At 38.2% G+C, this 72,089-nt stretch overlaps 1 protein-coding gene across 1 annotated transcript; it reads right to left on the bottom strand.

The window, feature by feature from the left end:
- Positions 1 to 58,030: 58,030 nt before the first annotated feature.
- LOC137075234 (uncharacterized) lies at positions 58,031 to 63,030 on the bottom strand. Its single transcript, XM_067443571.1, has 2 exons — positions 61,575 to 63,030; positions 58,031 to 58,264 (listed from the first exon to the last, which is right to left on the bottom strand). Exons 1-2 carry the CDS (start codon positions 62,694 to 62,696, stop codon positions 58,262 to 58,264), a joined length of 1,125 nt encoding a protein of 374 aa, XP_067299672.1. The 5' UTR covers positions 62,697 to 63,030; the 3' UTR covers positions 58,031 to 58,261.
- Positions 63,031 to 72,089: the final 9,059 nt, after the last annotated feature.

The raw sequence follows: 72,089 nt of genomic DNA, 5'->3' as shown, positions 1-72,089 counted from the left end.
CAGGCTCGCAACTGGAGGAATACAAATGCCTACAAATCAAATGCTTTGGTAAAGTCACACAAATTAAACATTGAAGTCCATGTTGCACAAAAATAAACACTGAAATGTATAATTACTATGTTATTGTTGTTGTTGTTGTTTTCACAGTGGGCCATAATATAGCATATCTTTGTCAGTGCATTGTGTGGTGTTAGGAATTGTTTTTCTGCGCGTTTTCGCACTAACTCAAAACGTGTGTACACCACCTCCTGAGAAGGCGTAGGATTTGAGGATTTGAGATATCAAAGTCACTGTGGCTTTGGGTGTACGCAAGGTGTACGCACTTTTAATAAATGTGGGCCATTGTCTTTAAGTTCCCTGAAAACATATTGTGGCAAGCAGCGAGGTGAGGGACCGTGAGAGGGGGCCGGTGGCGAGTGATAATGAGCCCTGCTGCGCAACACACCGGTCTCGTCTCACTACGGCGGAGTTACGGGAGTATAAAAGGAGGAGCAAAGACATTTGAAGACAAGAGAGGACCAGGCCTGGACTTTATGTTGAGTTTGTTTATGGTTTGTTATGTGTGTGCGGGCAGTCGTCCGTGAGGGGCTGCCCGCGCTACTATCGTTTTGTTTATTTATTTCACGAGTTCACACTTACAAATAATTCAGATAGAATAAATGGTATGCGTATTTGGCGTGCTGTCCGAGGAGAGGGCTCCGAGCTCGGTATTTGGCCCGAACCCAGAGTACTCCCCCGTATTTCTGGTTAGGAAAGTTAACCAGGTGCGTGTGAGGTAGAAGGGGTGGTGGAGGGATGCTGCAAACTTTGTCAAGGAACGTTGGTGAGTTGACTGGGTATTTATGTGATCCTCCACTTGAGCTGATTGGTAGACATGTTGATTACTGATTGTTGACAGCTGGTTGGAATGACATCATGATTAGGTAGATCATTTGAACGTGCTTCTCCCGAACTTAGTTTTTTAAGAAACATCATTTAATAAAATGTCAATGTCAATGTCAATGTCAATGTCAGCTTTATTTATATAGCACCATTCAAACAACACACGTTGACCAATGTGCTTTACAACATCTATATATAAAAAAAATAAAAACAATATTAGTAATGACAATACACATATTAATAATCATAATAAAAATATTCTCTATCTATGTATTAATATCCATTTCAACACTAGGGATACGCCATGGAAAACAAGTGTGTCTTAAGTTGTATTTTAAAAACGTGTATGGAATCAGCATCCTTGACATTTATTGGTAAGCTATTCCAAAGTCTAGGTGCTACTGCCGCAAATGCACGATCCCCTTTCCGGCTTAATTTAGTCCTTGGAATTTTAAGCAAATTTTGAGTTGTTGATCTCAAAGTTCTTCCTGATTGAGGTTTAATTAACAGGTCTGATAAATAAGACGGTGCAAGGCCATGCAGGGATTTGTATACAAGTAGAAGTAATTTAAAATCAATTCTGTATTGTACTGGGAGCCAATGTAAAGAGACTAGCGACGGAGTGATATGTTCATGTTTTTTAATATTCATTAATAATCGCGCAGCAGAATTTTGGACCTTCTGCAGCCGTGCAATAGAGGCTTGACTAATTCCTTTATATAAAGAGTTACAGTAGTCCAATCTTGAAGATATAAGAGCATGGATTGCAATTTTGAGACTCTTAAATGTCAGGCAAGATTTCATCTTTGCCAAATTTCTCAAATGAAAAAAGCTAGACTTTACAACATAATTTATCTGTTTGTTTAGATTCATGGAGCTATCAATAAAAACGCCCAAGTTTTTCACACTTTCTTTAACGTTCATTGACAGCGAGCCAAAATTCAATTCTACTGCACCCTTAGATCCTCTGGGACCGAACACTACAACCTCTGTCTTGCTTTCATTCAGATATAAAAAATTAGAGGCCAGTCATGCTTTAATATCAGAAAGACAAGACATAAAGGATTGTAGGCTGTTTCTTTTAGTTAATGGTAGGTATATTTGTAGATCATCTGCATAGCAGTGAAATGCTATATTGTGTTTTCTAAAAATATCCCCCAATGGGAGCATGTAAAGGGAAAAAAGCGTGGGAGCCAGGATGGAGCCTTGAGGCACACCACATATAAGCGATGTCGCTCGCGATGTATATGCTCCATATTGTACTGCCATGCTTCTGTCAGTCAGATATGATTTGAACCAATTTAGGGCTTTGCCCTGCAACCCTACATACTCTTCTAGCCGTGAAAGCAGCACCATATGATCTATTGTATCAAATGCTGCAGTTAGGTCTAATAAAACTAACACTGCAGAATCACAGCATCCACAGTCAGCAGTAAAAATAATAAAATAATATTATTATTATTATTTTATTTTAAATAATAAAAATCGTTGAATGTTCGCCGGTTTCCGCCTCCTTCCTTCCACAATGAACCCCGTTACACATATTTTCACAGAGAGCTTGAGGACATGAAGGAATCAGAGACCAGGGAATCAAGAGTATAAGAACAATAGTGAAGAGGGCTCATGTATGCAAGCGTTACATTTACAGTGTCGCTCTGCCTGAAGGCACAGGCCTCCCTGCTGCCCAGCACAGCTTGTAGATCAATTAAACAGTTCTCTGCTCCCATTCATCACCACAATAGAGTGACAGAACCAAGCTCTTCTATGGGCCTCTCTCTTTCTCTCTGCAGGATTCTCAGGGCAGGGAGAGGCATAGTTCTGCAAACACTGTTTAATCCTGCTTACACATCTGCATGATGCCAGGCCCCATGCTAAATTCACCACAGGGCAAAACATTTGCATCAAATCACACACACACACACACACATGCGCCCATGCAACCGTTTAGGACTGTAACAAGTACTGGTGTCATATTTGCTTTTAATTACTATATTCAACAATATTTTTTTTTAATCATCTTGGCTGAAATATTCCAAACATATGTGATAGCGAGCCCGATCTCACGAAAATGAGTATACTGTAAATAGTACGAGTGTGCAATCGCGTGGAATGTATACGCCCAAATGAGTTTTGCCGTGCATATGGTACGCGGTTTTTCGCGTGCATATGATACGCACTTTATGGTGTCTTATACGTACGAACCCCCCACCCCACCAACCCTAATCCTACCCAAGAGGGTGTCATATGCAAGCCATAAAGTGCGTATCACATGCACGCGAAAAACTGTGTAGCATATCCACGGCAAAACTCATTTTGGCATATCCACTCCATGAGATTTCACACTCGTACTATTGATACGCATCCATGAGATCGTGTTGGGATAGCTGAATGTGTTAGACCAGTGCTTCCCAAATCGTTCATACTATGTACTCCCACAGCCCTATAATTAAGGCACAAGTGTCACTTCAGCAACAACAAATTTTAAATAACTTTTACTAACTAATTAATTACTAACTAACACATTTTTTTACAAGATAACATGTTGTGACATGTAGCCATGTTGTTGTTTCTTGTGCTGTTCTGTTGACATGTTCAGGCGCCTGATCTTAATTCATCCCCATGGTTCTAACACCCGTTCTGTTTCAGTTAAAAATCCCATTTATTTAAGCCCTTAAATTTCTTTGAGCTTTGGAAATATTAGAGGTCATCATACTAAAATAATATCTTGTAAGTTTCAGAACTGAAAACTTCCTCAAAAACAACTCATTGTGTAATGTGTCAATTTATAGGTGAAAGAGCACCTCTGCAGAAGATGATCAACGCCTATTTCATCATCGCAAATCTGGCCCTGTCCACTGATGTGTTAGTGAGATGATGAAGAGAGAAGTGTGATACAGGATCACTGGACTAAAAATAGCATTACCTTATTTATTTATTTATTTTATTTGGTTAATAATTGTATTCGGTACACTTCACAGTATATTCTTTGCTCAACCAGACGCAATTTCAGCACAGACTTTCGCGATCTGGAATATGATTCATGTAAAATCTGTTATTTGAAAATAATCTGTTAAAATTATAAGAAAGTGATAAAAGAGGGCTACCTTTACAGTCGTTGGTGCTGTCAATCAAGTTTTAGAGTTTATCAGTGACCAAAACTCGCCAAAACTCCTGTAATAATAAAAAATCGAATAAAAACGAATTGCTTATTTACATTGTATTTGCACTGTTATGATGAAAGCATTAGTGTGCAGAAATCGAGTTGCAATGACAAGATCACGGCATCCATGCGCTCAATATGTCTGTGATTGGGTACATGCTCATCACTGCAATCTTTCATGCCACATTCTAAATGCAATGCTAATTAACACTTTTCATGATTAGTTAAAGGAACTGTAAGAAATGTCTCGTTTGAAAGTTTGTCTCGACAAAGTTTGTGTAACAAGATCTAAAAGCTGCTGAATTTGCTGTCATGGTAGGCAAAATTTATTTTTAATAGAAGCTTCTGACATGGTAGCCAGGGGACTAAAGTTTTCACGTATGAAATAGACTAACATACACTAAATGGCTCCGCGGACGGCGTCATCTTTGATTTAGCACAATTCTATTCGCTGCCTCGCTGCCAAAGTTTGACTAAACTCCCCTCCACAATCATTCCCTTTAAATAGGCTCCTAAGCTTTTCCTGTCTAATGGTTTGCCAGCTGATGTACCTTTGAATAATATCATTAAAAAGCTAACAACCATTAGTGTTCGTAATGACATTTTCTATGACAATTTTAATCCTGGCATAAAAAAACAAAAACAAACAAACAAAACATATTAAAAAAAAAATTCAACTAGCCTAACTGAACACTGGGTGTATATTAAAACTTCGGAATTATATTCGTATAGACTGACATATATAGAAGCTTTTTACACAGTGGTGGCCACTAGTGGAATGAACTGTTAATAGGGATAAGGTATAGCTAAGAGTGGTCCAGACCAACCTTACGAAAGTATGAATTAAAGAAGGTATTCTTAACTAAACAAATATTAACGTTAAGGGATACCTTAAGGTATAACTTAAGAATGACGTAGTGTTAAGAAGGTTTTGGGAAATGCAGCCCAGGACTCTTTCTAGAGCTGGCCAACTGGCCAAACTGAGAAATTGGGGGAGACGGCCCTTAGTCAGAGAGGTGATCAAGAACCCAATGGTCACTCTGAAAAACCTCCATCTTTTCTCTGCGGAGAGAGGAGAAACTTCCACAAGAATAACCATCTCTGCAGCACTCAACCAATCAGGCCTGTATGGAAGAGTGGCCAGATGGCACATGACAGCACACCTTGAGTTTGCCACAAAGCACATGAAGGACTTTCAGACCATGAGAAACTAATTTATCTGGTCTGATGAAACAAAGATTAAACTCTTTGGCCTGAATGGCAACCGTCATGTGTGGAGGAAACCAGGCACCGCTCATCACTTGGCCAGTACCATCGCTACAGTGAAGCATGGTGGTGGCAGTATCATGCTGTGGGGATGTTTTTCAGTGGCATGGAAGTAGGAAACTAGTCAGGATCGAGGGAAATATGAATGCAGCAATATAAAGACACATCATTGATGAAAACCTGCTCCAAAGCACTGGGGACCTCAGACTGGGGCAAAGGTTCATCGTCCAGCAAGACAATGACCCTAAGCACACAGCCAAGTTAACAAAGGAGTGGCAACCGAACATGAATGTGAATGTCCTTGAGTGGCCCAGCAACAGCCCAGACTTGAACCTGACTGAACATCTCTGAAGAGATCTGAAAATGGCTGTGCACCGACGGTCCACATCCAACCTGATGGAGCTTGAGAGGTCCTGCAAAGAAGAATTGGATAAACTACCGAAAATTAGGTGTGCCGAGCTTGTAGCATCCGACAAGACTGGTGCTTGCAATTGGTGCCAAATGTATTTCAACAAGTATCAAGCAAAGGCTATCAATACTTATGTTCATGTCATTTTTGCAACCCAGGCTCATTGGAAATACGTTACTCTGCCTACATTTTTGCAACACCCTAATTATGTACCTGCAGGTACGTTTACCTGCACTTTTGGGGTAAAATGTCCACCGGAGGCGCTAAGTGGTAATATTTTTTTCTCCATTCCAGATGCACAACATGACACCATGACTGATCTCACAGAATGAATATTTATAGCATAATTTTATATTTTGGAGTAACTAACTCCACTCCTACCCTAAACCTACCAGCTCTCACCAATATAAAACACATAACAGGTAAACAGTAACAGGCAAATAAATGTACAGTCACATGTATTTATTGCAAAAACTGACCAAAAAACTGTATAAAAGTATTAACTCATGTTGCATTCCAAGTCTTCTGAAGTTATACGATATCTTCATGTGAAGAACAGAGTTGAGCTTAATGTTTTGGTCATTGAAATGATGATCGCGCTCCTTTGCGAACAGAACACACACGCACTCGTTCATTCATATTTTTGATTCAAATGATATACAAGTTGAATGAAGCGATCGGTCACGAGACACACGAGAGCCAATGGCATTTTACAATCGAAGCTGACGTAATGACGCAATTGGTCACGAGACACACGACAGACAATGCTGTCAAAGCTGACTTGACGTTTCTTCCGGCAGCAATATTTGAAATGTATTATTAAACTTTGGTGGATGGACTCGACGTTACTGATCGCTTTTGGGGATTTTCTTCACACAAATCAATCGTTTGGCCTCAGAACACTTGGAATATTTGTACTTTCTGAATAAATTATGTATGCAGTCGTATCTGCCTGTTATATCCTGTTTTTTATAATAATAAATAGGTAGGTTTAGGGAAGGGTTTGAGTTACATGTTTAAAATGTGTCTGAATATGTGTGTGTCCACAAGGTAAATGGATTTATAAACATACTAAATTATGTTTTTTTTTTGAAAATGTAAAAATTGGGTAGGTTTAGGGGTAGGGGCAGTGTAGGGGGATAGAATGAAACGGCGTTGATAAACACGCTAAAAAGCGATTATGCATCTTGATAGCACGCCAAAATGGCATACGAATTGCCGTGTCATATATACACCATTTCATGAGATCAGTCTGGGAATGGAGAAAAAATATTACCACTTAGCATCTCCGGTGGACGCTTCACCCAAAAAGTGCAGGTAAACATACCTGTAGGTACATAATTAGGGTGTTGCAAAATTGTAGGCAGTGTAACGTATTTCCAATGAGCCTGGGTTGCATTTTTTATGCAAAGATTTACAACCAACTTTTACATTGTCATTACGGGGTATTGTTTGTAGAATTGAAGAAAAAAATAATGATTTGATTGCATTTTGGAATAAGGCTTTCACATAACAAAATGTGGAAAAAGTGAAGTTCTTTCCCGACTTTCCTGTGAATACTTTCCGGATGCTCTTGTATACTCAATGTTTCTCAATGTTAATTGGTCTCTTATTATTTTCCAGAGCTTTATATATTAAGACTTCAGATGCAAAAGCCTCCAAGTCCGCCTAATGTTTTTCTTTAAAATTAGCAATTTTATCAGGCTCCTATGTATAGGTTTCTACCTAGTTCTTTCTGCTGGATCTTCTGAATGGGCAGAGGCTGGGATTTAGCAGGATTGAAGTGAAAGTATTTGATGAGCATGTACTAGCAAGCACTCACTCAGTATCGTTTTCTCATTTTTGACCGAGATGGCTTTTAGAGGCTTTTGCATTGGAAGTCTCCACATATTATATATAGTGGTTATAAGTGGTCTCTTAATTTATATATATATATATATATATATATATATATATATATATATATATATATATATATATATATATATATATAGAGAGAGAGAGAGAGAGAGAGAGAGAGAGAGAGAGAGAGAGAGAGAGAGGAATATAAATATAATATGTTCAAAACATTAAGTCATATTGACATAATTATGTTTAGCTAAATCAAAACGTACCCCATATGCCCCAAGGATACACATACCACTGGTTGGAAACAACCATATTAGACTAATGTTTACTGATTACATTCACATGAAGATGCTTCATTCTAACTTGAGTGATTCACACAGTTTGAGGCGTTTAGATTAAACTAAGTCAGAAAGCCTGTTTTACAAGTCTGTGAATAGATTTAGGTGTTCAGAAACAGCTGACCTGACAGGAAAAGATGAAATATTGCGCTCTCAGCTTTGTTTGAGCCAGATACTACTGGGAAGAGAGATCTCCATCCAACTTGCTTCCAATTACATCCTCATGCTTGTGGCAGGGAAAGAGCGAAAGCTCTTAAGCAAACAATGTGGTAAAAAAAGGAAGATAAGACCAATTTTTACTTGATATACCAGATATGTTTGAAATGGACAAAAGGTAAGGAGCAAAAGGCATGTGCTTGACATGCCGGGCAAATGTCACTGTGTTTTTAACCCGGAGTGGAAAGAGAGAGAGAGACCGTGGCCACAGATGGTATCCAGCGGCCTGCAAAATGTCAATGGGTTTTAACCTCATTTGACAAAAGCAGAGCATATCCTCCCAGAGTATGATCCTTCAGCAAATGTCAGGGAGGCATTTCAGCATCTCTCACTGTCCCTAGAGACACAGCATACAATACACAGCAACAGCACGGGCACGAGCAGCGACCTGCGCCAACCACTGTAAACAGATTTAGTTGTGTAGTCATAGCCATCGAATTTAAAGGGTAAAGCCTGTAAAAGGCGTAAAGTCAGAGATGGGGGCATTTTTGCGTTTTCTTATTGCATGTGGCATAAATGAGTGTTTGATGGACTGTGATAATGGGGTCTATAAATAACGGCTCCCATCTGTTCATCTATCAGCCTGCCTCATGGCAACACATATTAGACAGCCCTTTGCTCCAAGAAAAATGTTGTGCTCCTTAACTTGAGGAATAAATTATATATTAATATTTCCTTCAGTTTACGAATGTCAGGGGTTCACACCATCCTTGTCGGATTGCTAAAACACCCTAGAAGAAGCAGAAAGATGGGAGGCAATTGGTCAAAGGATGTCATGACCTGTGGTAATGAATCAGCATGTCAGACATATCAGACTACCTCTCGCTATCAGCAGATGTTAAATGCCTCAGCTGAAAATGTCTTTCTCCTTGTGTAAGGACATCAGTCTGTCTGAGACCGCTGCAGTGAGGTTCTCATATACTTTTAGCGTCTTCTGAAAAAGAAAAAAAAATGAGCTGAGGATCTTTTACATTCTCTGTCTAGTCCTTTGTTGGTTATGTTGAAGCCTTGTTGTTTGGGGTGTAATGGGTGAATCTAGGAGGGTATCAGTTAACACACACACACACACACACACAGGGCCAGGGATGTTGCGGCCACTGCTGAGATGGCATTGTATTTCAGAGAATGCTGTAAACAGCACTTTTCAGAACAGCCCAGAACAGCACTCATAAGGGCAACACTGACCTCAGACAATGGCAAAGACAGAAGGAAAAATGACTTGACTTAAATTTTTATATCATATGTTTATGCATTTGGCATACACTTTTATCCAAAATGACGTACATTGCATTGAAGATTTACATTTTATCAGTTCATGAATTCCCTGGGAATCAAACCAGGACTTTGTTGCTAGCAGCATGTTTACTTAAACTTTATAGGGAGGAATACTCAGGAAATATGCACAGAAAGAGTAACCTCAAAAAATATGTGTAGCTCAAACTGTCTTGCAGGGTGCCTAGCAATGCCAAGGTCATGGGCCCAACTGATGCATATCCTTGTGCATACTTTGAATGAAATGTCAGATGCTTTGCATAAAAGTGTCAGCAAAATGCATACATGTAAATATAATGTAGCTAATAGTCTTATTGTCCATATCTATCTAATCTCTGTTAGGCTTTGGTGACATTTGCTGGAGAAAAAAGTAAAAGTGCACAATCCAAATGAGAGAAAATATATAGCTTGTTCAGTTCAGTTACCTTACATTTATCAACAGTAAAATATATGGCATGCACCAGTCTCATTATTTCATTGTTTAAATCTGTCATTTCTGTGTAACTACACTGAACAAAGAATCACATACATAGACTCACCAAATGCAACAGCAAAATATGGCTATGGTTAAAAAAATAAAAATAAAAATAATAATAATAATCATTAAAAAAATATATTTAAAAGAGCTGAAAGGTAAAGAGAGATTAAAGAAAATGTAAATGTGACCTGAATGAGTAAAGTGGAAGAGCGATGATTCATGGTTGCACCAGCTCATGCAAAAAAGCCTCAGTCATTAAGATCTGTAAATGCTTTTGAGCTAAATGTCCCCAAACAGGTCACAAAATTCAGAAAACCTGCAGGAAATAGAGAGAAAGAAAAAAAGAAAAACCTGTGACTAGTTTTTCTAAATAGTGAGCATTAAGCGGCAGCAAACAGAACTGGAAAAATAATGAATAACAGGTTTTCTGCAGGTCTTCAAACTTTCTGTGTATTTATATTATATTATATTATATTATATTATATTATATTATATTATATTATATTATATTATATTATATTATATTATATTATATTATATTATATTATATTATATTATATACAGTTTAAGTAAAAAAAAATTATAAATTTATAATGTTACAAAAGATTTATATTCCAAATATTGTTCCTTTGAAATGTTTATTCATCAAAGAAACTTTAACAGTTTCTACAAAAATAGCACACTAAAATTAAAATGGCACCCCAAACCCTTGTATTCTTCCCACGAGTCTGCACTTTCATGACATAACGCCACTTTGACTGTCGGGAAGTAGTCTGTTGCGGAGCTTGCACCAGTGCAGGCTCAGCAAAAGGGCACAATTGAGGACGCATATCAACCAAAAATATAAAGCGTGCCTTTTGGGACAGGGATGACAATGACACAGCTGTTCCACGATTGGCCAGATTCACCGCATGACAGCGTTCATGTGTGTATCTTGTTTCATGACAAGGCATTTTATGCTATGAAACTTGCAGGTTGTTTTAATTGTTCAAATACCTAGGCAAATTTGACTTCTCATGCCATTAATGTCCATCCTTTGCTCTTCAGTGCATAGTGCTAAAACGCTTGGTCTGGAATATAAAAAAGTGAGAAAGAAAATATGGGCAAATCCCAGCAAGTGAACAAAATCACTTGCATACTCACATACTTATAGCTACTTCCATAGGAGAAAGCATGAGCAAAGGTGTAGTCCAGAACTGCAGTGGACCCAAGAACAAACAAAAGCTCAAAATAGTTAATCAGGAAACACTTCTGAGACCATATTTACTGTGTGCAGAACTCTAAGCTACTTAGGGCTTTTGTTTGCACAGAGAAAAACATGAAAGGAGATAATGGAAATACCTCAAAGGCATGAAAGGGGCATGGCCATTGTCTTTGATTTGGGTATTAGGGATGAAAAATTAATTGTTACACTTCACCAGAGCAATATAACTGAACTCTCAAAGATAAAAGCTGAAGGTCTGTGAGGTTATTAATGTAAATAATAACCTAAGTTCTGTGACCCTGATAGAAACAGCCAGAAAGTGCAATGATATGCTCTTTCTGGTACAGAACAAGTACAGTTTGGGAAACATAGCTGCATTGTAATTGTACATCTTCAAACTCGGGAACTTGTTAAAAACACAATAAACAAATGTAAAAATACGCATTTCATCAAGGACAACTTTGTCACAAATGTATTATTCATCATTCACCGAGAAAGAGAGGGGGAGAAATGCTTAAAAATGTTAATAAAGAACATAGCAGCATAATGTCAAGCACAAAAATAATCTGCATATCGTTTGAAAAGTCATACACAATGTTGTTTTGAACAGTAATGAGAGCCAACTCTCAATCTGCTTTCAGGCTGATGAACCAGTCATTAAAAATGTCAATTAAATCTGTGATATTATTTGGAATAGGCTTGCCCTAAAGTGTCAGTCAGTTTGGCACACACTGTTTCTTTTCTCATTTTTAGAGTAAAATACAAGATACAAAATACAAAGAAAGTACTATTGATAAATGACAACAACAAAATAACACAGCAAGTGAACAATTGCATTTATTTATTTTTTCTCAGAGAGAACATGAATTGCAATTGAATCAAAATTATTTTTCAAATGAATTGAGCTGTTTGTATGTAATCCAGTTAATGAAATTGTGTTGTGTATCCGTCTAAAACTTCCATCTCATGAAACCGTGCAGAGGTTTATTTAGGAGATGACCCCGTAACCACGCGGGACTGATGAAAACATTTATTGCTTTCTGAATCTGAGCTCTGCCTCACAAGTCTCACAAAGCTTATCATATAGTACACAAATCCACAAGAGAGATAATTAAAATATCTTCAGAAGGAGGCGGCAGCCCTCACCTGACCCTGTCAAGAGCTGCATATCAATGCTTTTGACGTCTCCTCTCCCCCGTGCACAGCTGCCGTTCAACTTGGGGGATCTGCACAGTAGTAATGAGGTGGTCTGCAACAAAAAAAAAGAAGAAAAAAAAGATCTTAAGATTTGTTTACTTGCATTTAAGGCAGACAGGTTAAGAGTCAACAGCGTGATTCATGCTTGCAACAAACGTACTTTTAAAAATTCATAAAGATAAATGATATTACATGCTGTGAAAACATCAAGTGCCAAGGCTTCATCATGTCCTGGACCCTTAGAAATTAAGTGGTACTAATATTCAAGATGCATGGTTGACCATAAATCAGAACCGTAAGGTTTTTGCTCCAAACACACGATCGGCTACCGCTGATCTCTGCTCTAGATTTGCACACAAACTGCACTGACCATAATGTCCTTTGTGTGGAAAATTACTCTCTTAGATATTTACAGATATTACAGAGCAAATAAACAACAAGAAAAAGGTATCAGCCCATTTACTTGTAAAAATTCTAGATCTAACAAGCTGTAGATAAAATAACAATAATGAAAATTACCGTTATTTTCCAGTCTGTATCCGTTCTGTCCGATTTTGTGCTGCAAAACACCTATGACAGCTGCTATCTTGTCCATGTGTATATAAAGTGATCAAAGACAATAATTTTGGGTGACGTTTAATGTAAACACAGATATCAAATGCCAGTCATGCCTAAATTAAATGTTAACAGGTGTGCCAAAAAAATGGATATGGTCAAAAGATCAGATCTGGGCATTAAGACTTGCAGTGTAAATGCAGCCTAAGTGTTTTATATTATTAAATAAAATAAATACATGGAGGGTTTTTTTTTCTTTCTTTTTTTTTCTTTTTTTTTGTGATATATGTAGTCTACTAGCCTGACAAGCCCACATCAAGATGTTTGGTCTGGAAACTCACCATTGACAGCTCAATCCGAGGGGCGGGATAAACGGTTGTCTTTCAAACTCCCTCTGCACGCGATATGATGGCGCTACAACCAACCAGAGTAACGAAGGTGACATAGAACTTGTTGATAGATTAAACATTCACCGTATCCGGTCGGCAAAACTTCGAACACATCTTCCCTTTTTAAGAATGACTTCAGTGCGGTTCTTTGTTCTTTTCTCAGAGAAAAACTTAACTCCAAGTCTTCCCGCCGTTATCCAGTTTCTGCGTTTACTAGAAGCATGCAAACGCAACTCGGCCGTCGTCATTATGGCCCCGCCCACCGACTCTATACACGATGTGATTGGCCCGGCAAGATTTAGGGGATTACAGCTCAGAAGGGTATTGAGAGTTGGTAGACGACACTCGCGGGCAGATTAGATTTGCTGCCGCTAGGGTGCGTCTAGATTTCTAGGCTAGTAGTCTACAGTAAATTAAAAGAATATTCTTTATTCTAATTCTTTAAACTAATAGTGACTTAACATTGATTACTATATATATATATATATATATATATATATATATATATATATATATATATATATATATATATATATATATATATATATAATTTTATTTCCTCTTTTCTTAAAAAAGCAACAAACAAACAAAAGAAGCAGAAACTTGGTTTACAGTTAAATTCTTACAATGGAAGTGAATGAAGACAATTCATAAACATTCAAATACTCAATACAGCCACAATATGTAAATATTAATACAATTTTAGAATGAAATAAATCACTTGATAACCTTTTCTGTGTGAAACTATACATATACTTTACAACTTCATTGCCAAGACAGCTCAAAAAAATACATGTTTTAACAGCCAAAATCAATATTATTGCTGCCTTTCATACAAATATAAATTTAGAATGTATGCTTTTGATTCCTTCTGAAAATTGACCTCATTTACTTTCATTGTAACCTTCCATTGCAGCAATGATTTATTTTTTATTTTTTTCTAGTAATCAACATAAATGCAGTCGATTGAGCTTAAGTTGTATTGTACCCGGAATATTCCTTTAAGGCACCAAACCTAGACAGAAAGATCCAAAGAACACAAATAGAAACATTTACAGGGGATTGCTCGATTCTGAAGGCACTCAGCTTCCCATCAAGAAAATGTGTTTTTCTAACGTGACAAAATGGCCCAATGAAGAATCCATAATTGTAGCCTGCTGCCATAATAATGTCCTATAAGCAGTTTCAGGTATAGCTTGCAAGCTGTGGCGAGAAAGTCACTAAGCAAAAGCCTTCGAGCCCTGCTTGATTAGGCATCGTTCCACTCCGTAATGCCTTTTAATGGAGTTTTTACATGCCTGTTCTGCATGCATATCAGAAGCGGCTATAAGACGGGAGTTATTTTAATGGCTCATCAGACCCTCTCTGAGCCCCACTTGACCCTGAGGAGCTACTGTGTATTAAAAGTAATTTGGTTTAATGATGCAAGAGGAGTTGTCTTATTGGATTCCTTTCATCTGTCAAACCTGTGGTTTTGATGATATTGCATCTCTTTTACCACTGTATGGCTCTCGAACTTCAAAAGCCTTTCAAAGTCACCTGGCGTTAGGGAGTGCTTTTGTGATGAACAGATACTCACTAGTGTTACTGACAAAAATGTAATAATCTTCAAGGGCATGGCATAATTTCAATTAAAAACTAAAAAAAGAGAAACACAAGAATGGAGTGCTGTGAATGAAATAGACATTACCCATCATTAAAGGAGATCATCAGTATGATAACTGATATAAATCAGCAGGTTTTGCCTTTGGTAATTAAGACTTGCAGCAGGTATAAAAGAACATCTAATTCATTCATTTGAGCATCTGGAAGCAGTGCCAGTGGTGTACCACCTAATCTCAAGGGCCCCCTGTGAACCAGGGTTAGGCAAAATTAAGAATGGAAGAATTAGCTGCCTTTCAATTAATGAGTGTGAATTTGAATTATAATTGCTGTATCTCACAGGAAACTAAATTGGAATCTCTATATCTATAAATCCATTCATCCTTCAATCCATCCATCCATCTGCCAATATACTGAATCCAACCACCAATCCCCATATTTATCCATATATATATATATATATATATATATATATATATATATATATATATATATATATATATATATATATATATATATATATATATATATATATGTATGTATGTATGTATGTATGTATGTATGTATGTATGTATGTATGTATGTATGTATGTATGTATATATATATATATATATATATATATATATATATATATATATATATATATATATATATATATATATATATATATATATATATATATATATATATATATATATATATATGTATATATATATATATATATATATATATATATATATATATATGTATATATATATATATATATATATATATATATATTATGGGGGGCCAAACAGGAAATAATTGAATGTAAATCTGAATATATAGTTATAACTCTGAATATATAAATGTAAATCTGAATATATAGTTATAACTCTGAATATATAAATGTAAATCTGAATATATAGTTATAACTCTGAATATATAAATGTAAATCTGAATATATAGTTATAACTCTGAATATATAAATGTAATTCCCGAATATATAGTTATAACTATGAATATATAGTTATAACTCTGAATATATAGTTATAACTCTGAATATATAGTTATAACTCTGAATATATAAATGTAAACCCTGAATATATAGTTATAACTCTGAATATATAAATGTAAACCCTGAAAATATAGTTATAACTCTGAATATATAAATGTAAATTCTGAATATATAGTTATAACTCTGAATATATAAATGTAAACCCTGAATATATAGTTATAACTCTGAATATATAGTTATAACTCTGAATATATAGTTATAACTCTGAATATATAGTTATAACTCTGAATATATAGTTATAACTCTGAATATATAAATGTAAACCCTGAATATATAGTTATAACTCTGAATATATAGTTATAACTCTGAATATATAAATGTAAACCCTGAATATATAGTTATAACTCTGAATATATAGTTATAACTCTGAATATATAAATGTAAATTCTGAATATATAGTTATAACTCTGAATATATAAATGTAAACCCTGAATATATAGTTATAACTCTGAATATATAAATGTAAATCCTGAATATATAGTTATAACTATGAATATATAGTTATAACTCTGAATATATAAATGTAAATCTGAATATATAGTTATAACTCTGAATATATAAATGTAAATCCTGAAAATATAGTTATAACTCTGAATATATAGTTATAACTCTGAATATATAAATGTAAATTCTGAATATATAGTTATAACTCTGAATATATAAATGTAAACCTTGAATATATAGTTATAACTCTGAATATATAAATGTAAACCCTGAATATATAGTTATAACTCTGAATATATAGTTATAACTCTGAATATATAGTTATAACTCTGAATATATAGTTATAACTCTGAATATATAGTTATAACTCTGAATATATAAATGTAAACCTTGAATATATAGTTATAACTCTGAATATATAGTTATAACTCTGAATATATAGTTATAACTCTGAATATATAGTTATAACTCTGAATATATAGTTATAACTCTGAATATATAGTTATAACTCTGAATATATAAATGTAAATTCTGAATATATAGTTATAACTCTGAATATATAAATGTAAACCCTGAATATATAGTTATAACTCTGAATATATAAATGTAAACCCTGAATATATAGTTATAACTCTGAATATATAGTTATAACTCTGAATATATAGTTATAACTCTGAATATATAGTTATAACTCTGAATATATAGTTATAACTCTGAATATATAGTTATAACTCTGAATATATAGTTATAACTCTGAATATATAAATGTAAATTCTGAATATATAGTTATAACTCTGAATATATAAATGTAAACCTTGAATATATAGTTATAACTCTGAATATATAAATGTAAACCTTGAATATATAGTTATAACTCTGAATATATAGTTATAACTCTGAATATATAGTTATAACTCTGAATATATAAATGTAAACCCTGAATATATAGTTATAACTCTGAATATATAAATGTAAACCCTGAATATATAGTTATAACTCTGAATATATAGTTATAACTCTGAATATATAAATGTAAACCCTGAATATATAGTTATAACTCTGAATCAGAGCATGTGAGCTTCGCGCGCTCCACTCAATCGCAACATACTGTGCTACATAACCTTTGTCGATGCTGTTTCTGGCATTGTTTAAGGCATGGGGGGGGGGTGTAAAAAGTAGACCATTTGTAGTTGTTTTACACTTATCTGTATATGGCCAATTGCTTCCGCTATCAATTAAGGGGAAAAAATCCATCAGTTCGTTGCACGGGGTTAGAGAAAACGCAGCTTATTTAGTTTCATGTATGTTAAAATATTATAAATATTTAAATGTAAATATATGTTTAAATATTATAAATATTTAAACATAAGTATGAATGCGGGGCTGCATTTCCCGAAACATTTACGCTATAGGTCGTTCTTAAGTTATACCTCAAGGCTCAAGTTGTATAATGTTGATTTTCTCTATGTTCTTAAATATTCCTTCTGTAAGTCATTCTTTCGTAAGGTTGGTCTGGAGCACTCTTAGCTAAGCCTATAGCTTATCACCGCTGACAGTTCATTCAGATAGTGACCACCAGTTTCATTGCATCTCAGTCTATACGAATATAATTCGGATAATTTAAGCGTTTTGATACAATTAGTCATTACACTGATATGGTTGATAATAGCTTTAATTGTGTTATCCAAGGGTAGTCTACATCAGCTTGCAAACCATTATGGAGTCTATACAGCGAAGAGTTGTGCCAAATAAAAGACTGCGCTGTCCCCAGAGCCATTTCTATGTGCATTATTTCATCCGTGAAAACTTTAGTCTCCTGGCTGCCATGTCAGAAGCTGCAATTCAAAATAAATTTTGTCTGCCACGGCAGCAAATTCAGCAGCTTTTAGATCTTGTTTGTCTGACTTTGTCAAGACAAACCAGCCCCGATATTCAGCTGTTGCCGCTCTTCTCTTTCTTTCTTCTTTGCTCCGCTGTAGGCTAGTTGCTATTAATAAAATGGTTTGCGTGTTGCGCTTTTATTGAGTAGGTCATCCAATCGTAGAAATGATTGATTTACACCAATAATATGATTCTACGCTTAATTAAGACTATGGCAAAATATATTATGATAATATTCATGCATGATACGTTTGGGCATGAGAGGTTGAATCGTTGCAGGTTCGCACGATCATCTAGTTTGTAATATTGATTTTATGTATAAGATCCTATGAGTCCTAATTAATTTAAACTATTTCTGAAGTGCTTCTATTAGCCTACAAAGAACACCGCGTTCTCACGTTAAACCAGCCCCTTCTTAGAGTGAATAGGCAAATCGATTTTTGATTCAATGATCAGCTCAGCACCACCGCCACGGACAGCACCTGATAACGTCACACTTATCTTAATAATATATAAGGTATAAGCAACTTCCTAAGCTATAGCTCGGGGAACATGCCTAGAAATGGGATTCTTTAGAGTCTTCGTAGCACGCTAAGAGACATGTCACTTCACTCCCTGCTCCGCATGCGCTCCACTCCGCTGACATGCTCTGCTCTGAATATATAAATGCAATTCCCGAATATATAAATGTAATTCTGAATATATAAATGTAATTCCCGAATATATAAATGCAATTCTGAATATATAAATGCAATTCCCGAATATATAAATGTAATTCCCGAATATATAAATGCAATTCTGAATATATAAATGCAATTCCCGAATATATAAATGCAATTCCCGAATATATAAATGTAATTCCCGAATATATAAATGCAATTCTGAATATATAAATGCAATTCCCGAATATATAAATTTAATTCCCGAATATACAAATGCAATTCTGAATATATAAATGCAATTCCCGAATATATAAATGTAATTTCCGAATATATAAATGCAATTCCCGAATATATAAATGTAATTCCCGAATATATAAATGCAATTCTGAATATATAAATGCAATTCCCGAATATATAAATGTAATTTCCGAATATATAAATGCAATTCCCGAATATATAAATGTAATTCCCGAATATATAAATGCAATTCTGAATATATAAATGCAATTCCCGAATATATAAATGTAATTCCCGAATATATAAATGCAATTCTGAATATATAAATGCAATTCTGAATATATAAATGCAATTCTGAATATATAAATGTAATTCCCGAATATATAAATGTAATTCCCGAATATATAAATGTAATTCCCGAATATATAAATGTAATTTCCGAATATATAAATGCAATTCTGAATATATAAATGTAATTCCCGAATATATAAATGTAATTCCTTCCATTACCATTTTTCACATGAACAACAAAATCTCTGCATTCTTGAAAGAACCTCAAGACATCTTGAAGACCATATCAATATGATTATGGCTTTTATGATAGCTCTGAATAATTTTCCAGCGGCACATGAAATGTGCTATATCTTCAATCAAGTCTTTGTGCTTTACTCAATGACATCGTAAATTCGGCTATCTCAGATGGAGACTACACAGGAAGCCCATCACAAAAATTACATTTATATATTCAGAATTACATTTATATATTCAGAATTACATTTATATATTCGGAAATTACATTTATATATTCAGAATTACATTTATATATTCAGAATTACATTTATATATTCGGAAATTACATTTATATATTCAGAATTACATTTATATATTCAGAATTATATTTATATATTCGGGAATTACATTTATATATTCAGAATTATATTTATATATTCAGAATTACATTTATATATTCAGAATTACATTTATATATTCAGAATTGCATTTATATATTCTGGAATTACATTTATATATTCAGAGTTATAACTATATATTCAGATTTACATTTATATATTCAGAGTTATAACTATATATTCAGATTTACATTTATATATTCAGAGTTATAACTATATATTCAGGATTTACATTTATATATTCAGAGTTATAACTATAAATTCAGATTTACATTTATATATTCAGAGTTATAACTATATATTCATAGTTATAACTATATATTCAGGATTTACATTTATATATTCAGAGTTATAACTATATATTCAGATTTACATTTATATATTCAGAGTTATAACTATATATTCAGATTTACATTCAATTATTTCCTGTTTGGCCCCCCATAATATATATATATATATATATATATATATATATATATATATATATATATATATATATATATATATATATATATATATATATATATATATATATATATATATATATATATATATATATATATATATATATATATATATGTATGTATGTATGTATGTATGTATGTATGTATGTATGTATGTATATATATTTTTTTTTCTACAATGCAATTGGCCAATTCAGAATTTGAATAAAACGTTTTAGTTTTCAATTCTTGACAAGTTGCCATATACACGCTTCAATGTATAGACCCATCCGCATATACGTGCGAAATTCACTCTCGAAAATGATGACTGACAGGGATAAATATTTATGTATCGAAATCAGACTCATATAATTGTCAGGAAAGCATGAAACCTGGCTGCATGTCATTATTCATGGATCACTGGATGTTTGGTAAGTTGTACGGAACACTATATCGAGCCCAACCTTTAGTTTAAACTAATAACCGTTTGTTTTACTCACATTTCCCCCATTAACTTCTCCGTCCAGCTGAAGGTGCGTGTTCTGGCGGGAAAGTGATGCTGATGCATACCCTCTATACTTTACATACACTCTACCCCCTTTAAAACCAATACAGCACATGCAGGCCAGTCGCAAGGGGGGTGTGAGGCCCTGTGCGAATGTTATGTGTGAGGCCCAGGGTAGCTATTAAAGGTATTAAAGGGGGTCTATATTGACAAACAAGTTGTTGTTTTTTATGTGGATATAAAAATAAAATAAAAATGGTATATTCAGTTTAACAGCATTGGGTTCAAGAAGTTTAAATGTAACTTAACTGTGCAGTGCGCTCATTTTGACACTTAAATTATATTCAATGAATGGGTCAAAGGCATGTACAAATCGGGCCTGAATCCACTTGAATTAGTTTGGACTGCTCTCTCAGTAGCCTCGTTTCCGTTGCAGATTTGCACAAAACTTTTGCAATATTTAGGCTGATAAATGTCGATAAAAACTATTGCGAAATGACGGCGTTTCTACTGCTGTTATGCATCTAAAATGTGTATTTTTCCCCCTCTCATTATAAGTAATTCCAAAAAGTATTTTAAGTACACTGAAAAAAATGACTTTGTGGTATTGTAAAATCTATTACATTAATTCATGTAATTTATACATTGTAAAATCAAGATTAAGTTGGAACTATATATCTTATGTAAAATTTACACAATTTATTAATGTAATAAATTAACTGAGAAGAAAGAGTAAATTTTACCATATATTTACAAATAGTATTTAATGTTTTATAGTCACAGCACATTCACCTAAAAATACTAAGTAAATTTTAATCTGAAAAGCAAAGTGTGTTTGAATCTGCCCGCCCATTTTTGTTGTTGCTCAAAAAGATCCCGGTTCAGTGGCAGAGACGGTCGGTTTGGGATGTCGCTTTTATATGGCTGACTTATTCTCGGTAAGTTCTGACTTTTCTATTTTGGATTTGTGATAACGATGTACTTCGTTTTGATGGTTTGATTATTGCATAGACGTTACGGTTTAAAATTGACTAAAAGTGAGTTTTAATCACAATAACGGTAGCTAAAGCTAAAGCATAATCCACTTCTATAAAGTTGAGACTGGTGTTTAGTCAAAGATAGAGGGGATTAAATGTAGTTAGCCACGTTCTTGTAGAAAAAGTCACCCTGTCTGGTTAAATTCAAAATAATTTAATGTTAGCTGGCCGTGATTAAGTGCTGGCTGCCTGTGTGTGTGTCCTCTAGCTAATGTTAGCATTTTTTTAAAGTGTCTAAGTTAGTTGTTTTTATATCCACTGAAAATTTCACAGCAATTATTTTATCAAAGCATAAGTTAGTCTGCACTCTGCACTAAAGAAGGAAAGTTTGGATGGCAGGTGAACTCTGATACCAAATAAGCATTGATGTATAACGTTAGCAACAAGTGCATGAATGTCAGCAATTCTATTTTAGTGAGCTAACGACATGAAGGTCCGGTCACCTTTTTAATGAAAATAAAATGTAATGTTATAAATGTAATTCTATTTCTTAAATGGAATTGTGTTCTTTCTTTCTTACAAACTGTATGCAGGAGGACAGTCGCAGTGTTGCCGCTGAACATATCCTTAAGATGGTCGTCCATGGAGCTGATCGAGAGGATCCAGTCGATGAATGAGCATTAAGGAAAAGTGACCATTCTGTTTCAGCTGGACTATGCATGTGCTCGTCATTAAAGGGTTAAGTTAGTTCAGTTCAGTCTAAAATTAAATGTCTGTCATTAACTCCTCTCCCTAATGTCGCTCCACACCCGTAAGACCTCCGTTCATCTTAACACACAGTTTAAGATATTTTATATTTAGTCCGAGAGCGTATGCAAGTGTATGCACACTATACTGTCCATGTACAGAAAGGGAATAAAAACATCATCACAGTAGTCCATATGAGACATCAGTGGGTTAATTAGAGTCTCTTGAAGCATCCAAAATACATTTGGGTCCAAAAATAACAAAAACTACGACTTTATTCAGCATTGGCTTCTCTTCACCGTTTGAATCTTTATTTGAGGATTGAACACAAACACGGAAGAGAAGACAATGCTGAATAAAGTCGTAGTTTTTGTTATTTTTGGACTCAAATGTGATACATTTCATATTTGGCTGAACTAACCCTTTAATGTTAGTTATGCCACTGTTGGCTGCTGATGTTTAGTTGAACCATACATGGTTAATTCTACAGTTATTGTAAATTATAATGAATGTACCTTAACTACTTAATCAGTTGATGTGAACATTACTGATTTAATGGTTAATTGTAAATTTTGACATAATAAACTGTTCAACTTTATTGTATTTATGTGTGATTTGTGATAAATGTATTTGATGCAGAGAAAATTATTACATTTATTTGGTTTAAAATAGCAACATTTACATAATAATAGTGAGTAATATAAATTAATTCAACTAAGTAATTCAAAATGTCAAATGGACAAACATTATAAAATCTACTTAATTACTTCATAAGAGTAAATAATACAGATTTATAAAATTTACTTGATTACCTTTAATAAATACAACATGCTAAGTTAAATATAATTAAGTAACATTTACTTAATGTCTTTGCAAATGTTACATTTATAGTTAAGTACATTTTACTTGATATTGGCAAGTAAGTTGTACTTGATATCGCAGCAGTAAATTTTACTTAGAAAAACTGAGTGCAAATTGTTACAAAGATTTTATCAAGTAAATCTTACAAGTTGTTTTTATCAGTGTATATTAAGTTTTTGTATATCCCAGCACTGCATTAGCCATTATTTTTAAAGGGGTCATTTAATGGTGCATGCACTTTTACAAGCTGAATGTATGGACATGTGTGTTGGAAGTGCCTGTCATACAAGTGCCTGATGTCACACGGTCAGACGTCTCTCCCAAGATTGTTGATTGACAGCAGTGTTTCACCTCAGACTCGCCCTGAGCGAGCTTATCACAGTCCGCCATTTTCGTTGGAGCAGAATGGCATCTAAGCGTTTGTGGTGTTCTGTTCTGTCATGGGTGTAATAATGAACACCGCAGTCATTTTGATGTTCCTAAACCCAAACCACTGAAGACGCAGTGGCTGAGTTTTGTTTTCGTCAATGCTTTTATGTTTGCGCAAACTGCAAAGCATTTCTCAACAGAAGACTGCTTTATAACCGAGGGTCAGTATAAAGCAGGTTTTGCTAAGGAGCTGCTCCTGAATAAAACAGCTATTTGTGTTTCTGCTGCCCCTCCAGAAGAAGTGAGTGTAGTTTGAAACGCATGCATGCTTCACCATGATTTCGGCTAAAGGAGGTAAGTTCAATTACGGCATGCTTCCGTATGACATGTATGACGTTCTCAATATAATTCATAATCCCACGTTTATAATGAACAACATGTTATGGTTATTGTGTTATTACAAACTGTGTACGTTGTTTTTAAAGTTAACGTGGACGTGGTAACACTACACTCATAATTATGTAGATAGTTTATAACAGTGTCTGTTACTGTAAAAATAAATGTGTTGTAGCAGTTATTACAATGCATAGATAATGTTACCAATCATTTTTTGTTGCCAAAAAATGGTATCATATGACCCCTTTAAAGAAAGGATTGGCGTGTTCTCCACACATTAATTAAAATTAAAAGAAGGAAATGTTTGAATTTGCATGGTAGTAGTAGGCCTAACTCAAAGGTTGTTTTTTCGCTTCTTTTTCCGTTATTTTGGCTTTGAATTTTGTTTGTTGTAAATATGAACTGAACTTTGCATTAATTAAACAAAATATAATTTTGAAATAAAGACAGCGACAGAGTGCATGCAAAATAATCTGTTCTCTGAATAAACGATCTTAGTGAGTGTACACAAATAAAAGTATACAGTTTATAGTTATGTCTTGCACACATCTGTATGTACGGAAGAGGATTAGGGCCAAGCAAAAAAAAAAAAAAAAAAAAAAAGCATCTCGAGATTAAAGTCATTATAATGCGAGATTAATCTCATTAAATTTCGAGAAAAAAAGTCGAGATACAATCTCGAGAATAAACTCATTACATATCGAGAATAAAGTCGTTCTGTTTCGAGAAAAAACTCGTTATATTTCGAGAAAAAAGTTTAAATAAAATCTTGAGAATAAACTCATTAAATATTGAGAATAAAGTCGTTGTGTTTCGAGAAAAAACTCATTATATTTCGAGAAAAAAAATCGAAACAAAATTTTGAGAATAACGCATTCGATCAGTGTTCATTGCATAGCATATTGATAGAGGACATTAATATAATTTTGTCATAATTAGCTAAAGTTGATAGTATTTCTTTGTTACTGAAAGAAAGTCTGAAATATAGACTAAGTGATCCAACTCTGCCATGTCCTCTATCAGTTTGTATGCAATGAACACTGATCGAATGCGTTATTCTCAAGATTTTATTTCAACTTTTTTTCTCGAAATATAATGAGTTTTTTCTCGAAACAGAACGACATTATTCTTGATATTTAATGAGTTTATTTTCGAGATTGTAGATTTTTTTTTTTTTTTTGCTTGGCCCTAATCCTCTTCCGTATGTATGGATAAAAATGTTTGTATATTGTGAGTTATATCCACTGCCATAAAGGACAATGTCCTTTTTAGAATGTGCCGGCGACTTTAGCGGCCATGGGTTCTAGAAAATGTAGTCTTATTTAATTAGGCTATTTTTAAATATTAGCCTATAGGCCTAATTTTTTATTTATTTCATATGTTTATTTTTATTTTTTAAAGCAGCATGAGTGGAGTGGGGTCAGGCATTGAGTATTGTTTTGAATAAAGCTTGCCAGTTTGAACATTCAAGTGATTTTACACCATTCAATAACATCAACATGGAAAACATGGCACTTAAGTTTTTGTGACGGAGCCGAGCCGAGCCGCGTTATGTCTCTGTTAATGCGCGAGCCCTGAAGACATCGCTTTCATGTGCGTCTCCACTAAACGTTGTCAATTGTATGTGTTTTAAGGCTTGCCAGTTTGGACCATTGTATTAAGCTACTGCACTGATGCATTGTGACACATGAACACAGATTTCTGTTCGGAGCCACCCGGTTCTGTCTGCCCTTCCCTCACCATGCTGTTATTCACTAGCACGTTTCTGCCTGCATCCTCGTGGTGACGTGTAAGATTGCAGTCATCCAAATGATGAAAAAGTATTGCCGTGAACAATGTATTTTACGACACCATGTAATGAACGATAGAGCATAATATGAATCAAATAGACTTTGTAACTTGTCCATCTGATATATATTGTCATATCGCACCGCCCTAATCCATCTATTTCAGTTTATAAACTGTATCCATCCATCCATCCATTGTTCTGTTTATAAGGCCTATAAATTTACAGATTTTATAATTCTGTATAAAAAGATTCTTTCAAACTTTCAAATTGGAATTTTTTTTTAATTTAAAACCCATTTTTCAAAGCAATTATGAATGGCACACCACCCTGCTGAGAACCATGAGATTCTCATGAGCCTGAAAGTGTTGACATCACGCAATTTTAAACCAGGGATGAAAAAGTATTGCAAATGGAGACAGACAGTGATAATATTTGTGGCATTTAAATCCTCTTTTAAATACTTTGCTGTTTATTTAACTTTTCTGTGGTGTAATATCTTCTGTTCATCTTTTTAGATTACTGTCATATAGTAGGTATAAATTTGGTGGGATTTGGCAGGTTAACCGATCAGTACAAATCACAACACTGAACTGTGATGTACATATATAGGGCATAATCAGGGACAAGTTCTTCAAAAGAAAATAAGGATTCTAAAATCAGGTTAGATCCCAACAAAAAAATAAATATCTTTGAATAATGTCAGTTGTTCAAAATGTGTTAAAATTGGGATACCTTTGATAAAATAAAAAAAATAAAAAAAAATAAAAAAGATTTTCAGGATTATCCTGATCCCAGCAGAAGGGTAGTTTTGTTTGTTGTTGTTGTTGTTGTGGGTCACATAACATGGTGATGGGAGGGAAAATATGAGATGGGAGGAAAAATTTGAATGCTTATTCAATTGTTTTGTGTTTTCGGAAATGCAAAACTCGCGAGAGAATTAAACACACACACGCACACACACACACACACACACACACACACACACACACACACACACACACACACACACACACACACACACACACACACACACACACACACACACACACACACACACACACACACACACACACACACACAGACGTTTGTTTTTGTGAAATGTGGAGACATTCCATAGGTGTAATGGTATTTTCTATCCCCCTACACTGCCCCTAAACCTACCCATTACAGGAAACAGCCTGCATTTTTACTTTCTCAAAAAAACTCATAAGAAAAACTCAACAAAAAAAAATTATAAGCATTTTGAAAAGTGGGGACATGGGGAAATGTCCTCATCAGTCACCCTCTTCTGTAATACCTGTGTCATACCCATGACATCATACACATTTGTGTCCTATGTCACAAAAACAAGCACACACACACACACACACACACACACACACACACACACACACACACACACACACATATATATTTTACATTTATATTTTACATTTACATTTTACGAGAAAATGTAAAATGCAAATGTGTGTTTGTTTGTTTGTTTGTTTGTTTGTTTATGTATTTTATTTCTCTTTATACAAAAACATTTGAAGTGCCACATTGACACATTGACTATTCTATCTTTTGTTACTATCTACATTGTGAAATGTAACCCCATTTGGAGCAATGGGAATCCAATTTGGTTATCTGGAATAGTGTGTATCTGGATCATTGTGATCAATTCTATTTTGCTTTGAAAAACCAGCATAAAAGTAAGATGGATTACGTTATCATGGATAACAAAACATGAGATTTCTAAATCTAGATAATTCTGATCCAGATTACACTTTTTGAACAGCTGGGCTCAAATTGTAAAATTATGTTCCTTTCTATAGTATTGTTTTTGTTTTATTTTTTGCACCACACGAAAGGTGTTTACCTGAGAAAAAGCACTCAGCACCTTTACAATGTGTAATTGTGAATTATTTTAGTATACAACACATTGTTTGACATGATTGAGAATCTGTAAATACATTTAATCCATCACTGTGACTTAAAAAAAAAATCTGTGTAAACACAGTATATTGGCTTCTAAGATGCAGCCTCTATGCACAGTACCGTAGAAATCGCTCTAGACAGGCCAATTTAACCATAACATAATTGGCTCATAACGCCGTGAGGGGGTGCTCCATACATTTTGGCAGCAGTGAAACAACCACTAAAACAGAATGAAGATCATCATGAGAGAGTGCACCCTGTTGCCCCTATGTAAATAATGACAAATTACAACAAACAAGCCCTTAGTAATTAGAACTTCAGAACAGACCCCGTTATCAAGTAATTGTATGAAGAGATAAACTCTTAACTACAGATTTTAAAGAACCAAGAGTGCTTATGAAAACAACATCAGGAGCGAGCATTACCATGCTGTCTGAGTGAGATGGAAGATACCGTATCAGTTCATCAGAGCTATTAAATAGTGCAGAGAAATAATCCAAATCTGATCTTTATCTTAAGCGGATCTTAAGCGTGACGATAATATGGAAATTTCCCTTGGTAAAGACAAATGGAGAGAGTAAGAATGTCACCTTCATGGTAACGTGTTTAACTATTTGCCTCTAAAAGAGAGGCACAGTCTTGCTCCTCTGATCCACGGGAATCTTTAGAGACATAGGACGAGAGGAGGTGTTCAGACCTCCCGACATTGTAGTCAGTGCTGATTTAGAAGATCTATTAGGACCTGACAGGCATGTAACTGCAAGTGCAGTCATTAATTTTCATTTAGACCACTGAATATACCCTCTCTGTTCATTTAATGATGAGAAACGATCCACTTTTTCAAGGATTCTGGTTAATTTGGTTGATTTAATATTGATATATTGTCACCATGGGCCACCCCCATTCCTTTGTGGGAAGGGAGACTATATCCATTCCGCTAGTTCTTTACCAGATACGCACAAAAGACTGCTTAGAAATAGAGACTGAGTTAATTCAATTACACAATTTTAAACAGACTGTAATTAGTTGAATGAAGACATTTGTGTCATAATCTCTCCCTCGCCTTTATGTTCTGCCATTTTGGAGCATTTGCTCGCAGTATAGTCCTCCAGTGAGACTTTATCTAATTCCCTGTGTTTGTGTACCAAAATACAAATCCTTGACCATATTTTATTGATTTGCTTTGAAGGCCATACATTGTGGCAAAAAATAGCTAATAGGCACATCAACATAGACTAATGAATTTATGCTAATTCTAGTGAGAATAATTACAGATTCTGTCATCTCTTGCCAAAGGCACTGTTCAATGCAACCCAGCTAGCATGCAGTTAAGTAAAAACAGATATGCATATTGCATTTATGTGAGAATAAATGCAATAAAGATGAACAGTAATGTTCAAATACTTACATCTAATAATATATTCTCATCCGCAATGCATGACATGAGGAAAGCAGTGCGAGCCAGATGTATTTTGCCATGTTTTCTAGTAATTTGTTGTATTTAAGATTTGTATTTGTGGCCCAATTTACACTGCATGGTTCAAGTGACCCAATTCCGATTTTTTCCTCTCATGTGGCACAGATCGGTTATGACATGTGAACATGTAAGCAGTAAAAAAACGCATGAATTCCGATATCCTCAGATCGTATTCAGGCCTCACTCATATGTGGTAATAAATCCGATATGATTCGGATGCATGCATTAGCGTCTGCGATGTAAGCAGTCAAATCGGATATTCCCCAGTAAATGCGAGTCGTACGTCATTGAAAAAAGGACAGAGGCGAATGACGTCAACTCAGGTGGACACAAACTGCGATCCAGTGTTGCCAAGTCTGCGGTTTTCATCTGGAATTGAGCTACTTTAACATAGTTGAGTTGCAATTGGACGGGTTTTGTTGTGAAAACCTGGCAACCCCGTCAAGGGCTCTCCTCTTTTTCTCCGCCTTAAGAGAGAAATGTTTTGCCGACTTTAAAGATGTGTGGAACAGTGCAGACAGCAAAACATTGTGCAATCATTTCGTGTGCGTCCATTGCATATCGCGCTGTTTTACTTCCTTTCACCGGTTAAGGACGTCTTGGGCTGTTTTCCCAGTGTACAGTGTAAATGCAAATATCAGATACGGATCGCTTTTGAAAAGATGATGTAAGCGGGTCTTAAAAAAATATAGTCACCAAATCGGAATTGTGCATCAAGACCTGCAGTGTAAATGCAGCCACAGAGATCAAGTTAGAAGCGACCAAACACCTCCACGTTTTCCCTATTTTAATACAGTTACACGAATAGTTGAACGATCAAGTATGATGACATAAAATACAATATGGCGCTATTCTAAGCGGATTTAAAAGGAGAACTATAATGTATAGCGGAATAGCACTTCTGAGAGTACTTCGACTCGGCGTAGTGAAAAGTCCCGTGCATGCGGACGCTTATTTAGAATACTCCAAATTCACTAACATCAGAACAAAGTTAAGAACAAATTCATGTGCATACGAATGTCTTGTGAATCGGGCGGAGATTCTCCTGTGCACACAAATACGAAAGAATCCACCGAATTACTAGTGAATGAGTTTTTTATTATTTTGGTTATTTCTGCTATTACACGCAGCTGAGTAAACAACACTTGGGATTATATGGCCGTTGCATGAAGGCGGCATTCTACTGCTTGCAAAAGGACTCTTTTGAGGAGGCAGTGGATTGCCATTCATTTGCCGCCCTTATTGCCCTCATTATGCACTGCAGGCTCACAGGCTTGTATCTAAGGTAAATAATTAAAACTGTAATGTGTTTTATTGAACTAAATACATTTAATTGGCTATAATGTTACTTTTCTTCCTGAACAAGTATGCTCCTGAGTTGGGTTGCTTTCACACTCACATTAACCGAAGCACAGTTTGAGTGCAACCAAACTCAGACCACCTCCTCCAGGTAGTATTGGGTTCAGTACAACGGTGTGCATTTAGGTCCGCATGACAGCTTTCAGATTACCAATATTTCATGCAAACTGTGCCCTGTTTTGAACTAAACCCCTGGTGTGAAAGCACCCTTATGTTGGATTCAAGTGATGTCGTAAAAGATCATATTTACGAGATGAAAGTGCATGAACGCCACCACGAAGTGGTAAATACTAGTGGGGAGTTCGGGATTTTCTATAAGCACCAATATGTATGAGTTGGGGGCGTGTCAGTAAGAAACATCGCAGAATCAATGGATACAATGTAGTTGAATAGTAGTTTACGTAGTTACTTGTATGAGTGTCTGCAGAGCGGTTAGGAGAGGTGGAGGTGTTGCTGCTCTTTTTAAAGATGTATATCAATGTAAGCAAGTATCATTTGGTAACTATTTGTCTCTCGAATATCTGGGTATTTTGTTAAAAGGTGCTCCACGCATCCTGCTTAACATCATTAAAAGGCCTCCGAAATACTCTCCAACCTTTATTGAGGGCTTTACAGAACTTTTATCAACAATTTCCTCAGAGTTTGACTGTTTTGCTATTGCTGTGGATTTTAACATTCACTTAGCATTCCTCTCCACCAATCAGCTGGTGTGTGGTGAGCGTTCTGGCACAATATGGCTGCCGTCGCATCATCCAGGTGGGTGCTGCACTTTGGTGGTAGTTGAGGAGATTCCCCCTTATATGGAAAGCACTTTGAGAGCCTAGAAAAGCACTATATAAATGTAAATCCAGTTTACCAAAAGAGCTCATGACTGTTCTTAATACTTTTGATTTGACACAGCATTTACATGGACCCACACAATTGTGGACACGCTCTAGATTTACTTGTCTGTAATGGTGTAAACATTTAATCGATTGATATTGAGGATTTGGCACTGTCTGATCATTTCTGTATTTTCATTGATATATCTATCTCTCTTACCATTGAAGCTAGATCTGTCTAATGAGAACACATGTGCTGTTTATGAAGGCTATATCTCTAACACCAAGCATATCTGCAGACTGTTGATTTTCTCTGTTGAGTGTAATTGATGATATTGCTCCTCTGAAAGTCAGGAAAAAGAGTGGCAAACAAAAAGCACCTTGGAGAAACTTAACAGCAGGGAAACAATGCAGGAAATCTGAATGCATGTGGTGGAAGACAAAACTTCTGGTCCATTATAACATATTAACACAGTTATATACTAAAAAGGCAGCCTTCATGCTTTCAATGTAGAAATATATCAAAATAAAGAGCTGACCCTCTTCTTTTAAAAAACAACAACAACAAAAAAAGTTTTATTTATGGCTTTATGCATTCCTTTTTTTATCAACACTTGAATATGGGTACGTTTCATTAAAAAAAAGCAACATTTTGAACAAAAAGCTGAGAATTTTTCAAATTTTTGTGAAAGACTGTTTCCAGATCAGATTCAGAGCGATGATCAAACACAGATGGAGTAGATCGAGTCCATCAACACTCCTAATGCTTGCACAGTCCTGTAGCTCATCCTGGGTCCCACATTTCATTCAGTAATAGATAGTTTTAATTCATATGCTGTTTAATGATGATGATCACATTATTTTACATAAACATATGATTGCATGTGATCGCTTTACTGCATCTTACTTGCATGTGTTTTGATCAGAAGATTCAGTACTCATTTAGAAGATGCACAATAGCGCCCCCTAGCATCCAACAGTGAAAACACGGAAACACCGAAAATTCCATGTTTGGCCTTGAAGCGTTTTCTCACAAATAACGGAAATTTCCATGTTTGGCAGCTAGGGAAAGAGTTAAAACATCAACACACTCCCCACTTCTTTTTTCAAAAGTGTTTAACCATTTAGAAATACTTGCAATAGTTAAGGCTTTTCTGAAAAAGAGAAATCTAGATAACTACATATTGAGCAACTGCAGACCAATATCAAATCTCCCCTTCATAGGCAAGATCATTGAGAAAGTTGTTTTCAGTCAGCTGAACAAATTCTTAAACTCAAACGGATACTTTGACAATTTTCAATCTGGTTTCCGACCGCATCACAGCACAGAGACAGCGCTCATAAATGATTATAAATGATATTCGCTTAAATACTAATACAGGCAAAACGTAAATTCTGGTACTACTCGACCTCGGTGCTGCATTCAACACTTTTGACCACAACATACTTTTATGACAGGCTGGAAAACTGGGTTGGGATCTCTGGGACGGTCCTCAAATGGTTCAGGTCATACTTAGAAGGGAGAGGTTATTATGTGAGTATAGGTGACCATAAGTCTGAGTGGACATCCATGACATGCAGAGTCCCACAAGGGCCAATTCTTGCACCACTCCTATTGAACTTGTATTATGTTGCCACTAAGCCAAATAATAAGAACAAAATTGCTTACCGCAGCTATTCTGACAACACCCAGCTTGACCACACAGCTACTTAACACTATCACCTAATATAGCCCCTTTGACTTCCTGTGCAAATGCATTGATAAAGGTTACAACTGGATGTGCCAGAACTATCTTGAGTTAAGCAAAGACAAAACTGACATCACTACATTTGGAAATAAAGATGAAGTTCTCAATGTGAATGCATATCTTAAAGTTAAAGGTCTAATTAAAAAAAAAAAAAAAGTCAGGAATCTTGGTGTGATTTTGGAGTCAGACCTGAGTTTCAGTAGTAATGACAATAACTCAATAATCAATAACTAAATCACCATGCTATCCTCTGAAAAATTTTGCAAGAATTAGATGTTGTCTCCAGGTAAGAAACTCGTTCATGCTTTCATCACCAGCAAGGTGGATTATTGTAATGGTCTTCTCACTTTCCTTCCCAAACAGACCATTAGACAGCTGCAGCTCATACAGAACGCTGCTGCCAGAATTCTGAGCAGAAATATGACCATATCACACCAGTCCTCAGGGGTCTCATTTATAACCGCTGCGTACGCACAAAACAGGCCTTGAAAGAGGCGTAAGCTACTTCTGACGCATAAGTTGTGATTTATAAAAAACAAACTTGATGGGAAAATGTGGACACCTGCACGCAAACTCTGACCCATGCGTACAAACTATTTTACTAGAGTGAGAAAAGTAATGAAGTAAGTTTTCATTTTGATATATACATTTACATTAATGTTCTAGTTTAATTAATGGCAATATGAACTGAAATTACATAAAGTCATTACTCAGAATTTTTTTTTTTTATTATATGAATTTAGATAAATCCGTGTATCATTCGTTCAATCATTTTTTTAATTTAATATTGAAAAAAAATATATATTTTCAATATTAAATCAAAAAACGATTGAACGAATGATACACGGATTATGTGGAGGTGCTACTTTTTTAGCCGGTTTCCTGTGACACGCTGTTTTAATGACAGCAAGGATTAAATACAGGCTAATTCCAATAATTCCTCTTTAAACTAAACTGCAGATCTCATGTTATGACAATATTCACTAAATATTTTTAGTAAAAATGGGTGATGTATACTTACTTCTATATCACAGTCACAAAACACAAAAAAATAAGATTTGCACGTTTCCTTTTTAAAAATACGTTGTCAGTGACGCTCTGAGTCAGATGATTGTATTTATGCTTCAATAAATAAGTAGGCCTATCTGTTTAAATTAAAATAGCCTAAACATCCTATTCACATTATTAGCAAAACTGCATGAATGTTTTTGAGTTGAAGGGTTTAAAATTAACCAAATGTTTTGAATTAAAATAACATTTGGCCCGTGGAAATGAATGAATAAACTTTATTTAAAAAAAAAAAAATCTGAGTATTTTATACAATTTTGTTTTTATGGATATTTTGATATATTTATTCTAAAACATAAAAAGGATATTGGATGATTGTCAGCACTGTACTGTGTAAGGCACAAATGGCATTTATAGTGTCGTACGCACAATCTTCTGCTGGCTGGGATTTATAAAGGGATTTTTGCGCAGGTTCTGGCGTACACATGGTTTTATAAATCAGATTTTTTTTTTTGTGTACGCAAAATCTAGCTTTTGTACGTACGTACACTTTTAGGATGAAATCTACGCAAAGTTTTATAAATGAGACCCCAGGTCTTTACACTGGCTTCCAGTTACAACTAGGATCGATTTTAAAGTACTACTACTTGTTTTTAAATCAATCAATGACCTAGGACCTTAATACATTGCAGATATGCTGATTAAATACAAACCCAACAGATCACTCAGATCAGCAGGATCAAGTCAGTTTAAAATAAGAGTTCACTCAAAACAAGGAGAGTCTGCGTTTAGCTATTATGCCAGCTGCAGTTGATACCAGCTTCCTGAACAGATCAGATGTGCTCCAACAATAGCCACATTCAAATCCAGACTCAAAACACATCTGCTTAGCTGTGCCTTTACTTAATGAGCACTGTGCCACTGTACGTCAAACTGATTGCACCTTATCTTAGCATCATCTTTTTATTCTTTTTATAACTGTTTCAGTTATTTCAGTTGGTTATTGTTATTTATCTACACTGAAAAAAATGACTTTGTGGTATGGTAAAATCTATTACATTAATTCATGTAATTATTACATTGTAAAATTAAGTTTAAGTTGGAACTATATATCTTAAGTAAAATGTACACAGTCTATTCATGTAATAACTTAACTGAGAAAAAAGAGTAAATTTTATCATATATTTACAAATAATATTTAATGTTTTATAGTCACAGCACATTCACCTAAAATAGTAAGTAAATTTTACTCTGAAAAGCAAAGTGCATTTGAAAATGCGCACAGATTTTTCGCAAAGATCCAACATGTTCAGTGGTGGCAGAGACGGTCATTTTGGGATGTTGCTTTTATGTGGCTGACTTATTCTCAATAAGTTTTAACTTTTCACTGAACGTGAGTTTTAATCACAATAACGGTAGCCAACGCTACATAAGTTCTTATTGAGAATTAATAGAGTTTTTTTATGTCACCATTATGGCGATGAGTGTTTTCTTTAGTTGGGCAGTTTGGCGACTTTTTAATCTTAATGTTTCTCTCACTGCTGTGACTGAGTTTGCTATGGCAAGAAAAGCAGAGAAAACATGATCAGATGCTTTTGGCCGCTTGATGATCAGAATATGATCATTGTGTAGTGGCTTAATTCACCAATCTTATACGTGAATATGAGCAATATACTATTAACCTTGTTTTATTCTAGAAAAGATCCAGCACAGTTTTAACCAGAAAAGTTGAATACATTTTATAACAGACTGTAAACTAAGCACTTTGAACATCTGCAAGCTTTTCTCACACACAGATATCAAGATTCAGCCTAAGAATCTCATCAATGGTGACATGCTTCATGCCACAATGCATTCTGGGAGCATCATGCAAAACTAAGAAATATCAGCAATATTCACTTGGGTTTTGTAATTGGATGCAATGGTAATCTGAGTGAAACTTACAATCTATAGATGAGTATTGCCAGTGCAATTTACTTGTGTATTTTACATAAAAAATAAGTGGTTCTCGTAAGTAAATATTACTTAGAATAGCCCGAGTAAATATTACAAGCACTTTCTGTGTGGAAAAAGTTGCCTAGCTTTTTTTAAGTTAATGTCACTCCAAATTTTTTTCAGTGTATATATCATTTTTTCTATTCTCTTTAGAACTGTATATTTCTATTTCTTATGCTTCTTTTAATTATTATTTTTGGTTAGGGCTGTCTAACTGGAAGAGATTAAAAAAGGAGAGCAGTGTGCTACGCTTTACTGTAAGCAGACTTAAGAAAGGGGAGGCCCTGTAGGGCATTGGATAACATCGCCTACAGGAGCCTTTCTTGGACCGACTTGAAGGGTCCAGGAGACATTGGGAACCTGCTCCATCTCTTCCATCTAAGATAGGGGTCCCCGAATTTAGAATCAGGCAGATGGGGATCTATCGCAGGCAGATAGGGATCTTTTTCTTTTCTTTTTTTTTCTATGTAAAGAACTTTGAATTGCCATTGGGTATGAAATGTGCTATACAAATAACGTGCCTTGCCTTGCCTTGCCTTGTCTAGTCTCAACCAAGATAAGAGAGACATTTTAGAGGCTCTTTGCAGCACAGTGATGACAGTAAAGAGCAGCAGTGGGTGACGAGCAGTGGTCCACAGATTAACTAGAAGTCAAGCAAGTCACTGTAGGAATCACAGAAATAAACAGAGGCTATCATTCTCCCAGCTGCACTATACATCACTCTATTCCCTAAACATTTGAATTAAATTTCAACCCACAACAAAACATAGATCTAAATCAGTGATAAAGAAATGCATCACTGTGGAAGTACTGTAAAATTAAGCATTTTTATAAACACAGCTGATTCACACAGATGTATGTCAAACCATAATACCGACTGTATAAAAAATTGTACACTTAAATGTCAACTCCCCTTTGTTTAAAATGCATTAAGAGGATTTTTTTTCTTCAGCACACCATCAAATTGCCCACAGAGGGACCGACATCCTCCTTTCCACAGCTGAAGAGCGCTGGCATGTATGGAGCTGTCCTCTAAACAGCAGGGGCTGGAATAGCACAACTCAGTCTATAGAGTCATTAACTCAAGCACAGCGGTTAGTATAGGTCAGAGAGATGTGAAGGGCAAGGGCCCACATCCTAGAGAAGCCCTGCAATGTGATGACTCCACACTTTCATGCAGTCAGTGGGTATAGGCACCCTATCAATGGTAGATGAGGCTAATTCATCCACTGTAATATTATAAAAGGCTTGATAAATCCCACATTTAATGCAATGCTTGATTTCACAGCCAAGAAGCCAAGGTTTATCCACACTGCAGATGTGGTTTCATTGGCAGACTTAATAGCTTTAAGTGGCTTGGTATTATTCCCATTCAATGTGCTGACTAAGCCACAGGCAGAATTCCTCAACTGTTCCAGCATCCCCCTGCAGCAAAGCTTCTAATGTAATTAAAGGGTAAAAGCTTTTGAAAACAAATTCTACTCTGTCATGATAGAGTTGGCAAACCTGTTTACATTGAAATATTGTTTATGTTTAAGGCATTGGAAAGACAAAAGACTTCTATTAACTCATCCTTAAGCAAACGGTCTACGTTTTCCATTTGAGGAGCGCTGCGTGTCTGGGGAAAACCGAGCTAACAATCTCTCCATGACATCACCTCACTCATACAACCTCTCCTCAGAGACGACTTAAGCTTGCGGATCAATTGAAATAATGAATATGTATTTGTAGCAGATCAGTCACTGCCACTTGTACAGCTTGAATGAGAAAATTAAAAGTTGGTGGTGGGGGTGAGGGGTGGGGAACAAATGAGCGAAAATGGCTTACTTGGACGTCATTCAAATAATGTTAGAGGGGATACTAGAGGAAGACGCAGAGGCTGGTTTTTGGCAGCAGTGGCTGTTACAAAATCCTTTCTAAGTCTAATCACCTGAATAAATCAGATGGATATTGATTTGTTTATATTAGCATTTTGAGTCTCAGAGGGTCATTGATGTGGCGGATAGAAAAGGGTTCTGAGGTCAGCTTCAATTAGCATATGGAAGTTGTTTGGTTATTCAGTGTTTATAACCATCCAAAACAATACTCTGAAGACTTTATCAGGACTTCAAACAATGCTCCACAGGGCCTTTAGATCAAGTGAAATATGGAAAGGTTGGCTTGGATTTTGAGAACACAAAAGAACTGGCCACTCACTGTAATAACTTCTGAGAGTGGAACTATTTCGGTATGAGTAGTACAATTGACTTTTTGGGATTCTGACCGACCAAGTGGAACACAATATACTGCCATAAAACTTCCAATAAAGTATTTACATAAACAGTAAGGCACAAATAATGCTCATACATGTGAGTCTGAAGCTCTGAAGCAACTTTAATTCACTATGTTGGTGCATGTAAGAAGTTCACTAGGTTTTGGAATGTATGGAAAGTATATTGCCCTGTTCAACTACCATATAAATGAATGGTGGGTGGCAGACAATCAGATGGTTCTCTCAATAAATGATAAGGAGGAAGAAACATAAACTGGGTTGAGAAAGTGGATTTTCTCTATTCTTTCCTCAGGCCGAGGAAAAACTCATTCCTGAAATCCTTCAGGGACATTTCAAGCATGAGATATGCAATATCAATAGCCCTCATCTCTTAACTGAGAGCAATAAACTTCTTCCCATTATTGCTGTGTCAGCAAAAAAAATCCAAGGAGAGACTCATTATGAAGTATTTATATGTATGACATTATTATTATTTCATTCATGGCATTAATATCCTTTGTGATTTCCCCAGCAGCTGTCTTTTTTCCAGATAACCACCCCAATAGCAGCAATAATATCCCTCAACTGGCAACATCAAGACGTTTCTGCACATAAAATAGTTCCAAAAATTAAATTAAAACTTGCCAAGGGTTTGGATTGTAGTCAAATCTCTCCTAACACATTTTTTAAAACAAGCAAAAGATGACAAATTGAAAGACAAATGAAACTGTGATTTAGACTCACTACACACACACAAAATAACACACTAAAATATATCTGGGGACACACACACCTAATGCAGCTCATCCTGTTAATGAACCAAATCAGAGAGAGGAGGAGGCTACTAATTAAGCTGCAGAATTGTTCTCCAGAGACGCTTACATTAATTAAACTTACATGACATCAAAATCTGCATCTGTCATATATCATTGAAAAGCATGAGTTAACACGCATGTATAAAATTATAATCATTTTAAAGCTTTTACATAGGGGATATTAACTACAGTATGCATTCATTTAAAAGATTTACTTTTTGGTTGTTAAAGTGGCATAAGGTCGAAGCGAAAGCGACAAAAGCACTTAGACATTCTTTAGTAATCACACAATACAAAAGGTCAGCAAAAGGTCAATTCATTAAGATTGAGCCATCTTGATTTGAGAGCTCTCAAAAAGGAATGTCATTAACATTCTCCCACACTGTAATGGGTTCAAAACCCAATTAGGGACATCACTAGTGCAAGCATTGGGATTCCAGTCAAAATGAATTATCTCTTATTGACAGGTTAGCTGAGAACAAGTACAGAGAAGTATATAGAAGCCCATTTCCACCACACCGGGGGGGTTTCATGTTTTGGTAAATCATAGTTAGGACCTAAAAAGTCTCAATTTTGACATTAAAGCTGCAGTCCATAAGTTTTGACTCTTTGTCGCCATCTCTGTTTAAAACCTGCAATAGCAGTTTATTAATGATATTACCATCTTTATGTGCATCGGCTCCTCAGCGCAGATGAATCTAATGTTTTGAGGAGTATCTGCGGCTGTCATTTATTCACCGCACCAGCGTGGATACTGCACTTCAGAATCACAGATTCTACGTCTTGGAAGTATGACCGAAATAAGAATTTTCTGAACCAGTAAGTAACATTTGCCACTTTTGTTCTGACTAACTGAGGTAAAAAAGCTACAATAAATCACGCTACCGACAGCTACCAACCATCAAACCATGCAAATTATTATGATTGATATACATTGTTCTCAAATAAATAATGTTAACAACATCAGCATTGCTATGTGTATTTAGTGTGTAATAGTGTTACCTGTAGATTTCAATTTCTAAAGTCTAATCTTTTGCTTTTGACTACAGATGAATCTCCAGTTGTCACTGAGGATTCTAGTTTGGACCTTTCTGCTTTTTAGATTAGAATCTGAAATCAAAATAATATGTTTAATTATTTCAGATGCTGTGAGAAAAGGCTATAAATGATCCACCACCTGCAGCATCCTCTATATACAGACGTGACGTAATTATGCAAAGACACGTTGTCATGCTCAAATTCTCAGTGGAAAGCTACCAGTACCAAGGTTAGGATATTTTTTAGCCCAGAGTTATGAACTACTTGGTATCTCAAAATGTTATCATTTTATCTCTTAGAATCTCTCTCTCTCTCTCTCTCTCTCTCTCTCTCTCTCTCTCTCTCTCTCTCTCTCTCTCTCTCTCTCTCTCTCTCTCTCTCTCTCTCTCTCTCTCTCTCTCTCTCTCTCTCTCTCTCTCTCTCTCTCTTCATCAGGAGCCAAATGCAAATGTTTACAAGCATGAATGTTAAATCTAACACTTATTGGCACATTTATACAGGTACTGATGCAAACCTTTTAGGAGTTGAGTGAGTGACTCATCTCTCCCACACACCTAATAAACTGCTCTTCTTGTTTATGGGACTACATGAGATTGTGGTGGTGCTCCTTGAGGACTGTCTATATTGCTGATCAAATAAGGACATCAGATATATATACCTTTACGAAAATTAATGGTTTTACAAAAAAAAAAAAAACTTTTTTGTAAACCTGCACTTTTACTATAATAAAACCATGGTTATTGTTCATAAGAGTAAATATTAGCATATGTTATATTTAAATACAATGATTTTATTTATGAAAGATGAGTTCAAATATAGTGGCTAGAGTACCAAGCCACTATATTTACATATATTTATCCACTATATTTACACTATATTTACTATATTGACTCTACAATATATGTAGAGAACAAGATGTCAAACATGTGAATTAAGCGTTTGTCAACTGAAATCACAGCGTATACAGCGCTATTCATTATAATATATACTGTATATACACAGATGCGGACACGAACGTTTGTTTGCTCAACTGGTCACCTAGGTATTTAACACCTGGGTTTTAAAAGAAAACATTCAAGCAAAATTACATATTCTGTCATCATCCACTCATGTTGTATGATTTTCCTTCTTCTGTTTAATGTTGAGATATTTTATTCCGCATTTGTTTCATTTTAAAATCCTCAAGGCCAAAAGTGGCCATAGTATATGAAATGAAAGCTGCAATTGTTTTTTCCTTCCCTGTTGTGCTACAAGTGAAACGGCTTCTCAAACAAGAAGAGATGTGGGGCGGGACTTGATTTTCTTCCATTGGGAATTGATTGGATAGGTTTGCTATTGCTGTGATGTCATGTGAGTGACAAATTTCCTCATCCTCATACCAGTAAACGTCATAAGAGAAGAGATGTCGCTGCAGAGGCAGGGGAAATTATTTTGTTTAAATATTGTGAGGCCACATGAATTAAAAAAATATAATGATTTAAAAATAAATAAAAATAAATAACTTTTTTTTATTTTAATGGAATGTTGCAGTGTGTTTATTGTAAATAATTTATCTGTGCACATTATTCTTAAGCAAAATCAATAACGTGCCCCCATAAACCCATGGATCAGATAAAAAAGCAACATTTCAGCCATGTTAGATTATATCATAATTACTTACTAATCAACAGAGGCATTTTAAGATGATACTTAATCAAGACATTCTGAGCAGCACTTGTGAAGCATGCCCTTGCTACACAGCAGATGGTAAATACATGCATGACTTCACAGAAAATCTCCTGAACCTTAATGAATTTTAGCCTCAGATGATCTTAGTAAAAAAATGTAATTCCACCACTGACCCAAAAGCAGCCAGATCATACATCTGTTTGCTTTCCAGTCATTTCCTCCTGCTTCATCTTCATCAACACACACTATCAGCGTCAATAAAATTACACTCCAAATACACTGTTCATACATTATATGAAGTTAGGATTTTAACAGCCTTTAAATACAATTATTTTGCCATGGTGAATGCATCATCAGAACCATAATTACTTAGAAGAGGAGGTAAGGCAAGCCTCTGAAAAGCACTCAGAGAGCACATTTATATGGAGATAAAACATCACCCATGACTTTCCTGAAAAGGGACTTTCACATTACTGCTATACTGAGCTCAACCCGTCACCTTGAACCGTGATCAACTGTGAGTGGCAACAGTCTCTTTCAGGCAGCACTTGCAATCTGATGCCAATATTGAGTCTGCCTTGAAGAAGCAGTTGAAAATCAGTTTCAACCACATATCCCAAACAAGTCAAGATGAGTTATGGCTGATTTATTCTTCTGTGTTGAACATATGCATTGCATTTCCTCATAGGCATTTCCGCTTGTGGATTATAAACTATCTGTTCTTCGATATTTAAAAGTGCTTTATATAATTAAGCCAGCGAACAAACTGGGTCAGAGATCCCAGATTGTACCCGACCGAAATAGCCACAGCATCTACCTAAAAATCAGAGCATATTAAAAAGTGGATAAATCAACGGTAACGCTTTAGATTACGGCCCATAAAAAAATTACTGCATAATTAAAGTGAATTTACAGCATAACTTTCGGTAATTATAGTGTAACTATAAAGTAGGTATGTGTTAGAACAATATGTAATATCTGAGGAATAAAGGGGTAACTATAAGGAAAATTAACAAATTATTTATACTGTAAGTATTTTTTAATTAAGGAGTAATTCTCTGTGTAGTTACTGGGTAAGTATGAATCTGCGGTCTGTAAATTAAAGTGGCTCTTGTTCCCCTCTTATTTCATGTAGTTACTGGGTAAGTATGAATCTGCGGTCTGCAAATTAAAGTGGTGTTTGTTCCCCTCTTGTTTCATGTAGTTACTGGGTAAGTATGAATCTGCAGTCTGCAAATTAAAGTGGTGTTTGTTCCCCTCTTGTTTCATGTAGTTACTGGGTAAGTATGAATGTGCAAGCTTTAAATTAAAGTGGTGTTTGTTTCTCTCTTGTTTCATGTAGTTACTGGGTAAGTATGAATGTGCGAGATTTAAATTAAAGTGGTGTTTGTTTCCCTCTTGTTTCATGTAATTACTGGATAAGTATTAATGTGCGGGCTGTAAATTAAAGTGGCTCTTGTTCCCCTCTTATTTCATGTAGTTACTCGGTAAGTATGAATATGCAGTCTGCAAATTAAAGTGGTTGTTTGTTCCCGTCTTGTTTAATGCAGTTACAGGGTAAGTACAATAAAAACACAAATACAATCTGATATCACTCGGAAACCTTTATTTTAAAAAAAAAAAAATAAATAACTGTATTTTCACCTAACACTGAAAATACAGTGCATGCAGAAATGTCTTCACCATTTAGGCTACTCATCGTTTACCCTCATGCCATCCGACATATATATGACTTTATTTCTTCAGATGAATGCACGCAGAAAAATAAATAATCTCTGCTAATGAAAACTCATTTGGGTTTCTAAGAGTTAAATCATCAAACAGCATATCAATAACTACAGTAATCCATTTGATCCCAATGGATGAATCAATGTCTTCTGAAGTCAAACGATAAGTGTTTGTAACGATAAGCATTTTTTAAACTGTAGACTATACCGCTTCCGATCAGCAACATGCGAGGATGGATTTCACGCTTGACGTAACTTGAAGCATGATGTGCGTGCGCCAAAAAACTCTTCATTCGGATGTCAGATGTTTTTTATGCTCACAACAGTATACAAACAATAACATAATAAGTGATACTAGCAATTAGAAACAAACAAGACTAAAAGAAAAGAGACACCAGTTCTCGCATGTGTCGTGCATCAGAACGTCATGAAATCTTGAAGCGTCTCATTATTTAGAAATTATAACAGCATTTCTTGATGTACAACTTTTTATTTTAAAAATAATAATACAACATTTCAAAGACATGGGATTCCTCTAAGGATCCATCGATGGAAATAATGAAAAAGAAGAAGAGGAAAAAGAAAAGAAAAGAAAAGAAAAGAAAAGAAAAGAAAAGAAAAGAAAAGAAAAGAAAAGAAAAGAAAAGAAAAGAAAAGAAAAGAAAAGAAAAGAAAAGAAAAGAAAAGAAAAGACAAAATGTGCCTCTTTCTGTCAGGAGGTTATCATTTGAAATGAAAAGTTTATTAAAATAATAATAATTATAATAAGTGTCATAAATCTGTTTTGAATTCAGTTGTTTTTCAAATAAAGTAATTACATACAGCAAAAATACGTACAGTATAAATAAAAATACTTACAGTATAAATAATTAGTTAAGTTCCTGAGATACCCCTTTATTCCTCAAATATTACATATTGTTCCCATATACCTACACGTGCTTACTTTATAGTTACACTATAATTACCGAAAGTTATGCTGTAAAATCACTTAAATTATGCAGTACTTTCCGAGATACTTTAGGATAGGACAATATTTGGTGAAGATTCAACTATTTGAAAATCTGGAAGAAAAAGGTGCAAAAAATCGAACTATTGAGAGCACTTTTAAAGTTGTCCAAATGAAGTCCTTAGCAATGCATATTTCGACTAATAATAATTTATTAGATATTTCTGGTACGGAATTTAAAAAAATATGTTCATGGAACATGATCTTTACCTAATATCCTAATGATTTTTGATGAAAATCAATCATTTTGACCCATATGTATTGTTGGCTATTGCCACACATATACCCCAGCATTTTATTACTGGTTTTGTGATCCAGGGTCACATATATGTTAAATGTTTTATATTGCTGTATTCATTCAGCAAGTGCTATGCTGATGCTATGAATTTGGACTGCAGTACCCATTTTGACCACTAAGTGTCAATATTACATATTGCACCTTTAACAAACTCAAGATGCAACAAAAAACGCTATCTATTTGCCGCCATCACTACTGCTGCTTCTCTGGCAATAAACACAACAAGCTGCTTCTTCGGATTTTGACTTGATTACACTTGGGCTGCACGATTAATCGGAAATTAAACCGCACGCGATTTGGCAATGGATGATTATTTTATGTGCAGCCTCTCAGTGCAGCACGACTCTGTGATCAGTAATAAATGCTGCTCCATCTGCAAGCCAGAAGGCATTCTCACACAGAAATGCTGAATATGCACCGCAGAAGTACAATAGCGCACGTCATTCCAGGAAATCCCTATAAACATCATAATATCGGTGAGCTGAATGAACAAAAAACTGAAACGCTTTGACTGATTAAACGTATGTAAATGTTTCTAATGTTTGGAAAGATGTTTGACGTGTCTTGCTTTTTAAAAAGCACTCAAACTCAGTGCTTTCAGATGGAGCAGCATTTACTACTGATCACAGAGCCGTCTTGCACTGACAAACAATTTTATAATCGTGTTTAATCGTGCAGTCCTAGTTTAAACCACCAACATGCCCATGGACACTGCATATTAATGGTCTACATGTGAAGAGTTCAGATGCAAAAGCCTCTAAAAGCCACTTCGGTCAAAAATGAGATAATGATACTGAGCTAATGCTCTCTGCATATAGTATAAGTTTATAAAATTCTTTCACTTTAAACCCACTAAAACCCAGCCTCAGCCCATTCTGAAGTGCTAGTACTTAGGTAGAAGCCTTTATAGGAGCTAGACAAAAATGATTAGTGTAAAGAGAAAAGTCAGAAGGACTCAGAGGCTTTTGCATCTGAAGTCTTCACGTGTAATTGTACGTCATCGCGGACAACGACGCAGAAGTGTAAATGAAAAGCCTTTACGACGTAGGTACGACGCATAAGTATAAATCAGCATTTATTGTGCAACAATAATATCATCTTAGAATAAAAAAGATCTCATATACGATAAGCACCCTTCCTAATGCACAAAAGAACCCTTGTGTGGCTTTTCCAGTTGTGTGGCTTTTCCAGATTTCCAGTCACCAGACCTTCACAACTCTTATTTTGACCTACTCCGAGAAAATCGCAAAATAATGAAAAATCGTATCAGTGCGGAGTTAGCATTTAACAATCTGGTTCGTACCCTTTGACTGGCTTTGATGAAAGTGCATTTTGCAGTGCACAATCTGGTTATTCGAAAATGAAGAAAGGAGTGCAAGGAAAAAAAGCTCTTGTCATCACCATTGCTCATCATCTTATTGCCAGGGTGTGGAGCCAATTCCTGTCCGTGACCTTTAGCAGTGCAGGTGGCTTATGCTAGTCCCCGATGGAAGCGCTCAGCTTGTTATTTAAAAGTAAACACAGCATAATCAAATTGATTGTGTGTTTTTTGCATTAGATGCTGTGGGGTACATTAAGTATTAATGCTGAACAGTCTTGCTCAGAGCCCCCTGACAATAATGTGTAACATCAGCTTAATATGCTAGTATATGCTAATGTTTGAAAAGCAATACACATAGACACCAAGAAGTAATATTGTCCTATAAAAACTCCCATCAAAATACTAAAAATGACGACATCACTCAGTTTTAGCTAGAGAGTGTGGGTGTACACGGAGCACAGGCTGCAAATAACTTTAGTAAGCTGCTCTTGCCATGCCTGCATTGGTGGTGTCCATTGTTATGGCAGTATGTTTACAGTGATAGCTGGCCTGAGGGCTGGAGGAGTGGGCAGCTGCTGAGACCTGTCCACCAACAGCGTGTCAAACCACCATCGGATACCTCCCCATGTCTACTTGCTTCCCCACTGGGTAATTGAAATGCTCAGCCACCAGCACTCTTATTGGATTCTCCTTCTGTCAAACATCTCACTCACTTTTCTGTAAGGAAGCCAGTGCCAAGGCTTGTTTTCTTGATTTGTTTCCTCGCTGATCCTTTCCCCTTCACCTTGTTTTGGTTGCAGAGCCTTCAGCTTGGACATGATGAGCTCTGTGTGTGGTTCGGCAGCACAGGTATCACAACAGACCCTCTTATTCCCTCTCCATGCCTTGTTAGGACTGTGCTGTCTGAAGGCCCTGTATTGTCTGACAATGTCTTGATTTATTGGACTGTCTCTTGGGTTTCATCCCTGTCTTTCAATTGACATTACCAAGCAGGCTTATTTCAGGAAAGTGCTCACTCTGATCTTTAAATCTGAATGTCTTTGCATATATTTCAGGGAGCTGCATGAGATGTTTAGAAACTGAAATAGTGGAAAGACAGTCAAACTAATTTCAGTTGTGAGGTACAGCAGTGGTTCTCAACCTCAGCAAGCCGCCAAGAAGCCTCAAGATGATTTACAATTAATTTCAATAAAACAAAATAAAAAAATCAAGATATTTCTTATTTTAATTCACCCCTTCACCAATAAGCTTTTTCTTTAAATAATTCAGGTCTTCTGGGACCTGAATTTAAAAGTGTAGAATCATGTAAATTGATACAATCTTATAACTTAATAGGCATTTTAATAAATATACATTTCCCAATCTCGAGGGAACTTCGGGAAGATACGTCATAGGCAGGTGACGTCATCGACCAGGAAGCTATAAAGCACACCTGGACCAAACAGTCATTAGCTTCTGTGCCTTCACAAAGCACTCTGTGTGAATTGTATGTCCATTTATTGTGTGTGTGTTCAAACAAAAAGAAAAGAAAATATGTCTAGTCAGTTCAGGCGTTGTGTTTCTCCCTGCCCTCGTTACATCACGGGTGGGGATACACACAACCTCTGTGTAATGTGTTTGGGGCTCGAGCATGCCCAGTCAGCTCTCGAGGGGGTTGGCTGTGAGCATTGCGAGAGACTCCCGATGCGTGCACTAAGATCACGCCGGGCACTCTTCGAGGAGAGTGCTTTGGCTTGCGGTCCTCAGGGCTCGGGTCGCGCTGTTGCCAAGTCGCAGCGAAGGCTTGCGTCCTGGGGATCGCAGTTAGATCTAGTGGCGGGGTTAGAGACGGGTGATCCCCTATCTCTCCCCTTACCCGCTGGATCTCAAGCCTTAGCTCGTGAGTTGGAAGCACACTCTGCAGTTTCTTCCGCTCGTACTGAGGCACATGATCAGCAGCAGCACTCCAGTTCCGAGGAACTGGATGTTGTTAGCGTTGATGAGACTGACGATTTATTACCACCATTACACACACACGCTCAGGAGGAGCTCATGGAGGTTGTCACTCGTGCCGTAGCCAGATTAAGTCTAGACTGGCCGGCCGAGCAGTATGATACACATAGACAACAAAGTAGGCTAGATGAAAGATTTCTGCCTTCATACACACAACTTCCTAGGCGGGGCTTGCGATTTTTCCCGGACCTCCACACCGAGGTGTGGAGGTCCTGGGCTAAACCAGCATCAGCCAGAGTCTTCAACCCGTCAACATCTGAATATTCGAATATAAACGGGTTGAAGGCTCATGGTTATGCGGCGTGGAAGAGACGGGTGGAAGAGACGGGTGGAAGAGACGCTCGGGTGGAAGAGACGCTCACGAGCTATCTCTCCCCCAAGTCAGCATCGTCACTGCGAGCCCCGCAGCTGCCCACCAAGCCTGTAAGAACAACATCAGCGCTAGTGGGCAGGGCGTACTCGGCAGCAGGGCAGGCGGCCGCCTGTCTACATACAGTGGCCGTCCTGCAAGCTTATCAAGCAGATTTATTGGGGGATATAAATGAAAAGACCAAAGAAGTTGGGAGAGAAACGATTGCCGAAATTGGACGGGTGGCAGATTTGTGGCCACGGAGAGACATCTGTGGCTTAATCTCTCGGAAAAAAAAGAAAGAGATAAGAAAGTTCTCATGGATGCGCCCGTCTCTCCCTCTGGCCTCTTTGGTGACGCTGTAACAACGGTCGTCGACCGTTACCAAGAGGCCAGAAAACAGGCAGCGGCATTCCAAAAGTTTCTCCCCCGAAAATCATATCCCCCAGGGGCTGCCGGGCGGGGGCAGCCCCAGCCGAGTACGTCCTCCTCCTCAGCGCATTGAGCGCAGCAAAAGCAGAGCGTGGCCGCTCGGGCCCCTCCGCAGAGAGAACGGGGGTCCGGGCGACGCGCTCAGCCGGGACCTTCCCGCGGTAGGACGGATCTGAGGACCGTCCTTATCGCTATGAAGGCCTCGGCTAAAAAGCCTTGATGCCTGAGGCGCAGGACTTCCGATGGCAGTCCCCTCTGGGAAAGTGCGGCTTGCCGAGGCGCCCGCTCTCTCCCGGTGCCATCGGGGGGCCGGTCTGCCAACCCTGCCACCATTGGTGCTTCAGGGCGCGGCGGTCCCCGGCGAACGTATATCTCCATGTCCGCCCGGAAACGTAGCGGCGTGGGGATGTCCGCGCCCTCTCGGGAGGGCCCCTGGGCAGTCCGGTTGCTACCTGCCGGTTATCTGTTACAGGACACCGAGCTGACCACCCAGGAAAATCCAGAGACCAGCCTCGAGAGGCTGGTTCCCTTAGTAGATTTTCTGGCAGCTGGGAAACTTTTGCCGAATATCTCAGAATGGGTCCTGCGTACAATAGAAAAAGGGGACAGAATTCATTTCGGGTTACACCCGCCCGTGTTCAACGGGGTTACTGCCACGGTAGTAAGCCCCGAGCAGGCTCTGGTCATGGAACAAGAGGTACAGACTCTTCTGCGAAAAGAGGCTATAGAACGGGTCCCTCCCTGCTGCAGAGAGTCGGGGTTTTACAGCCGGTACTTCATAGTTCCAAAGAAGAATGGGGGGTTAAGGCCTATCTTAGATCTGCGTAATCTAAACAGAGCAGTAAAGAAATTAAAATTCAAAATGCTCACGATAAAACAGATTGTGTGTCACATCAGGTCCGAGGACTGGTGCGTCACGATAGACTTAAAAGATGCGTACTTCCACATCTCCATCCTTCCGCAGCACAGACAGTTCCTCAGGTTCGCTTTTGGGGGAAAAGCGTACCAATATCGAGTGCTGCCATTCGGTCTAGCTTTATCGCCCCGCACTTTCACGAAGTGCGTGGATGCAGCGCTGGCTCCGTTGCGACTCCAGGGCATCCGCGTGCTCAATTACATCGACGATTGGCTGGTGTTAGCGCAACTGCTGGTGTCGAAACAACTGGCGGTTCAGCATCGAGATGCTGTTCTTGCCCACATGAGAGTGTTGGGGCTAAGGTTGAACGAAAAGAAAAGTGTGTTGGCACCTCAGCAGAGCATTAGTTTTCTGGGGGTAGTTTGGGACACGAGAACGATGTCGGCTCGGCTATCTCCGCCCAGGATAAAAACGATCCTAAATACCGTCAACCAGATAAAGCTAGGCCAGTCACTCACTGTCAAACACTTTCAAAGAGTGTTGGGTCTGATGGCAGCAGCGTCCAACGTGATACCTTTTGGCCTGCTGTACATGAGACCCTTACAGTGGTGGCTCAGGACCAAGGGGTTCTCCCAGAGGGGAAACCCTTTTCGCTTGATCAAGGTCACGCGGCGCTGCCTACGTGCCTTAGTGAAGTGGAAAGATCCTTGGTTCCTGTCCCAAGGTCCAGTCCTGGGGGCTCCTTGTCGTCGCGTAACGCTCACGACGGATGCCTCCCTAACTGGCTGGGGAGCGGTCATGAGTGGCCGCTCGGCCCAAGGTCTGTGGAGTGGCCGTCAGCTCTCCTGGCACATAAACCAGCTGGAGCTGATGGCTGTGTTTCAATCACTCAAACACTTCCTCCCAGACCTGCGGCGCCGCCATGTGTTAGTTCGGTCAGACAGCACTTCGGTGGTCTCGTACATAAATCACCAGGGGGGGTTGAGATTGCGTCGGTTGTGGAAGCTGACGCATCATATGCTAACATGGGCCCAAGGCAAGATGCTCTCGCTCAGGGCGATGTACATCCCGGGGGTCCTGAATGTAGTGGCAGACTCCCTGTCGAGGCAGGGAGTGGTGCCGGGAGAATGGAGACTTCACCCCGAGATGGTGGAGGAGCTGTGGGTCCGCTTCGGGCGAGTCCAGGTGGATCTGTTTGCGTCTCGAGAGATGACACACTGTCCAGCATTTTTCTCCCTCACACCCGCTGGGGCTGGACGCAATTGTAGAGACGTGGCCGAGGCCGCGTCAGAGCCACTGACAGAGCCTGTAGGTCTCCTACTCTATTCAGCGATGAAATCGCTAGAAGGAACACCGTTTTTAGTGTGCAGTACTGATGCAATTTAATTTACGGACACTCTTCGAAATAAAGATTCGAAAAGGCGGTTTCGCTGTGATGCCATAGAAGAACCATTTTGACGTTCTCAAGAAAACTTTCATTGAACCTGTCTTAAAATACTTTTCTTTCCACTATAAAGAACGTTTTTTGCAATGGAAAGGATCTTAGATCTTGGATATCCAACCTTTTACAATCCATGGATATAATGGACTATATATTCTGTTTTTGTGTAGAATTGTGTTGGGACTACTATTTTGAAAGACTGTTGTAAGGAAGAGTTGTCAAATATTAGCTGTGTCCCAATTCAGAGGCTGCATCCTTTGAAGGCTGATTGCGTCACAGCAGCGTGGCAAAGGCTTTCCAAATTTGAAGGCTCCTTCAAACCATGTAGTTGAATAATAATATTAAATGCTATTACACTGATTAGCTAACAAGCCCATTAATAAAGAAATATACTTAAAGGCCCACTGAAATCAAAATTGACGTGTTTAGTATGACAATGTCAGCCTTAAAGTTATGAATAAGCTGGTGTGTTCAGAAACAATGACAAAATTCGCATTTAGGAGATATAAGCATTCAAAACTTACAGTCTCTCACTTCCATTAAAATGAATTACAAATTTTGAAGACATCATCGCAGACTTCACGTTCTCGTCAAATCTTCTGTCCATTTCCAATCAAATGCTCTCTAGAATCTTAAGCCCGCCCTCTATGCTGCTGAAGACGTTGCGGCTGAAATTGGCCTCATTTTTTTAATTTTTATTTAACATTTACTAATTTCTACATGGTGAACAGTATGTAGCACACTATATATGTAATAGGAAACAATGCAATGTAAATATATTTTCAGTTGAGGTGAATTAAGTCTGGTTTCACGTTAGTTTTACGCACCGCAGCAGCACACACACATGGTCTAGATCAGTGCTGTTGATTAGAGACACGAGAGCGCAGAGCGGATCATATGCTCGAGTCAGCACAGACAACAAACATATCGGACCCATTTGAATTTTGCACAGAATGCTGTATTTCAAAGCGATATGGAGGAGATTATAAAATAAAAGGTTAGAGGAAACTGGCTTTACCAAACAGAAAGGCAGTGTGCAAACTACGGGGGATCTAGGGTGAGCTTGGCTCCCCTAAATAAGACATGGGCTCCCCTAAAAACGTGATATGTGAAATTTTTGGGGGTCTCAAAAAATATTTAATATTGACAGTGTTATTTTGAAGTGCAATTTCAGTTTTGTGTAATGATCATCGTGGATTATTATGTGTAAAATAATACAAATATAATTAATTTATGCGATTTAAATCTAATTCACTTCAATAAAGATAACTATACATGCTATTCTTGTCATGACCATCAAGATGTGGTGGCGCTGCGGTGCAAATTCCACTCATGTTTAGTCGCCTACATGTTAACGCAAAGATTCATAGAATAAGTTTAAATGAATATCCACTTCTTGATCTTGGATTTCTGGATGAACAGCAAAGGAAGCTGAAGTCAGGCCTCTGTGGTCGATTCTGTGTTAAGTTAAGGCATGCTATTCCCAATTATGTGCTGTGGCTGGGTTAATAGGTCTGCGTGATTATCGATGTCTTTTAGTTGAACAGAGGAATTATAGTATTCTTCTGTTGCCTGACGAGTAACTTTAACCATTGTTCATGTCAACTCAAAGACAGCCGGATGCATTGCTTATAGGCTATTTCTGGGGGGCTTTTAGATCTATCAATTTGTGTTGATCAAAGAGGTTCAGCAATGATTGTATATTAAGAAAGGACACATTTGTGAGCAATTTGTTTTGTGATTTCCCTGTAAAGAATAGAGTCTCTCTCCGCAATGGCATTAAGCGATAGATTGACGTGCTCATCTGTGTGTGTGTGAAGACTGTGTGCACAAAATAGATAAAGTTAACCCTCACCTACTTTAATTTGATTCGCCATCTCAATCATTTTGACATTGACGAGCGCCAGACTAAAATGTAATTTTTAAACCTTTTTGGCATCCTAACATACAGAGCGCTGCGTAATGAAGTGCAGCAGAGCAGTACACTTCCTCTTTTGCAGGAATATACAAGTCCTCTTTTGAGGCACGCACCAAAAAAAAAAAAAAAAGTGGGCTCCCCCAAAGCCCACGGTATAGTTCGAACACTGCAGAAAGGCTCTAGTCAAACTGTGATGTTATCAACAAAACGCTATTGGCTGTTTCAAAAAAGGGGAGGAGCTGCTAACAGCTGGAGCTGTTTCAGGGGAATTCACGTCAACACATTGAATAATCCAGCGCGTTTCAATGCACTTCAGCAGGCCTTTAATGTAAAAATCTAAAATTACAATCCAGATGTGAGTGAAGCCAATACATATGAATAAACAATATAGATAACATGTTTTTGTCTCACTTGCTCCTCAAGCAGCATACTCCTCAAGCAGCATATGCATACAAGCAGTCAAAGAGGTAAGGGAGGGGGCAAGTTTGACCAATAAGAGTGCAGGTGACAATGCATTCACCTGTAAAGAAACAACACAGAACACTGTTACATATTCAATTCAACTGTCTATTTTTTCTTCACCTTCATTACTTAAAGGTAATTATAATAAAAGATTTTTAAAAAATTATGATGTTATGAATTCTGTTTCTATTGCTTCCGTTTCTATGTCAGAACACCCGCTTACAATTGGCTGATGCTATTCACATGAGTACCACGCCATATGCATATGATGCTGCCACAGGAGCTGACTCAGACGAGGAGAAATTGTTGAATAAAGTATTCTTGTCGCTTAATAACATTAAGGTTGAATAACTGGAGTCACATGGACTATTATATTGATGTCTTTACTACCTTTCTAGGCCTTGAAATTTGCAATGACGTTGTTATGATCTGTTTGTGATTTCACCGTAAAGAATAGAGTCCCTCTCTGCAATGGCATTAAGCGATAGATTGACGTGCTCGTCTGTGTGTGTGAAGACACTTCAGCCTATTCCTGAGTACACCACACCGTTACAGATGACTGGACCTCAACTAAAGACAGTAGCAGTCTTTCAGTTGTTCATACACCCTTAAAAATAAAGGTGCCAGGAAGAACCAAAAATGTTTCATAGTTACCTTTTAAAATGTTTTGTTGCCCATTTTCCACCAAGGAAGTGCTGGTGGTTTGGAGCCAGAGCCTAGTTTCAAATCGGTTCTTTTGTCTTTCTTGCATCTCGAAGAAGCCTGGTGTGTTTGTATTTCCCGCTGCCTCCCCAGCGTTGCTGAGAAAGATTAGACGTGTACAGTGATGTAAGACCTGGCTCTGTGGTGGCTCTCTAGCCTGTGGAAAGACAAACCGGTTCTTAAAGGCTTGTTCAGTCGAACCAACTTAGAACTGACACTAGCACTGGCTCTGAACTAACACCCGGTTCATTCTGGTGGAAAAGGGGTAAGTGATGCCATTGAAGAACATTTTTGGTTCCCCTAAAAAAAAAACATTTTGTGAAAAGTTCTTTAAAGAACCATTTTTTTCTAACCATTTTATAGTCTAAAGAACCTTTTTGAACTACAAAGAACCTTTTATGCAATGGAAAGGTTATTTGGATATTAAAGGTTCTTCATGGAACCATACGTCCTGCCAAAGAACCATTTACCACCAACCAGCACTGCCGTCTGACTGCATGGAATGATCAACAACTGATGGATTTATTTTGGAGTGGTTTAGACCCACACTTTACCTCATGGATACCAGCTGGACATTCCAATATGGCCCTTGAGTGTTATCTGGACGTGGTTCTGAGATGGTGTGTACACAATCAGTGAGGTTTTCGCCATTACTAACACCACTCTATCACAGCCATTCCAGTCTATCGAGCCGACGCAATGCCTGAGTCAGTTTCCTCAGCCAAGAGTAACTCGTTATTGCAGAGTCCCCACCAGAACTAGTGGGGGACCACTGGCTTATTGACTTTTGATCAGAACCACTAACCCAGTCCAGGTTCCCGTAACGTCTCCTGTCCCCAACCAGAGTCCCATGATGTCTTTACTCTCCAGCCCCTGAGCAGAGTCCAGTGAAAGAGCCAGCCCCTGACCAAAGTCCAGTGAAGGCTCTGTCTCCTGTCTCCAGTCCAGAGAGGACTATGTCTCAATTACAACAAAAGTTTATGTTAGGATTTCATCCTCTGAGTCTTCAGCCTATTCCATAGTACTTCGCACTGTTGCAGAATGGAAGTCTTATGGGTTTGGAACAACATTAGGGTGAGTAATTTATGACAGATTTTCATTTTTGGGTGAACTAACCATTCAAGCCTTGCCAAATCTTAATGTAGATATGGAAACAGATCATTTTGTCATTGCAACAGACACAAATATACACATCAAACAGCCATCCTTGAAAATGGCATGTACGGCGCATTCTACTAAAACTATTTGTGTGAAGAGGTTACATTACTATATGCTTGATGTTATGCCTGATAGTTATGGATGTCTCTTAACCTGTTAAAATCCAAATATGTTTTGCAATGTAGTGTCTATGAATCTATCCATATTTGGAATTATGTACCTCAAAAATGACCCTGCATTAACTGGCTCAGTGTGGCCTGACAAAAGTGGTTACATTTTTGCAATTTGAAATTGGAATTTGTATACCACCTTTAAGCTTTACATGAGTACAAAATATGCTGCATTTTTGGAGGAAAAAAAAATTGCATTTCTAAAAATATTTAGCATTTTCAAAGGGAGCTGATTTATCAGGTCTCTGGTGGCTTCTGTATTTGCTGAGCAGGAAAAAAAATGCATTTGCGCTGAGATGTTTTCTCACATTCACATGTGAGAAGTAAAGGGATTTTACACTACAACTCCCTCCCCCCAACATGAATCCAGATGAGCGGCATCCCAAAGCGTCCTCGTTGCACTGGGATTCATTTTATCATTGTAGAAGATTATCATCTTTTCATTTCCTCTGTGAATGCAATTCTCGAATGCTGACAACTTATGATTGCCACAACACAAAGTGAAAGGTCAACACTGAACTGGTAAAGAGAGATAGATGAGAATATTTCAGTGGAGGAATATTTCCATGTAATGTAAATTCACATTTACTTGTTTCTTTGTATGACACAAAGCTGGGTGGAAATGTTGAGTGCAACCTGAGAAATCCAGTTAGAGCAACAAAGTCAATAAATCTCTAATATTGATCGCAAAAGAAGCTGCATGGTCTGTGGTTATCACAAAGAAGGAAGCTTATTGATTTGTGTTGACTCTAAAATAAAATGTGTACTACAAATATGTGACGAATTGGTCATCATTTACAATTCTGCTCAAATAAATGAGACTATGCTAAAATGCAAGATAAAATACCCTCCAGACACATGCATCATCAATAGTCAAGTACAGCTAAATCCCCACAACTCTCCTTCAGTCAATAAACCCACAGCCAAGATTTTCTAATGGAATCTGAAAGGAGTGTTTCTGGGTTCGATATGTTAAGCTCTATTGGCAACGTTTCTTGTATAATGTTAGGAAAAATAAATGGGACAAAATGTCTTTATAAAAGATTTTATGTTTAAAAGTCATCACTTCACAGAGGAATTGGTGCAAAATACAAATGTAATTTCAAATGGTTCTGAGAATTAAGGTGCTTTAACAGCATGTCGGAATTACCGTTATTATGAGATTCCGCTTTGAAAAGTGCTTTCATGTCCCCATAGAACTCATAAAGGCACAGATGATAGATTAACAACGTAACTTTAATACAAGTAAAACAAAAGGTAAGGATAAACGCAATACAGATACACAAACATATACCAGACAAAGAACAGAAGGGCTTAAAGGCACAATATGTAAGATGTTTGGATTAAAACATCTATATTTCAAAATCTATCTAATATAATAAACTGAAACCGTCTGAAATCATGCCCTATACCCTTAAACAGGGCACTATAAGAGGGGACAGTGATTTGTAGTGGTGTCCGAAACCATAGTGGAAGTTACTGAGTGCACTCATTCAATTTCACAATGCACCGCAATAACAAGTGTACAACTGATATATACTCAACGGCTAGAGAATATCCATAATGCGCTGAGTAGTGTGCTTTCAAATTATTATCAAACATCAAGCAGAAACTATGCAAAAGAGGCAGCCCTTCTAGTGCACTCAGTGTCTAAATTCACTCTTTCATTCACTCCTTCGACTATATTAGTGTGGAGTAATGAAGGAAATAGTAAATGAGGATATAGGGGGTGATTTAAAAAACAGTGCAAGACTGAACGTGACAGTTGTACCACCTGTTAATAGTGTTGCCATAAAAAAACAATTTTGAGTCCAAACTGCTCTGAATGTAACTCAGCGTTAAAACACTGTAAAAGATTATTTAGAAAAAAAGTTACCTGGTTGCCTTAAAATTTTGAGTTCATTGAAATTAAAACTTTGAGTTAATATAATGAAACATTTTTAGCTTCGACAACTTTTATTAAAATACTTGTAGCAAAGTTCGATATAATAAGGAAGGAAGAGGACAAGGGGTCGGCTGGACGGTTGATGCTTTTCTCTTTATTATAACTCAAAACTTTAGCAACACACACTGCGGTGTGGAATCTCATAAACAACGATCTCTCGATCACTTCCGGGTCGGCACTTCCGGCTTCCGGTTACTCAGTCTCTGTGAGGGGGGTTTGGCATCAACCGTCCGGGCTCTCTCTCTCCTTGATCTCCGGTTCCACTGATGTTTTATCCCCTCTCCGCGCTCATTACTAGAACAAGAGACAGGTGTTATTAATCTGCTTCCAACCCACTCACGTACCGCTTGTCCCGCGGCTCTCTCTCCCGCTGCAGACCTCGCTGAACCACGCCCCCCTTGCCACATACCCCCACCGCCCGACTCAGGCCGGGGAGCCGTCCGGCCTGCAGCCCCCCCCCCCCATTTCTGGAGAGGAAGTCGGCCACAGCCATCTGAGCACCCGGCCTGTGGACCACCTGGAACTTAAAAGGCTGAAGAGCTAGATACCAACGAGTGATCCGCGCGTTGGTATCCTTCATGCGGTGGAGCCATTGGAGAGGAGCGTGGTCCGAACAGAGGGTGAACTCCCGCCCCAGAAGGTAATAGCGGAGGGTGAGAACGGCCCACCTGATGGCAAGGCACTCTTTTTCGATGGTGCTGTACTTAGCCTCTCTCTTCGAGAGCTTACGGCTAATGTACAGCACCGGCCGCTCTCCCCCCTCCACCTCCTGGGCCAGGACTGCGCCCAGCCCCCTGTCCGACGCGTCAGTCTGCAACAGAAAAGGGAGAGAAAAGTCAGGGGAGTGTAAAAGCGGCCCGCCACATAGAGCAGCCTTAACTCGGGTGAAGGCCTGCTGGCACGGCTCCGTCCATTGGACCGTATCTGGTAGCCCCTTTTTAGTAAGGTCAGTCAGAGGGCTGGTGAGGTCCGAATAATTTGGTATAAACCGTCTATAATATCCCGCCAGCCCCAAGAACTGTCTTACCTCCTTTTTGGTCTTGGGCCTCGGACAGGTTGCAATTGCGGCGGTCTTATCAATTTGGGGACGCACCTGCCCATGACCCAAGTGGAAGCCCAGATACCTTACCTCCACCCGCCCAATTGCACACTTCTTCGGGTTGGCCGTGAGCCCCGCTCCCCTCAACGACCTCAAGACCGCCCGGACATGCTGCATATGCCGCTGCCAATCGTGACTGTAAATCACGATATCGTCCAGGTAGGCAGCAGCATATGCGGCATGGGGACGCAAAATCCTGTCCATGAGTCGCTGAAAGGTAGCGGGTGCCCCGAACAAGCCGAAGGGAAGCGTGACTAATTGGTGCAATCCGAACGGCGTGGTGAAGGCCGTCTTTTCTTTGGACAATGGAGACAAGGGGATCTGCCAATAGCCCTTCGTTAAGTCCAATGTCGAATAAAATCGAGCCGTGCCCAGCCGATCAAGCAACTCGTCAACCCGCGGCATTGGATACGCGTCGAATTTCGACACTGCGTTCACCTTGCGGTAGTCCACACAGAACCTGACCGAGCCGTCGGTTTTAGGAACCAAAACGATCGGGCTCGCCCAGTCACTGTTGGACTCCTCTATTACTCCCATATCGAGCATTGCCCCTAATTCTTCCTGAACTACTTTTTTTTTGTGTTCAGGTAAGCGATACGGCCGGCTGCGAACTACCACGCCCGGCTCGGTCTCGATATGGTGCTGAATTAAGTCGGTACGTCCCGGTAGGGGCGAGAACACGTCGGCGAATTCCGCCTGTAGCTTTGAGAGATCAGTGAGTTGGGACGGTGAGAGGTGATCTCCCCCAGGGGCCAATGCGACCGATTGTGCTTTGATGCTCGCCTCTGGCCCGAGATCATCCTCTCCCCCGATCACCGTCGCCAACAACACTGATTCCACCTCATTCCATTTCTTCAGGAGATTGAGGTGATATATTTGCCGTGCCCCGTTCCTATCGGACCGTATCACTTCATAATCGAGGTCTCCAACCTGTCGTGCGACCTCAAACGGCCCCTGCCACTTCGACATTAATTTAGAGCTCGATGTAGGGAGTAATACGAGCACTTTCTCTCCCGGTGTAAATTTGCGTAGTCTCGTACCCCTGTTATACGACCGGCTTTGGCGGTCCTGGGCTTGCAACAAATTCTCCCTAGATAGCCGCCCCAAGGTGTGGAGTTTTGTTCGCAAGTCCAGCACATATTGAATTTCGTTTTTGGCCAAAGAAGGTCCCTCCTCCCAAGTTTCTCGTAGGACGTCCAGCACCCCCCGGGGCTGCCGTCCGTAGAGAAGCTCGAAGGGGGAAAACCCCGTGGAGGCTTGCGGGACCTCCCGCACAGCGAATAAGAGGGGTTCTAACCACCGATCCCAATTTTTGGCGTCTTCCTGTACGAATTTACGGATCATGGATTTAAGAGTGCGATTAAATCGTTCGACCAAGCCGTCTGTTTGTGGGTGATAGACGCTTGTCCGAATCGATTTGATGCCCAATAACCCGTATAATTCGCTTAGTGTGCGTGACATAAACGCCGTGCCTTGATCAGTGAGGATTTCCTTCGGAATCCCCACTCGGGAGATTAAACGAAACAGTGCGTCCGCAACACTCTTCGCCGAGATGTTGCGGAGAGCCACTGCTTCCGGATATCGTGTTGCGTAGTCCACGATAACTAGCGCAAAACGATGTCCGCGTGCGGATCGCTCTAATGGCCCGATGAGGTCCATCGCAATTCTCTCGAAGGGGACCTGCATTAATGGAAGGGGGCGCAATGGCGCTTTTGGGGAGGCCAGTGGATTCACCAACTGACATTCAGGACAAGACGCGCACCACCTGCGCACATTGTCGTGAATGCCTGGCCAAAAAAATCGGGTCATTAAACGATTCAGCGTGGCCGCCTGTCCCAGGTGGCCCGCCATTGGGTTAGAGTGAGCCGCCTGGAAAAGCATTTCCCGGCGGCTCTTTGGTACTAACAACTGGGTTGTATCCACTTTTGTCTGAGCGTCTTGGGTCACTCGATACAACCTATCCTTAATTATGGCAAAATAAGGATACGTGACGGGCAAGGCGGGTTGAAGGGACTGACCGTCGATAGTGCGGACCTGTTGGAAAGCATGTTTTAGGGTATCGTCCTGAGACTGCTCCAGAGGAAAGTCATCGCGGTCCGAGAGAATCAGTCTCTCGACCCCGCTCGGTTCCTCTGAAGCCGTCACCGAGGGCCCCGTATCAGTCTCGCCCACCTGCACCCGCACCGCCCCGTTCCTAGCCTGGTTCCCCCAAGCGGCATCCGCGCATATCGACCCCAATAACGCCGGAAAGGCGGGCCAATTCGTCCCCAGAATTAGCGGATGCCGGAGGTGGGGACTAACCGCCACCTCAACACTATGATTTTCTCCCCTAAACTGTATCGTGACTGGGACCAGCGGATATTCCACCACATCCCCGTGCACACACCGCACCTTAACCATGCGGCTTGTATCCAATGCCCCAGGCTGCATCAGGCTTTGATGGATCGAGGTTTGGTTACATCCTGAATCCACCAAGGCCTGATATGTACCCCCCTTGATACTCACAGGAACTTGGTACTCTCCTGCTTGATCAGGGGTGGTCCGCTGGACGTCCGGGACCCGGATCATTGTCCCGATGTCCATCATTGGACATCGGTCCACAAAATGGTCCGGGTCACCGCACCGCCAGCAGGCCAGCCCAGGCCTGCCCGCCGCCCCGGCGGCGGGGAGTGGGTTGGAATATGAGCGCGGAGGGGGGGTGGAACCGGAACCGTTATCCCCGCCCGACCCCAGCAGCCCCGCCCCCCTGGGCGGGGCCCTCGAACTCCCGTATTGCCCTGGGCCCATTCCACCCCGACCTCTGGGGGGAATACGAGGGGGCCCTGGAGGGCGGGACCTAGGGAGAGGGACAGGAGGAGAAGGAGAGACAGAGGGGGGAGAGAGAGAGGGAGAGGTTAGTCGGGGTTCGCCGACCCCTGGGCACGCCACCAGATGGTCCTCCGCCAGGTTGATGGCCGTCGTCAGCGACGTGGGCCGGTGGCACTGGACCCACTCGGCGGTCTTCTTGGGTAGCCGAGCGATGAACTGCTCCAGTACCACCAGATCGACGATGTGGTCCACGTCGCTTCCACCGGCCAATAGCCATTTGCGGCAGGCGTCCCGGAGCTGGTGGGCCATCGCGAAGGGCCGGCCGGTCTCCCCCCACTCGAGCGAGCGGAAACGCTGACGGTGCTGTTCGGGGGTCCGACCGACCCGCTGGATGATGGCCCTCTTCAGATCGTCGTAATCCAGGAGGTTCGCCACCGGCAGTTGTTGGGCGGCCGCCTGGGCTTCTCCGCTGAGCAATGGAATAAGGCGCACCGGCCACTGTGCCCGGGGCCACCCGCAGGCCTCCGCCGCTTTTTGAAAAAGGTCTATGAAGGCCTCGGGATCGTCCTGTGGCCCCATTTTGTGGAGGGGCACGTGGACCGGTGCGCTGGCGAGCCCGGCGGCTTCGGTGCGAACCTCCCGGTCTATCCAGCTCCGGAACCTCTCGCGGTCCTCTTGCTGGCCGCGGACGATGGCCTCGAATCGACGCTCCTGGTCCGCCCGCAGCTCCAGCATGGACTGATGTTGTTCCTGGTGGAGGGCCGCGAGAGAGGTGATAATGTCCGCAAACGGCGTGGCGGAGGGCGTTGGAGTAGTCATGGCGGCGGCGCGGTCCTACTTCCTTCCCGGGTTTCGGCACCACTGTAGCAAAGTTCGATATAATAAGGAAGGAAGAGGACAAGGGGTCGGCTGGACGGTTGATGCTTTTCTCTTTATTATAACTCAAAACTTTAGCAACACACACTGCGGTGTGGAATCTCATAAACAACGATCTCTCGATCACTTCCGGGTCGGCACTTCCGGCTTCCGGTTACTCAGTCTCTGTGAGGGGGGTTTGGCATCAACCGTCCGGGCTCTCTCTCTCCTTGATCTCCGGTTCCACTGATGTTTTATCCCCTCTCCGCGCTCATTACTAGAACAAGAGACAGGTGTTATTAATCTGCTTCCAACCCACTCACGTACCGCTTGTCCCGCGGCTCTCTCTCCCGCTGCAGACCTCGCTGAACCACGCCCCCCTTGCCACAATACTATTAAAAGATTTTGTAAGCATATTGGGTAATTGTGTGTGTTTTATTTTTGATGACGCAGTGAAACATGCCAAATAGTGCTATTTTTATGATTTATCAATTTTTTTATGTGGTTCAGATACAAAAATATTTTGAGTTTTTTATTTATCAAACAAATTCCCTTCATTGTATCAACTCAAATTTGTAATTTCAATAAACTCAAAATTTTAAGGCAACCAGGTTACTTACTTTTTTAAGTTAAACCAACAAAAAAAAACAAAAAAAAATTACAGTGTAGAGCCAATTATCTATACCAGAGTTACATTCATATTATTTACATACTATTATAGAATTTATTAATATTTTTAATTAATTTCAGTTTTCATTTTAATTTTAGCTGATCTAGTAAGTTTTTGCTTCAAACTGATGTGAGAATCATTGTGCCTTCTCATATTCATAAAACAATATATTGATTTAAATTTGGTGACTTTACAAAAGACATATAAAGGGTTGTGAATGAACATGAATAATGCTGTGATTTACACCTGAGGAAACAATAGAACCCCTAATGGTCTGGTTAATGAGCTGCATGATGATGAGCCTTTGAGTCAGGTATGTGACTGAGGGAGCTAAGGACCAGGACAAACATAAACATATGTTGTTGTTTATTTAGAATAGAGTAAAGAAAAACACACTACAAAGGCATATTATATTTTAAATTATCAAATGTTTTGACTACTATTTTTAATGTTTTTGAAAGAAGTCTCATGCTTAAAAACAGTATCATTTTGACACTGAACACAATTCAGTATTATCATTATTATCATCATTATTTAAAACCAGACATATCATCGTTTCTTTAGACATATGTCTCATGTTTGTGTGTATTCACAAGTATTCACTAAGTTACAGTATAATATATTCACATCTTGCTGTTTTCATGAAGCATATATATATATATATATATATATATATATATATATATATATATATATATATATATATATATATATATGCTTCATGAAAACAGCAAGATGTGAATATATTTTCCAAAATGCACATTTATATAGAATTTGGAATTTAGTAAATAATTGTCTTGGTGTTTCTATTAAGCATTTTGAGAAAAATATTCTGCAACAATTCATGTAGTAAACAGTGTTTTGTATATAATTACAAAACATGTATATACTGTAATTTCTGGTAAAATGTGGAAATGTTACTGGCTAGTGTTGTCATGACAACTAAGTGGAAGGAGTGCATATAACTTTACATAGAGGGTCATTAAGCAATTCTATGTCGCAAGTCTTGTGTTAATACACTTACTGTATAATTCTTGTATTTTAACATTAACTTATATTTTTAGTGCCTTATTGTAACCACAAAAAAAGGGACAAGTCAAAATGATTTCTGTTCCAATTATCAATATATGTGGCAAAATCAGCTGACAGAGCTCAACTTCTATTGAACCTTTAAAGTCAAACAGACAAGCTTCTGTAATTGTTAAATGATGTCTCGTAAAACTTACACAAGCCCATAAAATGGAGGAGTTTGGGATAGGAGTGACGTGGAAGAGCTGCATAATGAGATTAGCATCCTCTTTGTATTTGATGCAACTCAATCAAGCAGATCTCCAAGGTTTATGACTCTATTACGGCCTGTGACATGGACAGAGGAGGGCCTGGGTTCCAGTCCCTGCGTCTCCGGCATTAGACGCTCAGCCTGTGATGAACTAGCCTCTTTGGAGGACATCAGATAACAGTAAAGGACTGAAAGAGAGAATCACTGTGTACAACCTCGTGTTTAATGCTTTTATGTGACAGTGAGAAAAGAGCCAGACAGATGAATGGACCTAGGGAGGTCACTACTATGGGTGAATGCTTGTGGAATCAACTTTTCAGTTTTTATTTCAAGGGGGAACTGGAGTGCTGTGAATTAAGGCCCATTCACACCAAGACAAATAAAATGTTAACAAGTTTAAATATTAACTCTAAAGGTGCGGTTACATTACCAAATTTGGTAACACTTTACTTTAAAGCCTTTATGTATAATGTATTTATAATGTATGTTGCAATGCATTAGATGATGTTATATCATAAATAATTGATTATTTTTTTCTGTTTAACGCATACAAATATTTTACTCTATTTTTCATCATCCATTGGCTAGGGTTACATTATATTACCTCATTCTTATTCATGCAAATACTTTTAAACCATTTAAGCGCAATAAGACACCTACAGTATCTGCGTGACAGAAACGCAGCTTCAAACCCCACTTGAAAAGACAAAAAAGCACACATCGGTGGCAAAGATCGGATATGATGTGGACGTGTAAGCATGAAAAAACGCATAAATTCCGGTATCCTTAATTCGGATTCAGGCCTCACTCATATGTGGTAATAAATATGATTCAGATATGTGCATTTGCGTCTGCCATGTAAGTGGTCTCATCGAATATTCCCCAGTAAATGTGAGTCGTATGTCATTGAAAAAGGGACGGAGAAGAATGACGCCAACTCAGGTGGACACAAACTGCGAACACATGACACTAATGGCACAATGGAAGACAAAGGTATGAACCAGTAGAGTAATGCGGAGGTTTCATGTCTTTTAAGCCTTTGGGGTGAAGACACTATACAGGGAAAAAATGTAGGATTGTTATAGGAACAAATCTGTGTTCGAAGAAATTTCAGGCAAGATAGTGAGCTACACATTTAAGCGCTCATGGTTTCAGTGCAAATGAAAGATCAAAAGCCTGAAATATAAGTACAAAACGGCGAAAGACCACAATAATAGAAGTGGCAATAGTCGTATTACTTTTCCATTTCATGCGGAAGTTGCAGACCCACTGTTCCTGACCCCAGGTTCCAACAACTCGATCCAGCTAATCTTGAGACCTTTGCTGCATTCACACAACCCTCTGAACCAATGTTGAAGCCATAATCGCTCCAACCAACAACTCAATCCCACCAATCTTGAGACCTTTGCATCCCGCATCCACACATCCCTCAATGTTGCAGCCAAAATCACTAAATTTGCCCAGGCTGCAACAAGGGCTCTCCTCTTTTTTCCCCGCCTTATGAGAGCAATGTTTTGCTGACCTTTAAAGATAATACAAGAAAATTGAATAATCATTTCGTCTGCATCCATTGCATATTGCCCAGTTTTACACCCAAAAAAAATGATACATTGGATTTACTTAACTTTTTTATGTCAACTGGTTCCACGTAACTGGGTTATGTTGAATTTAATTAACATTGTTTATTTCAGTAAACTTAAGTTTTTTAGGTTATTAAGGTCTTAAGGTTATTTCAATGCCATTTAGTTGAATCAGGTTAACATTCTTAATTTTGTCCAAAACTATTAAGTTCAATTATTCTAAAATGAATATCAAACAAAAAACCATAACAAGTAATGTTTACAAATGTTATCTAACAAGAAATCCTTTTACAAAATCTTATTGGCTAGCCAGAAGATTTGTTACATCCATGTCATGACCAGTTGTTTTTTATTATTAAAACAACTTTAATGGTTATTAGCAAGTCCTAATAATGGTTATTAGCAAGTCCTTGCTATTAGCAAGTCCTAATAGCAAGTCCTTTCAGCCCCTTTACAAAGCATGATGGGAAGTGGATGTCCAGTTTGTTTGGGTTACTTGATTGAATCATGTTATTTAAAAATAAAGTTATGTCAAAGAGTAATGGTTTTATGTCAGTATAACATGAAGCAGTTGCATTTTAACCAGAAACCTGAAATAATGGTTAAATCAAGATGAGCTAAATTAAGTGAACAGCATCATGCAATCATTTTTTTGAGTGCCGATCATCTTGGGCTGTTGCGCCAGTGAATAGTGTAAATGCAAATATTGGATAATGGTCGGTTTTAAAAGATGTAAGTGGGTTGTCAAAAAAATAGATATATAGTCACCGAATCGGAATTGTGCATCAAGACCTGTAGTGTAAATGCACCCAAAGTGACAGCAGCTGCTGTCTGTAGTAGTACCTTTGTAGCTTTAATATGAATTTGTCTATATTTCATTTATAATGTATGCCGTCAATTGTTGTGGTTAGGTTCAGTTATGTTCATTCTTAGTTTCATTCGACTAGTTGGATATGACATCATGACTTTGCTTAAAGGGGGGGTGAAACACTCAGTTTCAGTCAGTGTCATGTCAATCTTGAGTACCTATAGAGTAGCATTGCATCCTGCATATCTCCGAAAAGTTTTTATTTTTTTAATAATTATATAAGAAAGATGCGCTGTTCCGAGTCTTTCCGAAAAAAGCCGAGCGGGTGGGGGCGTGTCGTGTGAGCGGAGCTAAATAATGACGTGTGCAGCAGCGCGCTGTGTGTTGAGTCGAGCGTCATCCCTAACAGCGGAAAAAAACTTTATTCAAAATAAAAATATGGCTTTTAATCAGATACAGCCATACATCTATGATCCGGAATCAGACCCAGAGGCTGCAGTTGAACAGGAGCAGCAGCAAAAACGACTAGAGCAGGACGTCTGTATGTGGTAAGTTACAAGTTATACACTAACTATATAATATGCTTAGCGGCTTGTGTTATTTACATATTTATACTTGAATTATATCGTTGTATTTTTGTCTTCGAAGGTGTACATGTGGGAAGTGCAGTTGTGCACGTGTGTTTGTGTGTTTACGCGTGGTTTGTGTAGACAGTAAGCGGACTAAAAGCAGCCTCACTCACCCTTCTAACGTTGGGACTGCTCCATCCTTCAGCATTAGGCGATTGGGAAAATTCGGCGTCGAGCTGGGCCTTGTTTATGAAACAGTCGGCACCGAAATGCAGCGAACAGATATAAACATTCGCGCAACTCAGTTGCTGATCCGGAAAAGCAAATTACATCCACTGTTGCCTTAACGCGGGGTTTTTGGCGAATCTGTGCAGGACTGTCTTGGTCTGGCAACCAAAAACCCACTTTTTTGGTGACATTGTTATGTGCTATGTGTAATTGTCACCTGTCCAGCATCCTACAAGCCCCGCTTTGATGGGCGTAGGCTGTTGCTTTCGCTCTCTCCCTCGCTCTCTCTCACGCGCTTCCGGTAGAATTGTCCGTAAGGCCCATACAAGGAAATTCCGCCCCCACTAACGTCAATGGGGACGCATGATCTCAAAAAACTTGCCGAAACTTATGACTAACCGGAAGTAGTATTTTTGACAAAGAAATACTCCCATCAAACGTCCACCTTAACTTTTGAAACTTTGTCTATGTTTAGTATGGGATTCCAAGTCTTTAACAGTGTAAAAAGATCAGTATGCATGAAACAGCATTTCACCCCCCCTTTAAACATATGTTTGTGTCCACAATGTAAATGGATTTAAAAACATACTAAATTATGTTTTTTGAAAATGTAAAAATGCAGAATGTTTCTTGTGATGGGTAGGTTTAGGGGCAGGGGGAGTGTGTGTGATTGTGTGAAGGTTAAGTTTAGGGGTAGGGGCAGTGTAGAGGGATAGAATGAAAAGGTGTTGATAAACACGCTAAAAAGCGATTCTGCGTCTTGATAGCACACCAGAATGGCATACGAATTGGCATGTCATGCATACGCCATTTCATGAGATCAGTCTGTCCTTTGAGTTCCCATCTGTCTTCCAGCTTTATGGTCACACATCGTTGTGAGTTTGTTATAGGTTCAGCTGTGTTTAATTATTATCACTTTGTTATTCCACAAAGTAGTACTCAATAAAGATAGACCATGCAAACACAACCATACGTGGAAGTTTGATAATTTTATACAATTTCTGTAATATAGAAATTATTTTAGACCTAATCTTAAATCACTGTTTATGAGGTTACATGGGTCAAAAACAATGACAACAGTATTTTTTTGTGCATTTTGACAGAGCAAGTAAAAATCTGAACCGGTCAGACAGGGCCAAAAGAAAAAAATTGAGCCCTGATGATGGTCACAGGTAAATGTGACGTATATTATAATAGTTTATTTGAAGATTGTTTTTAAGTTCACTTAATTTATAATAAATGTTAAAATGTATAATTTCCACTAATACTGTAATGCTGTATGGTTATAATCAATGGCTAAAATGGGGGGGGGGGGTATAGAGACATCAGTAGCAGTATTGGTATCGGCGATCCTGGCTTTATTCATAAAAATATGCCACTAAACAAAAAATAAGCTGTTTCTACATGAATTAATCGAGATTATTTACAGATTGTTTTTTATTCAATTGACAGACCTAATTTTACCAAAGTAAAAATGCATTATAATTGCAGATTCCTTGTTAAATCTAAAATTGGCTGTTTGTCATGTGTTGTAATGTGTTATACTTTCTAAAGGTGTAAAATATTATTGATGTGTATTATAATGTATTTTATAACTACAATGATTCATGAGATCATGCAATGCATTATATTACAAGGAATAATCAATACATTAAAAATACTTTTATAATGTATTATATATAAAGGCTTATATAAAGTGTTGCCCAAAATTTCTGCAAAATCTTGCAGGCAGAAAAGCACAATAGTGTAGAGATGTATGAAGCACAGCTCACATAAAAGTCACTTTCAAATCAAGCAGCTTTCTGTTGCTCAACACAGCGAATTTGCATGACCAACATGAACCTACAAAATCTGCATGGGGAAGTTTTATGTGTTTGTGTGAAAAATGTTCCCATGAAAATTTGCGGAACAATGTAAACCAGCATAAAACAGAGGTTGCAATAGTCTTTTATTCCCTATTGTAATGTATATCCAAGTGAAAAGACTTCTGCAATGAGAAAAACGTAGGGTGGGATTGGATTTCATCCTATGGGAACTGATTGGATCAATGGAAAAAATAGAGGCAGATCAGAATGTCCGTTTGCAGACTGTTGTGGGGGATATAGCACCACCATCAACTGAGACATATGAAGGGAACAAACATTTCAATGAGGAAAGGAGGTTACCGTTTTTAGTTTAAAAAAATAGGGTATTTTAATTTAAAAACAAAATGGTGTGCATGAATGAATAATTTATAATAAGCACTAAAAAAAAATTGAATTGTCTATTTTGATTTTTATGGTGACATTTAAGGTATAGTTAACCCCAAATTAAAATGATTTACTCACCCTCAAGCCATCCTAGGTGTATATGACTATCTTTTTTCAGATGAATGCATTCTGAGTTATGAAAAAATATCATTGCTCTTTCAAGCTTTATAATGGCAAAAAAAGAAGTGCGTCCATCCATCCATCCATCCATCCATCCATCATAAAAGTAACACATATGACTCCAGGGGTTTAATAAAGGCCTTCTGAAGCAACACGATTTAAAGATTTAAAATGGCCTATACAACTCGACCTAGGAACAGAGACAGAGTAACCCTTGATGCGATGTATGATGTTGGATTTAAGAGTAGTGTAGGCTTTGATGCCTCACGCGGTTCAAACAATTAGGGCTGGGCAAAAAACTCAAGCTCCTCTTCTCTTACATTGAAATCCTCAGAGACATTTCTCTTTAGAAATTCTACTTTTAGACTTCTAAAACATGTTTTGTTTTGCTCAAACCTTTGCTCTATCGTGTGCGCTTCCGTGTTTGTCAATGCATTACTCTTTTAGTGTAAATCAATGCGTATGGCCATCTGTCGGAAGCGAGTTATTTTAGTTTATAAAGTTTTAAATATGGATATATTTCTTATACAAACACATCGCTCCGCTTCAGAAGGGATTTAGCCGTATGGATTACCTTTACGATGGATGGATTCACTTTGAGCTTCAAAATCTCACTGCCATTATAAAGCTTGGAAGAGTCAGGAAATTTTTTAATAAAACTCTGATTGTATTCGTCTAAACGAAGAAGGTAATATACACCTAGGATGGCTGGAGGGTGAGTAAATCATGGGGTAATTTTTATTTTTGGGTGAACTATTTTTCTACATGATGAAGGATGAACACATTGACAGCCAATTACAATACATATTTTACAGAGCTTTTGCAGAAAACATTATTGTCCTTCAGAAGAAAATCTATAAGGTGAGTGAGTCATATACAGTAGATGTGGATATAGTTATCATTCTTGGTATGAGCAGGCCTTTACTGTGAACAGTTGTCACAGTTCATGAAGTTTGCTGGTGAAAATCTGTAATTTAGAGTAATATGACAGAATATGACGTATCATTACAGATTGCTGTGTCTATATAGTTTTCTTTTCAGAAATCGGGTAAGTTTAATCCTGCATTCCATGCATAAAACGCAAAGTGTTTTGAGGTGCTCCACCAGGAAGTAATACATTTGTCATGACGTTTCAGAAATCGCCTGTTTAACAATGTAAGAAAGGGCCATTTATTATACTTTTCCATTCTAAAAATGTCCATATAATACATGTTAATATTATGGTAAGTATATGGGCAAAAGAACACATAAACAAATGCACCTCCTTATGAATAATGACACAGAGCTTGTAAAGGTGTACTGTAATCTAACGGGAATAGCTAAGTGACTTTGCCCCCATGGTTCCAAACACGCAGAGCTGTTTCCTGGGTAGTTCATTCACAGCTACTGCAAAGATGATGAGCTCACAGTATGTGCTAAACAGCACTCTCACTTCAGCTGCCATCCCTTGAATTACATCATAAATCACTCATAAGTGGGGAACAAAAACGTTCCTGTGTTTCAAGCATAAAGCACCATTGTTGAGTTGATGGAAGTTACGCTGCTCAAATGGGACTTTTTCACCTTGCAGAAAAGTAATTTTATGGGCAAAATAAGAGATTCTGAGCACAGTCTATTTACCGGACACTGAAAAACAGATGAGCAGTACTGCGTAAGGAGCTTAAGTGGAAAAAACTGAGAAGTCAGTGGTCTGTTGAGCAAAGCTCATCATAAACTTGGTCAGTTTTCCAACCCTCTCAAGATCCAGAGTGCCAAACTGCTAGAGAGTTTAAGAGGCTTACCTTCTCATCAAACACACACAGGCGCACACACACACACACACACAAACACACACACACACAAATCTAGATGCAT

This window comes from Pseudorasbora parva, chromosome 5, assembly GCF_024679245.1.
Source record: "Pseudorasbora parva isolate DD20220531a chromosome 5, ASM2467924v1, whole genome shotgun sequence".
Lineage (NCBI taxonomy): Eukaryota > Metazoa > Chordata > Actinopteri > Cypriniformes > Gobionidae > Pseudorasbora > Pseudorasbora parva.
Note: the sequence above shows the minus strand (reverse complement) of the source record. Positions and strands in the feature narration are given on the sequence as shown.

Excerpts from the sequence above, each read along its gene's own strand:
- LOC137075234 (XM_067443571.1), bottom strand. The coding sequence starts at position 62,696 with ATGACTACTCCAACGCCCTCCGCCACGCCGTTTGCGGACATTATCACC.